Raw genomic sequence first — 72,089 nt, 5'->3', positions numbered from 1 at the left:
TGATGATACTGTACACATTGTCTACTTTTTATATTCTTGTCTAATCCATATTGAGCCTAGGAGTGTCTCTGTGTGACTGATGGTATATATATGGAGGTTGACAATTATCCTTTGACTGAATAGAGCTGTACGCTTCTGATACAGTACCATATATGTGATGTTATTTTGTGTCTATTTTGTGCTAAATTTGGAAGATTGGTGGAAGAGGCCGCGGACGTGGGTGTGGGGGGGCCAGCTGGTGCTGATGGTGGTGGTGCATCTGCTGGTAGTGGCAAAAGCACAATAGCAGCTAAGCAGGAGGTGTTGAGCCTGTGTCATGGTCTGTCTATGGAATGCCTGGAAGGCTACCTTTTCTGGGAGTAGGTTAACCGTTTTTAAAGCCGGAGCATGAGGAACTGGTTTAGGCTTACGTTGCCGAAACAGACTCCAGCAAATATGCCCTCCTCTTCTGAAGTTTCAAAAAATGCAAGCACTGAGTCGTCAAGTGCTGGCTCCTGGTCAGGAGGAACCCCTTTCCTTGTCTCCTGCACCCCCACCTAAAGTGAATGATGCAGCAGGCTGATTCAGCAGGCCACACTTCACATTAGTCCATGTAGCTCTTTCTATCATACCATGCATGGGTTATCAAGTCAAATCAAGAATTCCCCAGTCCAAGATGAATCTGACATGGAGTGTGGGTGGCCAGGCAGGGCAATGGGGTTAATCGGTACCGGGACGTTGTCTCCCTGGGATGTGTCCCAGTGGTGGTGACCCGTTCTGTGGCCCTGGGCGTCCATGCAAAGGTGTGAATTACGTTTATAGGTGAATGATACGTGACGCCACCTGTGGTTTCTGAGTAGATTGATCAACGCTGCAGTGGCGCTTCTCTGGGACAGAAGTTGTGGTGCAGCTAAGATGTAGAAGCCCTGCACAGGTATGGCCATTGTCGCAGGGCACATGAAAGAGTTGATAGATGGTGTGCAGTGCAGGTTGTAGCAGAGCCGTGCGCCAGGCGCAGGAGAAAGAGGACAGACACAGTCGTGAAGTTCCTTTACCTGTACTTGGTAAGTGCTGTCCAGGACCCAGAGTACAGATGGAGAAGGTGGAAGCCAATTTGGAATTCTCTCTCTGCAGATAGGTAGTGTGGCCTCCGTTCTAGCGCTTATCTGAGGTACTCGCAGTGCTGAGTTCAATGAAGTACCCCCTGTTGACTCTCTCTTGGAACTTTCACGTATGGCAGGCAGCCGTAGCCTTTTCCTTCTGGCTCCCACACATCGCTGCTGGGGACTCTGAGCCTTAGTTGGGTACAGAGCATTTACAGCTGCTACTTCCTCCGGTTTCTGCTGCAAGAACGTCAGTGTCCCTACAAACTCGGAGACCAGAATCCGGACCATGCGCTCAAGCTAGGAGTGAGCCTTAAGTCTGCTCATCCTCCAGCTCCCCTTTTCACGTCCACACACTTCCCCTTCCCTTCACAGACTGCCCTAACTTACCTCCTCCCTACCACAGACAGCAGCTCCTCAGCAGTCAGGTTCAGAGGTCTCCCTGCTGGCCCGGAGTGGGACATGTGTTGTGTGTTGGTTTAACTGTTAGAGAGATCCTTCGTTGCTCCCAAGCATGACATCACACTCCCTAGGAGGAAGGTAATGTCACTGTGGCGACCGTAGTCCTGGGGGCACCACAAGTGCACTGAGGCCCGGCCACTGCTAGATGATTCTGCTGGTACATTGACCCAGACCACTACATTCCCCTCGCACTCTACACAGCCTGAATGTGACTCAGATGAAACTCAGGTTACCCTTCCCATATACTGTACCACCTTACACGGTGACAAAAAGGAAGGTGCAGCTGAAAGTACAGATTCAGCCCACCCGCCATCAGGCACACCGCCGTACTATGAGGGGCCCTGTGCCAGTGCCGTCGCCAATGAGTGGGCCCCCCTGCTTGCTCTAGATCACAGCACTTGCAAAAATGAAATACTTACCTCTCCCTGCTCCACCGCCGTGACGTCTTTCGCGTTTCCTGACAGTGATATTCTGATCAGAGAGCGCAATGACATCACGTCTGTATGCGCAGATTAGTACAGGGATTCCCTAGCGAGGAGACTTATTTGAGGAGACTTTTTTAATTGTTTTCAATGTTGGGACAGCAATTTTTGGGGAGCACTATACTCTGGAGAATGATATATGGGGCCCACCATACACTGGAGCATTCCAAAGGTGGACATCAGACACTGGAGCAGCATTTACAGGGCCCATTATACACTAGAGCATTAGAAATGGGGCCCATTATATCTAGAGCATTATTTGGGCCCATAAGACAGTGCAGTGTTATGAATGAGTCACCGTAGGAGGCAAAAACAGAAATACAAGCTAAGTCCAGAAAACCAGAGAAGTTGGCAACTATCAGATTGCAGACCCCTGAACCTATCAACACAACTAGCAGTAGCCGTGGGGGGTTCCTACGATGCCCTAGACCCCTCGATCACAGCCGGAGAATTAAATAGGCCTAAAGAAAGAAAGGGGAAATTTAAACTGCCCCAGAGCAGAACCCAAAGCAAAAGGCAGCCCCCAACAAATAATGACGGTGAAGCAAGATGAAAACACTAACACAGACAGAAAGATAGACTGAGCAAAGACGGGGCCCAAAACTACCTAGATAGGAAAGGACAGGAAGGCTGCTGTCTGCAATCTGCCAAAACCCTATCAAAGACATAAGCCAACAAGCTGATATGAAAAAGGCCCTGAAGCAGCTAGGCTTCAAAAACTAAATCAGCACTCAGGTATTTTCAGAAGACAGAGCTAAAGGAATTCAGCACACCCCAGCAGGGAATGGCAGAAATCCAGAAAAACAAAGCAAAACAAAGTCAAAGCACCAATGCAAAAGGCCGAGCAGGAAACAGCTTTAGAGGAGCAGGAATTCAGACTGGTCTCCAAGGATCCCACAGAGAAATCACCCGCAGGGCAGAAGGGCGTCGGCAGCCTTATATCCAGTCAGTAACTCCACTCAGCCAGTCATCATCATCAGCCTCAGGTGTTTGATAATCAGGCTCACTACCTTTCTTTACCAGAAGAGGGAGTTCCTAAGGCCTCAGTAATGAAGGGGAAAATGAACTCACAACAGTGCAGCTTCATCCATGGGGACCAACATATCCTGTAGCATTATGTGGAGCTCATCATATACTGTTTCAAATATTATATGGGACCAATGATTCTGTATGGTGAAATATATGGGCCTCATAAATCTGTATAGAGCACTATGCGGTGGCCATAATACTGTATGGAGTAAGATACTGTCCGTTTTTGGAGCCATTGGAGAATTTAAAATGGATATCAGTCATGAGATGTAAAAAGTGAAGTATTTTTCATTGTACTATACCGCTATTTCTCTGCCGTATTGGAGCATCATGAGTTTTGGTATGTGTTAAAGGGGCGCTCTTTGGCCCAGGGCACATGAAAACCAGGAGCCAGCCCTACCCCCCCACAAATTTAGCCAAATAACCCCCATTTTTCAGTGCGTAACTAGTATTATGAAGTAAATTAAGGTTGAAAAGCTTCAGTAATAAGATTTGATGTTTTTGGCATTCAAAAGGGCACTGTAGGTGTGTTTCCTGGTCTCCACTCCCTGCCGACTTTGCTTCCCCATTGACTTGGTCGATTTCGTTCTACCCGACTTTTGTGAAAGTCGAGTTTCATGAAACCCGACTCGACCCAAAAAAAGGCAAAGTCGCTCAACTCTAGTGGTTGGCATTAGCGACTCGTCGCTTCCAGAACAATTTGGTGTCTCAGGTAAAGAACTACCACTGCGTTGTTACCTTGTAGCCAAGAACTAGGGAATTCACCTAGAACAGTGCAAATCTTTGTATCAGTATTTTCTTTTAGCTGAGAGTCTTCCTTATTCTCAACTCGTTCACGCAATTGTGCTGGACATACTTTCAGATTGTCTCTGGATACGGTGGTACACGTTTTTCCGCTGTCTTTGGAGATAGTACACACTTTGCTGTTGTCATTGCTAGATGGTTGAATAGTGTAAGGCTGAGCCTACTATTGGTCATCTAACTTGTGGTTTCTTCACTTTTTCTGCAGCACTTGTTCACCTGTTGGTAAGGGGGTTGCCACAGCATGTCTATTTAAGTTCCTTTCCTGTTTTTGCCTAGCTTGAGCAAGAATTTCCTCTACACATTGCTGAACTTTTTGATACTGCAGTTGTCTTTCTGTTTTCCAATCCGTGTCCAATTGGCTGGATATGGTTTCAGGAGTTAGGACTCCCATTTCCAGGTCGATGGGGAGTTTACCTGGCTGTCCACGCATCCAGTAAGCTGGGGCATATCCTGTTGTGCTGGTTAGTATATGATTGTACATTTTGATCAAATCTGGCAATTTCTCAGGCCATTAGTTCCTTTCTTCTAGCGGTAAGATCTGCAAATAAATTGATTACCAGATGGTTCAGTTTTTAGCAAAGACCATTGCCTTGTGGATGGTATGGTTTAGTTCTGATCTTTTTGCATCCCTAGAGGGAGCAAAATTCTTGAAAGACTTCTGCTTCGAAGACTAGACCTCTGTCTCTCAGCACTTGATCTGGGTAGCCATGGGGTCTGCAGAAATATTCTTGGAAAGCCTTTGCAGCTGTTCTTGTTGTTTGGTCTTTCACCGGAACGACCACTAGGAAACGGGAATACTGATACACTATTGTTAAGGCATAGGTATACCCTGATCGACTTGGGGATAGCTGCACGTGGTCTAAGGCCACCAGTTCCAAAGGTTATTTAGTGATGATGGGCTGCAAGGGGGCCCTTTGATTTGCAGAATTCTTTCTTCTGAGACTACATGGGCCCGCCGCATTCCCTACACCACTGTTCAATAGACCGTCTCATACCTGTCGAGAAGAAGCGGTCGCGGATGACTACTTCCAGCTTTATCCAACCAAAGTGTCCCACTTGATTGTGGTAAGCTTCCAAGACCATGGGCATGTGTTTTCTGGGGACCACGATCTGCCAGACCAGTTCTTGCGTATGTGGGTTATTAGCTCTTCGGATCAACTTGTCTTCAAAAAGGAACAGCTTCTTTCTTTCCTCAACTGTTGAACATCTGCAGGCGCATCAGTAGCTGGAGATGAATCTGCTTCACCAAGGAGTTCTTTGACCATACATATAGCCGGGTCACAGCTCTGTATCTCTGCCCAACCTTGGTGAGGTAGTGGATTACGGGAAACTTCATGAACGGCAAGACTTCTCCCTGTCACATTGTTGGAGTCTTGGGAGGCACCATGGCGGTAGAATGCTGGCATCTCTATTTCTTCCAGGTCTTCTAGATTGTCTGCTGGGCTATATACCATGTGTGGCTGGGCTACATACCATGTGGTGCCGGGCTATATACCATGTGGTGCTGGGCTACATACCATGTGTGGCTGGGCTATATACCTTGTGGTGCTGGGCTTTATACCATGTGGTGCTGGGCTGTATACCGTGTGTGGCTGTGCTATATACCATGTGGTGTTGGGCTTTATTCCAAGTGTAACTGGGCTATATACCATGTGGTGCTGGGCTATATACTATGTGGTGCTGTGCTATATACTATGTGGTGCTGGGCTGTATACCATGTGGTGATGGGCTATATAGCATGTGTGGCTGTGCTATATACCATGTCGTGCTGGGCTACATACCATGTGGTGCTTGGCTATATACCATGTGTGGCTGTGCCATATACCATTTGGGCTGTGCTATATACCATGTGGTGCTGTGCTATATACCATGTGTTGCTGTGCTTTATACCATGTGTGGCTGTGCTATATACCATGTGGTGCTGTGCTATATACCATGTGGTGCTGTACTATATACTATGAGGTGCTGTGCTGTATTCCATGTGGTGCTGTGCTATATTCCATATGGTGCTGGACTGTATTCCATGGTGGGCTGTGCTATATACCTTGTGGTGCTGGGGTATATACCATGTGGTGCTGGGCTATATACCATGTGTGACTGGGCAATATACCATGTGTTGCTGTGCTATATACCTTGAGGGATGGGCTATAATCCATGTGGTTCTGGGCTATACTATGTGGTGCTGGGCTATATACTATGCGGCTGTGCTATACAGTGGGGCAAAAAAGTATTTAGTCAGTCAGCAATAGTGCAAGTTCCACCACTTAAAAAGATGAGAGGCGTCTGTAATTTACATCATAGGTAGACCTCAACTATGGGAGACAAACTGAGAAAAAAAAATCCAGAAAATCACATTGTCTGTTTTTTTTCCTTTTATTTGCATATTATGGTGGAAAATAAGTATTTGGTCAGAAACAAAATTTAATCTCAATACTTTGTGATATATCCTTTGTTGGCAATGACAGAGGTCAAACGTTTTCTGTAAGTCTTCACAAGGTTGCCACACACTGTTGTTGGTATGTTGGCCCATTCCTCCATGCAGATCTCCTCTAGAGCAGTGATGTTTTTGGCTTTTCGCTTGGCAACACGGACTTTCAACTCCCTCCAAAGGTTTTCTATAGGGTTGAGATCTGGAGACTGGCTAGGCCACTCCAGGACCTTGAAATGCTTCTTACGAAGCCACTCCTTCATTGCCCTGGCGGTGTGCTTTGGATCATTGTCATGTTGAAAGACCCAGCCACGTTTCATCATCAATGCCCTTGCTGATTGAAGGAGGTTTGCACTCAAAATCTCACGATACATGGCCCCATTCATTCTTTCATGTAACCGGATCAGTCATCCTGGCCCCTTTGCAGAGAAACAGCCCCAAAGCATGATGTTTCCACCACCATGCTTTACAGTAGGTATGGTGTTTGATGGATGCAACTCAGTATTCTTTTTCCTCCAAACACGACAAGTTGTGTTTCTACCAAACAGTTACAGTTTGGTTTCATCAGACCATAGGACATTCTCCCAAAACTCCTCTGGATCATCCAAATGCTCTCTAGCAAACTTCAGACGGGCCCGGACATGTACAGGCTTAAGCAGTGGGACACATCTGGCACTGCAGGATCTGAGTCCATGGTGGCGTAGTGTGTTACTTATGGTAGGCCTTGTTACATTGGTCCCAGCTCTCTGCAGTTCATTCACTAGGTCCCCCCGCGTGGTTCTGGGATTTTTGCTCACCGTTCTTGTGATCATTCTGACCCCACGGGGTGGGATTTTGCGTGGAGCACCAGATCGAGGGAGATTATCAGTGGTCTTGTATGTCTTCCATTTTGTAATTATTGCTCCCACAGTTGATTTCTTCACTCCAAGCTGGTTGGCTATTGCAGATTCAGTCTTCCCAGCCTGGTGCAGGGCTACAATTTTGTTTCTGGTGTCCTTTGACAGCTCTTTGGTCTTCACCATAGTGGAGTTTGGAGTCAGACTGTTTGAGGGTGTGCACAGGTGTCTTTTTATACTGATAACAAGTTTAAACAGATGCCATTACTACAGGTAATGAGTGGAGGAAAGAGGAGACTCTTAAAGAAGAAGTTACAGGTCTGTGAGAGCCAGAAATCTTGATTGCTTGTTTCAGACCAAATACTTATTTTCCACCATAATATGCAAATAAAAGGAAAAAAAAACAGACAATGTGATTTTCTGGATTTTTTTTTCTCAGTTTGTCTCCCATAGTTGAGGTCTACCTATGATGTAAATTACAGACGCCTCTCATCTTTTTAAGTGGTGGAACTTGCACTATTGCTGACTGACTAAATACTTTTTTGCCCCACTGTATACCATGAAGAGTTACATTTAAATTATATTCTATGGGGGAGGCTGTGTTATATAATATGGGGGGCTACATTATATTCTATGGAGAGGTGGGCTGTATTATATTCTATTTGGGCTACATTATATTCTATGGGGGGCTGTATTATGTTTATTATATTCTATTGTGGGTGATTGCATCATACTCTATGAGGGGGCAACATTATACTATAAGAGGAGGCTAAATTCTATACTATGGGAGGCTGCATTATATTCAATGGTGGGCTAGATTATATTGTATGAGGGCTTCATTATACTTTATGAGGTGGCTACATTATATTCTATGGGGGCTGCATTTTACTATATGAGGAGGGCTACATTGTATTCTATGTAATGGATACATTATACTATATAAGGGGTTGCATTATATTCTATGGGCGGTAACATTCTATTTTATGGTGGGGCTGCATTATACTATGTGGTGTGGCTGCAATATGCACTATGGGGTGGCTGCATTACATTCTATGGGGGTTACATTATATATTATGGCGGGGCTGCATTATGCTATGTTGGCTGGCTGCATTATGCTTTATGCAGTGGCTGCATTATACTTTAAGAGGGGGCTGCATTATATTGTATGGGGGGTTACATTATATTGTATGGCGGGGCTGTATTACACTCTGTGGGGTGGCTGCATTATGCTCTGTGGGGTGGCTGCATTATACTATATGTGGGCTGCATTATACTGTATCAAGGACTATGGGGAATACATTATATGAAGAACTAAGGGGTGCATTATACTATGGGAAGTGCATTTTACTACATCGATGACTATGGCGGTGCATTATACTATGGAGCACTATGAGGAGTGTATTATACTATATGGAGGACTGTGCAGTCTATTTTAATACATGGAGAACTGAGGAGTGTATTATACTATATGGAGGACTATGGGGCACATTATATTATATGAAGGACTATGGGGTGTAAACTGTAGATGTGCTGCTGATAACATGATACTGTATGGTGATCTGTTAGTGATCCATTAGTGATCACTCTGTCCCCATCATTCTTTCTCAGAAGGTGGATAGAGACCGGGAAACAAGTGTTGAACGACTTCAATATTGTCGATCAGGCTCATATAGCGGCCTGAACTCAGCACATGTAACTACAACCGAAATGCTTCTGTGTGATGTGCAATATGTTAGCATTTGGGGCCCCATTTTAAACTTTTCCTAGGGCCCCACTTTGCCTAAATCCGGCCCTGGGGGAGGGATCGGAGATGTAGCACTTGATGGCAGGGAGCAGATTTCCTGACAGATATTCTCTATTTTCTCTATAAAGTGGGAGGCCAGTTCATCAGCTCAGATGTATGTGATAGGGCCTGTGTTTTTGGACTGAGGAGGGAGTGAAATGTGTCAAAAATTGTTTGGGGGTTGTTAGACAGGAGATGAGGGTGGTGAAGTAAGTCTGCTTGGCAAAGAAAAGGGCAGCGTTATAGGTCCATAACATAAATTTGTACTGGATAAAGTTTTCTGGTGATCGAGCTTTCTTCCATAGGCGTGCGAAACTCCTAGAGCATCGCTGGAGAAATCGAGTTTGCAATGTGAACCAGGGCTGTTTTACTCTGTGTTTGGAAGTTCTGAGAGTGAGGGGAGCCACGTGGTCCAGGCTGCTTCTGAGAGTGTAATTGTTGTGATGTACAGCCAGATCAGGACATGAAAAAGAGTAAATTGGGGACAGTGATGAGTGCAGGCTTCTGAAAGTGTATGATGGTTAATGGCTTGTAGATTTCTGAATCTGTCCCCATCATTCTTCGCCAGCTGGTGTACAGAGGCTGGGAAACAAGCATCGAATGACTTCAATATTGTTGATCATGCTCGCTTAATGGCCTGAGCTCTGCGCATGTAAATGGCGATGGTGAAATATGTGAGCATTCAGTGCCCCACTTTAAACTTTTGCCCAGGGCCCCATTTTGTCTAAAACTTGTCCTGGTCCCGTCCTAACTTACTGGCAATTGTGGGGTGCATCACATTCACCTGTAGACCGCAGACCACTGCTTTCCCCAGATCTCCCTCCTCAGGAGATGCCACACATAACTAAGGGAATATGCAGTTCATTGTAACAAGCAATTTATTGGGCAGTTTAAGTTCATCAGACTGTAACATGCAGTTTCTGGTGCAAGACTTCTTATTCTTTGTTTCTTTAGTACAATATGTCTCCAGCATCACTCTACGTTCCTCTTGCACTATCCTCACGTTAACTGATTTTCCAGGGATTTCCTGTCCAGTTCCTCAGTGCACTGGGCATCCTCTACCTTCTCTTAATGCAGTTTCACATGCTTTTCCTCTGTACACTAGAAGATAAGGCACTCTTGGCAGTATCTGTACCAAACCCTAGGCGCCGGATGTTGCAGGAATGTCCGCAAGAGATTCTAGTAAGACCTCCCACTGCCTTGAACGATAAGTGCCCTCCCACTGCAACTTGAACTTGACCTTGGTTACTGTGCTTCCCTGACTATAAGGAAGCAGTCCTCTTTTACTGGGGGGGTCCCCCTCCCACTATGGGCCAGTACTAAGCTTTAACTAAGTTTGTCCCTACAAACACAAAGTATTAATTTTCCATATATTACACATATAGGCTTGGACTGGCTCACAGGAGAACAGGAGAATCCTCCAGTGGGTCACTGTGCATTACGGGCCACCTCCCTCTTATACAGCAGTACTTTGAAAAATAGCCTTTATTCACTATGTACTTACAGAGGCAGCATCTTATTCATGTAACAATCTTCCCAGTTCTTTGTTATATAAATTTGTGATTGAGGATAATGTCACATTTGCAAGTAGCTGTAAAAGTGGGGCACTTAAGTTGGTTACTGGAGTTGGCAACTAGGGGGCCGTGGGCACCCCAGTCCGACACTGCTTGTGTCTCTTGTATTCTGCAGCTCTGCGTCCCCGTCTTCAGTCTTCTATCGGGTAGTTTTTTGTGTAGGACATATACTATTTTAGGGTACTGCCTCCATAACAATTTTAATGTAACTTGGGACAGGAGTAGACATTACGATACCACAATGGGTGGAGATTTATGTGGTCTACCTTCTGTAATTGGCACCCCCCATAATTCCTGGTTCAACTTGTAGAGTACTGAGAGTAGTGATGATCACTCCCATCATTGCAACTGTGTAAAAATAAAGTGAACAGAAAATAGATCCCATGAAACTTTTATTTTCTTTCTTATTTTTTTTTTATTGGAATAGCAATAAGCAACACTGTAATAAAAATATTACGGGTCCTTTAAAAAATTAAGCCATAATCACAATGGCTCTCAGGTAAGTCCCTATACAGACCACAGAACTAGCTGTGGGCATTGAGGACTGGCTGAGAGCCACTGGACCACAAGATCCAGAGGAAGGCGAAGAAACCCCCCGGAGAGTTCTGCCTCAGGGGGGGAAAAAATTCCTTCCTGACCCCATTTGTGGCGATCGGATATTTCCCTGGATCACATCTGTCCTGCTGCATATTGCTGTATATCTGCACGTATTATAAGCTCAGGAGAGTCGATCTGGAAGGGAAAAGATAAATGCATCTTGCTTCTAGGAGCTAACAATCTAATATAAAATATACACCCTGCTCCTAGGAGCTTGCACTCTAATTTAAAATAGAGATGTACATATAGTATACAATAGACATATACTATACAGTACAATAGACATATACATATACTATACAATAGACATATACATAGACTATACAAGAAACATATACATATACTATACAATATACTTATGCGAATACTATACAACAAAAATATAGAAATACTATACAATAGACATATACGAAAACTATACAATAGACATATACCAATACTATACAATAGACATATACGAAAACTATACAATAGACATATACGAATACTATACAATAAACTTATACGAATACTATAGAATATACTTATACCAATACTATACAACAGAAATATACGAATACTATACAATAGTCTTATATGAATACTGTACACTAAACTTATACAAATAATATCCAATAGATAAATACAAATACTATACAAAATACTATACGAATACTATACAATAGACTTATACGAATGCTATACACTAAACATATACAAATACTATACAATAGATATATACTAATACTATACAATATACTTATACGAATACTATACAATAGACTTATGCAAATACTGTACACTAATCATATACAAATACTATACAATAGATAAATACGAATACTATACAATATACTTATACTAATACTATACAATAGAGTTATACGAATGCTATACACTAAACATATACAAATAGTATACAATAGATATATACTAATACTATACTACATACTTATACGAATACTATACAATAGACTTATACAAATTCTATACACTAAACTTATAGAAATACTATACAATAGATATATACTAATACTATACTACATACTTATACGAATACTATACAATAGACTTATACAAATTCTATACACTAAACATACAAATACTATACAATAGATATGTACGAATACTACACAATAGACATACACGAATACTATACAGTAGACATATACGATACGATAGACATTAATACATACTCTACAACAGACATATACGAATACTATACAACAGATATATACATTACAATTGACAAATACATATACTATACAATAGATATAGACAAATACTATACAACAGACATAGAAGAATACAATGCAATAGACATATACAAATACTATGCAAGAGACATAGGCGTATGCTATGCAAGAGACATAGATGTATGCTATGCAAGAGACATGGACCTACGCTATGCAAGAGATATTGACGTATGGTATGCAGGAGACACAGACGTATGCCATGCAAGACACACAGATGTATTCCATGCAAGAGACACAAATATATGCCATGCAATAGACAGATGTATGCCATGCAAGAGACACAGACGTATGCCATGCAACAGATATAGACGTATGCCACGCAACAGACATAGACGTATACCATGCAACAGACATAGACGTATGCCACGCAACATACATAATTGTATGCCATGCAACAGACATAGATATATGCCATGCAACAGACATAGACGTATGCCATGCAACAGACATAGACGTATGCCATGCAACAGATATATACGTATGCTATGCAACAGACATAGACATATGCCATGCAACAGACATAGACGTATGCCTTGCAACAGACATAGACATATGCCATGCAACAGACATAGACGTACGTCATGCAACATACATAGACGTATGCCATGCAACAGACATAGACATATGCCATGCAACAGACATAGACGTATGCCATGCAACATACATAGATGTATGCCATGCAACAGACATAGACATATGCCATGCAACAGACATAGACGTATGCCATACAACAGACATAGACATATGACATGTAACAGACATAGATGTATGCTATGCAATAGACATACATGTATACTATACAATAGACATACACATATGCTATACATTTACTACACTATACTATACGTATGATATACTATAAATATACTATACATTACATATGCAATAAATTTACACATTTACTAAACAATACATATACTATGCAATACATATACTGTACTATACACACACATACACATAACCACATACATAATAGAGTTGCAGACTCCGATCAGGCTTTGATTAGAGTGTGATCAGAGTGGCATCAGTTTTTCTTGGAGGTGGGGAGGGGGGGAAAAAGTTTCTCCATTTTGTCAGTCTGTGAAAATCGAAGCGCATATATATGAGTGAATATATATCTATAAATATATATATATATTTCTAAATATTTCTTTCATTTCTATATATAGTATGTATACATAGCGCTGTGGAATTAATGGCGCTATGTAAACGAGTAAAATAAATAAATATATATGAGTTTGCTGTCCATGGTTTTGACGGATAGCACTCGTACCTATGATATACTATGGGCCTGTGCAAATGTCAGATTTTTTTGCTCGGACCCAGTGCTCCATGGAAAAAATCGGAGACAAATCCGATTTTGATCCCAGTGTCAGATCAAAATCGGCAAAGCAAGTCTTGGGCCCATGAAAAAATTGGACTCCACTTGGATGACATCTAAGTGTGTCTGATTTTCACAGACTGACATAATTCAGAAGGTGGAGAAACCTTTTTTTCCCCCTCTCCACGCCCGAGAAAAACTGATGCAATTCTCATCTGTGCGTGATCGGAGTCTGCAACTCTTACGGCAGTTGCCGTTAAATCAATTCTGCTCATGATATCCTGTGGTTCCAGTTCTGGTCCTCCTGCTTCCATCGCGCTACTACGTTCTCCGTCGTTTCTGCTCAGCCTTCCTGCTGCGCCACCGTCATCTGTCCGTGCTTCATTACAGCAGATCATCTGAACTAGATGAGACATAACACCTATCAGTACAAAAAAGAGGATTAAATGGTAAGTTCTATTTAAGGAATCATTCTAATGCACAAAAGAGCGAGATGTTTGCTGAGATATTTTAGGGGTAAATAGTGCAGTTCTAAACTTCACCACAAACACCTCACAGCTACACAATGTGTGAATGGGGCCTTAGTGTTAATTGAGCAGCTACCTACTTGGACTTGTCTTCCTCAATATGCTTCCGCTGGGGACACAAGGTTGTTCAGGATAATAACTTTATACATTCTGTACCAATTGTGATATGTATGATGTGATGTGTCATGTGATCTCTATGATGTCATGTGCCCTGTGATGTCATGTGTCCTGTCGTAATAACTGCCACTGGTGTGTTGTGTATCAAGTTTCCAACATCAAGAGTAGAATTAATAAAACAAAATCACAGGCCGCAAAAAACCACCAGCCTCATTTTTTTCTGAGTCATGACGCATATTAAAACCTAAGCATTTGCCCCCAATTTTTCTAATCTGTATCACCTGCTTTTCTACGCACTAAAGGAAAACACAGGACCCCATACTGCAATTCCTGACCACGATAAACCGTCAGTTCCTGGTCACCCCTGATCCAACAGGACCAAGAGAGCTGACAATGGAGAACTGTAGCAGTCTTCAATTAAATTTATGTTCTGATACCATTTTCACAGCATTAATGGCAAAGCTACCCAAAAATGGAACCAAGTGGAGTTGTCTCACTGCCCCACCCCTTCCTATATGCTTTTATTAGAGCACATGGGTGTCATAGAGGGCAAAACCAGCCGATTGCTGAGGGTCTTCAAGACCAGTGACAATGATCAGTTGATGGCCAGCACGTCCTCATTTAGGGAAGGGGTGGTCCAGAGTGGTAACTCCTATTGGGCTGGGCTCACACTCGCTTGGAAAGAACCCAAATGTGCAGATTTTCCTTAGAAGCTGATCAATAGCATTTTTTAAATCATAGAATCGTTATAAATTTCACAGGCTATAGCACTTTTTGATAAGATTTTCAGATGAATGATGCCGCTCTGAATCCCACTTTTAATCCCACTTCTAAACAATTTGTGAGTGGCGTCATAAGTGAAGAGTTCCCTACCTGGACTTGTTTCCTTCAAGCTGTCAGGCTCTAATGAAACAAGATGGCTCATGTGTTGCACTTTCCTCATTCTATGCCAATTGTGATGTCATATGATGTCTATGATGGTTATGTGCTTTGTGATGTCATCAAAACTGACTGTTTAACCCTTGCCCACCCTATGACATACTTTGATATTGTGAACAGGTTATTTCAATGCTGTATGTATGAAACCAGAAGTTTACATACACTATATAAAAACACATATGCATGTTTTTCTCAATATCTGACAAGAAATCAGAATAAATCTTTTCCGTTTCAGGTCAATTAGGATTACCATAATTATTAATATTTGCCAAATGCCAGAATAATGAGAGAAAAAATGTTTTAAGGCATTTTATCTATCTAGTTTCAACTGTAGTATAATGCACCCCCCATAGGCAGACTCTGTATGGAATAATGCCCCCCCATAGGCAGACTCTGTACTATGTAATGAACCCCTGTAGGCAGACTCTAAATAGTATAATGCACACCACATAGCCAGATGCCATATTGTATAATGCACCACCCATAAGCAGACTCTATATTGTGTAATGCACCCCCCATAGGAATATATACTATGATGCACTCCCCATAGGCCTCTATGGCATACTCATTATTGTATACTGCACTCCCCATAGACAGACTCTATATTGTATAATGCACCCCCCATAGGAATATATACTATGATGCACTCCCCATAGGCCTCTATGGCATAATCATTATTGTATACTGCACTCGCCATAGACACACTCTATATTGTATAATGCACCCCCCATAGGAATATATACTATGATGCACTCCCCATAGGCCTCTATGGCATACTCATTATTGTATACTGCACTCCCCATAGACAGACTCTATATTGTATAATGCACACCCCAAAGGCAGATTCTATACTGTATAATGCACCACCGTACGCAGACTCTATATTGTATAATGCACTCCCCATAGGCAGACTCTATATGGTTAATAAGCACCAGGAGATCATTGAGTTTGTACCACAATAAGGGTGCCAATCCTTAGCATACTATTAAGAAGTGTACTACCTTATATTATACCCTGACATTAGTGTGTATAACCATACAATTGGTGATATTGTATTTATTTCTATGTAGCTACAAAGTGGGCCCCAAGAATGATTTTCTTTGGTAGACCCAGGGTGCTCCAGTCCGATGCTTGCTGGAAGTGTAGGTAGATAGTGAGAGAACATTTCACATGGAGGGCAGGTAAAGAGTGAGAGACAGACCCCGCACTTCACAGAGGGCAGGTAGAGAGTGAAAGAACCTTGCAGTACACATGGAGGTCATGTAGGGAGTGACAGAACCCCATAGTACACATGTATGGTCAGGTAGGGACTGACAGACCCCACACTACTCATGGAGGGGAGGTAGATAGTGACAGACCCCTGTACTACACATGGAAGGCAGAAAGGTAGTGACAGACCCAACAATACACATAGACGGCAGGTAGGGAATGACAGACCTCAACCTACACTTGGAGGTCAGGTAGGGAGTGACAGACCACATACTACACATGGAGGGCAAGTAGGAAGTAACAGACCGCTGCACTACACAAAGTGGGCAGGTAGAGAGTGACAGACCACTGCACTACACAAAGTGGGCAGGTAGAGAGTGACAGAACCCCACAGCACACACAGAGAGCAGGTAGAGAGTGACAGACCCCACACTACACATAGCGGGAAGGTAGAGAGTGACAGACCGCTGCACTACACAAAGTGGGCAGGTAGAGAGTGACTGAACCCCACAGCACACACAGAGAGCAGGTAGAGAGTGACAGACCCCACACTACACATAGCGGGAAGGTAGAGAGTGACAGACCGCTGCACTACACAAGGAGGGCAGGTAGAGAGTGACAGAACCCCATACTACACATAGAGGGCAGGTGGAGAGTGACAGACCCTGCACTACACATGGAGGGCAGGTAGAGAGTGAAAGACCCCCATACTACACATGGAGGGCAGGTAGATAGTGACAGACCCTGCACTACACATGGAAGGCAGAAAGGTAGTGACAGACCCAACAATACACATAGACGGCAGGTAGGGAGTGACAGACGCCAACCTACACTTGGAGGGCTGTAGTGCGAATATAAAAATGGCTATTTTGAGTCCATATTGAAATATATAGAATGAATTCTGTATATGACAGAGCTGCATTTACATAGTAACATAGTAACATAGTTTTGAAGGCTGAAGGAAGACCTTATGTCCATCTAGTTCAGCCTATTTTTAGTGCAGCTGTTCTGTATTGTTGATCCTGGGGAAAGCAAAAAAACCCACAGAGTAGAAGCCAATTTTCTCCATAGGGAAAAAAATTCCTTCCCCTAAGCTGGGTCAACCATCTACCTATAATATTCTATTATTCGTAACCTTCTATGCTGTTACTCACAAGAAAAGCATCCATTCCTTTCTTAAATTCATTCAGTGAGTTGGCCATCACCACTTCCTCAGGAAGAGAATTCCAGAGCGTCACTGCTCTTACCATGAAGAACCCTCTTCTATGCTGGTGCAGAAATTGTCTTTCCTCCAAACGAAGAGAATGCCCCCTTGTTCTTGTCACAGTCCTTGGTACAAACAGTTCATTGGAGAGATCTCTGTATTGCCCTCTGATATACTTGTACATATATATTAGGTCTCCCCTAAGTCTTCTCTTTTCTAGAGTAAATAGACCTAATTTTGATGACCTTTCTGGGTATTGTAGTGAACCAACTCCATATATCATTTTAGTAGCCCGCCTTTGAACCCTTTCAAGTTCAGTAATGTCTTTCTAGAGCACCGGCGTCCAAAATTGCACACAATACTCCAAGTGTGGTCTGACGAGTGATTTGTACAGAGGGAGAATTATGTTTTCATCTCGTGTCTCCAGACGTCTTCTAATACATCCCATGACCCTATTTTCTTTGGTGGCAGCTGCCTGACACTGGGCACTCCAATTTAGCTTCTTATTGACTAAGATGCCTAAGTCTTTTTCCATGTCTGATTTCCCCAGCAGTTTCCCATTTAGCAAGTAATTATAGCATCTGTTTCTCCTTCCCATGTGCATAACCTTACATTTATCTGTGTTAAACCTCATTTGCCATTTTTCAGCCCAATTCTCCAATTTACTCAAATCTGTCTGTAGTTGCAAACTGTCCTCCTTTGTGTTAACTACCTTACATAGTTTTGTATCATCTGCAAATACTGATATTTTACTGTGTAAGCCATCCACTAGATCATTAATAAATATATTAAATAGTAGGGGGCCCAATATAGAACCCTGTGGTACCCCACTAGTAACCCTGGCCCAATCTGAGTATGCACCATTAATAACCACTATTTGTTTTCTATCACTAAGCCAGCTACCTACCCATCTACACACATTTTCCCCTAGCCCAAGCTTTCTCATCTTACTTACCAATCTTTTATGTGGAACAGTGTCAAATGCTTTAGAGAAGTCGAGACAAATGACATCCAATGATTCTCCTTGGTCCATTTGAGAGCTTACATCCTCATAGAAGCTGGTCAGGTTAGTTTGACAGGAGCGATCCTTCATAAATCCATGTTGATATGGAGTTAAACATTTATTAACATTGAGATATTCCATAATGGTATCCCTTCGAAGCCCTTCAAAAATTTTACCCACGACAGATGATAAGCTTACCGGCCTATAGTTTCCAGGTTCCCTTTTACACCCCTTTTTGAATATTGGTACCATATTTGCTTGCCGCCAATCAAAAGGAACAGACCCTGTTTCTATAGAGTCTTTAAATATAAGGAATAGAGGCCTGTCTATCACAGTACTTAACTCCCTTAATACCCGAGGGTGAATGCCATCAGGGCCTGGTGATTTGTCAATTTTAATCTTACTAAGGCGGTTCTGCACTTCTTCCAGGGTTAGGCAGGTAATACTTAATTGGGAGTTTAAATTATCACTCTGCATTTCCCCTGGCAAATCCTTTTCCTGTGTGAACACTGTTGAGAAAAAAGTATTTAAAACATTTGCTTTTCCCACATCGCTCTATGATTTCACCCTCATTGTTCTTTAAAGGGCCGACACCATCAATTTTCATCTTTTTACTGTTTATATAATTAAAGAATAGTTTGGGGTTTGTTTTACTTTCCTTAGCAATGAGTCTCTCAGTTTCCATTTTTGCAAAATGTATTTGTTTTTTACACATTTTATTTTTTTCTCTATAACTTTTTAATTCTTCTTCATTGCCTTCTTGTTTTAGCTTCCTAAATGCCGTGTTCTTGTTATTTATTGCCCTTTTTACATCCTTATTTAGCCACATTGGTGTTCTCCTGTTCCTAGCCCTTTTATTTCTGTACGGTATGGCTAGCTCGCAGTGGGTGTGTAAAACGGATTTAAATATTTCCCATTTATTTTCTGTGCTCCTATTTTTGAGGACATTGTCCCAATCAATTCGGCGAAGGTCCTCTCTAAGCTGATCAAACTTTGCTTTAGTGAAATTCATCATTTTCGTAACCCCTTTCCAGGGCACCTTACTGAAGGACAAGTGGAATTGTATTATTGTGGTCACTGTTCCCTCGGTGCCCATCGACTCGTACTTCTGTTATTCTATCTGGCCTGTTGCTTAAAATTAAGTCCAGAAGGGCTGTCCCTCTAGTTGGGCCCTGCACAAGTTGTGACAGATAATTATCCTTGGTCACTGACAGAAATTGGTTTCCTTTCTGAGACACGCAGTTTTTAGTTTCCCAGTCTATGTCGGGGTAGTTGAAGTCCCCCATAATAATCACCTCATTGTGATTTGCTGCTTTGTCTATTTGTTTCAATAATAAATTTTCAGTGGTTTCTGTTATATTTGGTGGCTTATAACAAACCCCTATGAGGATTTTATTACTTTTCTCTCCTTGTATCTCCACCCTTAGAGACTCCACCTCTTCATTTCCCTCTTGTATATCTTCTCTTAGTGTGGGCTTTAAAGTGGACTTTATATATAGACAGAGTCCACCCCCTTTCCGTTTTTGACGATCCCTCCTAAACAAATCATATCCTTGCAAGTTAGCCGCCCAGTCATAGCTGTCGTCTAACCATGTCTCAGTTATTCCTACTATGTCGTATTTTTCCTCATACATTACCAACTCCAGATCTTCAATCTTATTGGTCAGGCTTCTTGCATTGGTCAGCATGCAGGAAAGAAGTTTTGCTTCCTTTTTCTTAGCTTCCTTCTGAGTACCCTGTCTTGGGTCCTCTGTACCACATCTAGTATCCTTGATTAGTTTGTCCTTCTGCTGCATGTTCTTGTCTTCTGTTTTTCCTCCCTTCCCCTCTTCTTCTAGTTTAAAGCCCTCCTGATGAGTGTGGCAAGTCTTCTGGCGAATGTGTGTTTCCCAGGTTTTGTGAGGTGTATCCCATCTCTTGCGAGAAGTCCATCATAGAGGTATTTCACGCCATGGTCCAAGAATCCAAATCCTTGCTGCCTGCACCACCGTCGTAGCCAGTTGTTCACCTCTAGTATCCTATTCCATCTTCTGATGCCATGGCCATCGACTGGGAGGATTGATGAGAAAACAACCTGTACGTTCCGTTCCTTTATTTTCTTCCCCAGAATTTCAAAGTCTTCGCAGATACTTGGTAGGTCATTTCTTGCCATGTCGTTTATGCCTACATGTATCAGTAGGAAAGGGTAGTCGCCCTTGGATTTGAGGATAGTTGGTATCCTGTTGGCCACATCCTTGATTTTTGCTCCTGGGAAGCAGCATACTTCTCGTGCGGTTATGTCCGGCCTGCAGATAGTTGCCTCCGTGCCTCTTAGTAGTGAGTCGCCCACAACTACCACTCTTCTTTTCTTAGCGGACGCACTGCTTGTTGCTCATAAGTGTTTTTGAGTGTCATTTGTTTCCGCTTTTGTTGACAGAGTAACTTTTGTTAATACCAAACAGTCAAACAGTTACAGACAAGATAATGGTTATATTGACAGTCTTGAGAATCTATGTTTGCTGTTTGTCATTGTAAAACATTAAGGTTTATTAACCTCTGCCTGTGTTGATTTAATCTAAACCCATGTGGCTTTTATATTGTTAGTGTTTATGACCCATTGTCTGATGATGCCATGCTGTCTGTTTCATCCAACCTTGAAGGCCGGCCACTGGAAGGACTGGGTGAAGCTAGTTACACATTAGTGTAATTTATTATATAAGGCCAGAGAAACATGACTTAGACAGAAGCAAAAACTGGATACCTGTATGTGTACAGTGTTGATACCTGCATAAGTGGGGATGCCCATGCAGTGTTGTGAATCTTCCAGGGGACTCTGACTTGGTGTTGCTTCTCTGACATTCCAGACGGATGATGTTTAAAAGCCTCTTGATGATTGATGATGTGAGTATACTGTATATAGTTAATCTTTATATATATACCTAATCATATGTATTCAATCTTTATCTGTACTTAACCTTTCTATCTTAAATTATACAAAAGTGTACGCAATCATTCTGTCTAATCATACCATTCCTTTAATTTTGTACCGTGTAATAAAATTGCGCTATATCACAAGCAGTAGCCTTCTCTAAAGCCGTATCCGAACCATAGTGTTAAAAACTTGGCAATGCAAGGGCAGGTAGGGAGTGACAGACCACCACATTACACATGGAGGGGAGGAAGGGATTGACAAACCACACACTAGACATGGAGAGCAGGTAGGGGGTGATCGACCACCGCACTACACATGGAGGGCAGGTTGGAAGTAACAGGCTGCCGCACTACACATAGTGGGCAGATAGAGAGTGACAAACCACTGCACTACACAAGGAGGGCAGGTAGATAGTGACAGACCCCACACTACACATGTGGCTCCCCTGAGGCTCAGTCGCCACAAAGGTACTACACCTCCTCCTGAGGTAAGTTGGAGGCTCCTAACCATGCTCCAACACTCGCACCCCACACAACACAGTAGTTCAGCAAAGCCACATTGCGACTCCTTGCTTGGAGTGTAGCAGATCACCTTTGGTGGCTCCCTGCTTGGAACACGAAACATGCTGGGAGGCGGGTGGAGTTCAGAATACATAAAAGAGCGGGAATGCTTAGGATTACAGGTCAGTTTGGGAGAGGAAGCCACTCAGAGAGGAGTGAGGAAAGAAGATCCCTGAGAGAGGGATGGAGGAAGGAGGTGCTGCAGCAGACCTCAGTGACCTGGGTCTGCTGGCACGGGCAAGGAAAGAAGGAGAAAGACATTGAACTAAAGCCGGATCTTCCATAAGAGAGAGAGAGATTAGTACGGAACGAAGGAGTAAAAGGGAACAGAGGACGTGGGTTAGAGGAAGAGCCCTGCCTAGAAGTTCAAAGCGCAAGGCCGGGGCCCGGTCCCCGAGGTTGTATGGACACTAATGGTTCTGCAGCAGACACCGGTTTAGTAGTGGGCTGTAAATGCACTACTCCCATTTAAGACTTGGGCACAACAGCAACTTGGATAGTGAGCCAGGACTCAGGAGTGAGGAGTCCCCGAAGCAGGCTACAGCTGTCTGCCGTACAAGTAGAGTTCTTGGGAACATCTGTCAGGAGGAACTCCAGTGTAACTCAGTACTAGGAGATCTTCACACTTAAAGGCGCTATAAGAGGAGAAGTCCAGAAAGGTACATGTTGGCGGAACACTGGAAGGGAGCATTCCATCTGACCTGGAGGTTGATTGAGCCTCTGACCCAGAGAACACAGTATGGAGGCAGGCACCTGTGTGTACTACTGACTGTGAGTAAAGCTTTGAAACTACAAGCCCTGGTGTCCTCTATTGATTCCTGCGTCAGCACAACCAGCACTGCAACATCTGGGTACCAGCTTCGACACTGCTTTTGCCCCTCCTCTAACTCCACATCTACACTGCCCTGGGGCAATAGCTTCACCTGTGGGGAGCTTCACCATCTTGGCTGCAACATACCACCAGCTCCAGAGGATCTGCAAGCAGCGTCGGCTGAACATCTCACTTGCCGAACACCACAGGTGGCGTCACGAACTATTCCATTTACTACATTCTACCATTCAAACTCCCCCTATTAATTGGGCGCCCAGGGCCACGGACCGGGTCCCCGCTGCTGTGACACATCCCGCCAACACCAGCCCGGTACCGAGTACCCCACAACCTTGGGAGGGCGACCCACACATAGCGGGCAGGTAGAGAGTGACAGAACACTGCACTACACAGGGAGGGCAAGTAGAGAGTGACAGAACCCCACAGAAAACATAGAGGGCAGGTAGAGAGTGAAAGACCCCAAACTACACATGGAGAGCAGGTCCAGGGAGTGACAGCCTGCTGCACTACATATGGAGGGTAGGTAGGGCGTGACAGACCTCTCACTACACAGAGGCAGGTAGAGAGTGAAAGAACCCTGCAATACAAATGGAGGGCAGGTAGGCAGTGAAAAACCCCGCCTTACACATGGAGGGCAGGTAGAGAGAGACAGACCCCACATTACACATGGAGAGCAGGTAGGGAGTGACAGCCTGCTGCACTACACATGGAGAGCAGGTAGGGCATGACAGACCCCGCACTGCACAGAGGCAGGTAGAGAGTGACAGACACCTGCACTACACAAGGAGGGCAGGTTGAGAATGACAGAACTCTGCCCTACACATAGAGGGCAGGTAGACAGTGACAGACCCCTGCACTATACATGGATGGCTGGTAGGGAGTGACAGACCCTGCACTACACAAGGAGGGCAGATAGAGAGTGTCAGACCCCGAATTACACATGGAGGAAAGGTAGATAGTTACAAATTCCGCACTACACATGGAAGTCAGGTAGAGAGTGACAGACCTCTGCACTACAGATGCAGGGCATGTAGACTGTCTTCCCTAGTAGGAAGAGTGCAGTATGGCACTTTTTTGAACAAAATCCTAATGATCAGGCAAAGGTAATCTGTAAGAAGTGCGCAAAGACCTTTAGCCGAGGGAAAAATCTGAGAAATTTGAATACCAGTTGCATGCTAAGACATTTAACCACCTTGCACTTGCAAGCGTGGATGGACTACCAAAACTCACGTACCACATGTGCTACCGCTCCCAAAGAAGGTAGTCAGCAACGCAACATTGTTTCTCCCACAGTAAGTCCACCGGTTAGCACACCACCAGCAGCAAATGTTGAGTTGTCGTCGCAAGGGCAAATCATTCAGGCAATCACACATTTCCAAACTAATCTCGTTAGAGATGATGCCCTATCGGTTGGTTGAAAGCGCAGCTTTTAGCGAACTAATGGCCTATGCAGTTCCACGCTATGAACTACCCAGTCGCCACATCTTTTCTCGCAAAGCCATCCCAGCCCTCCACCTTCATGTGAAAGACCGCATTGTCCATGCACTCAAGCTATCAGTGAGTGGAAAGGTGCACCTCACAACTGATGCATGGTCCAGTAGGCATGGCCAGGGCCATTACGTGTCCATCACTGCGCACTGGGTTAATGTGTTGGATGCAGGGTCCACAGGGGACAGCGGTGGTGGCACAGTGCTGCCTAGCCCACGGTATAGGAAACAGTTGGCTGTAGGCGTTCGACCCTCCTCCTCCTCCTCCAGAAGCGAAAGCTGGTCCACAGAGCACAGTCGCACGAGCAATGCATCCGCAGTTGACAGTGTTGCAAGCGAGGTGTCCCCCTATCGATCAGCTAGTGGAAAGTGTCAGCAGGCTGTGTTGCAGATGATGTGTTTTGGGCGACAGACACACCGCAAAGGTACTGGCCGACTACTTTCAGCGACAAACTGAGTCATGGCTGGGCAGTCTACATCTTGAGGCAGGCAAGGTAGTTAGTGATAACGGCCGGAATTTTGTGGCAGCCATAGCCCTTTCAAAACTCAGACACATACCTTTTTTGGCTCACACCTTGAACCTGGTGGTGCAGTGCTTCCTCACTAATTATCCGGATTTAACAGGCCTGCTCCTTAAGGTTCGAAGACTGTGCTCGCACATGCGCCGGTCGCCGATACACTCCAGTCGTATGCAGAAGCTGCAGTGGTTGCTCTACCTTCCCAAGCACCGCCTAATTATCGACATTGCAACAAGGTGGAACTCCACCCTGCACATGGTTGAGCGGTTGTGCGAACAAAGGCAGGACGTAATGCATTTGTGGGAGAATACACGGGCAGGCACTTTAAGGGCAGACATGGAGTTGACAGGTGTGCAGTGGTCGAAGCTGAAAGACCTCTCTAAAGTCCTTCAGTGTTTTGAGGAATGCACACGGCTGGTAAGTGCTGACGACGCCAGCATAAGCATTAGCATCCCGCTTATGCGTCTGCTCATGAAAACTTTGACGCACATTAAGGAGCAGGTGTCTGCAGCTGAGGTTGATGAGGAGGAAGAGGAGGAGGGAAGCCTTGATGATAGTCAGCCATTGTCTGGTCAGGGAACTGTCGTGGACGAAGTGGAGGAAGAAGAGGAAGAGGAGGAGGATGATGATGGGGATGATTATTTAGGGGAGGAGGATGCTTCTCGTGGGGCAAGAGAAAATGTTGGCTTTGCAAGGTCTGGTACAGTGTTTGTGCGTGACTGGAGGGATGTGGATTTGCCAGAAAGTGCTCCTCCACCCAGCACTCGCAGTGCATCATTGACACCGGGAACATTGGCCCACATGTCAGATTATGCCTTGCAGATCCTAAAAAGGGACCCCCGCATTGCCAAAATGATGAACGATGATGACTACTGGTTGGCCAGCATCCTGGATCCACGCTATAAAGGCAAATTCCAAAACATCATGCCACAGGAGAACCTTGACCTAATATTGGCTAGCAAACAAGCTACTCTGGTAAACCGGTTGGTTGAGGCATTCTCAGCACACAGCAGCGGTGATGGTTCTCACACGAGCCGTAGGGGCCGGGGGCAACTTGGAAGCGGTGTTGGTGGTGGACACATCAGAAGTGGCGTTGGAGACAGGGGTTTCATGACCATGTTGTGGAATGATTTTTCAAGTCCCGCTCACACGACTGGTAATACTGCATCGATTGAAAGTGACAGGAGACAGCACTTGTCAAGTATGGTCACAAACTACATTTCCTCCCATATTGATGTTCTCCCTCACAGGTCATTCCCATTTGACTATTGGGCAGCTAAGCTGGACACCTGGCCTGAATTGGCACAATATGCCTTACAGGAGCTCGCATGCCCAGCAGCAAGTGTGCTATCGGAAAGAGTCTTCAGTGCTGCTGGATCAATACTGACAGAAAAATGGACCCGTCTGTCGACCCAAAATGTGGATGATACACCCATCATTAAAATGAACCATGCATGGGTTTCCAAGGATTTTGTCCCACCTTACCCTGATGACACATAGGTTGCCAGAAAAATTGTTTTCTTTGGTCCGCCTGTTCCTGGGACTTGACCAATTTCGCCTTTAGCAGCAGGTGAATGTCCCACATCAACATATGCCATGTTGTAAACCTCCCTAACTGGGCAGCCTCCTCCCCCCAATGGCCTGGGTCACCACTGAGCGCACGCAACCGTGCGAGTGCCATTGCCCTGGACAGGTGGGTGGGCCGACTCGTGGGTGCGGGCACTGGTACAGGGTCCCTCATAGTGCAAACAATTGTCTCTGACGGTGGTGGTGCACACCCGCTGTCAGACACACCGCCGTACTATGAGGGGCCCAGTGCCAGTGCCGACGCCCACGAGTGGACCCCCCCTTGCTTGGGCAGGGCCCCAGCATTTGCAATGTTTACCTCTCCCTGCTCCTCCGCTGTGTAGTCTGGGCTGTCAAATCCATCACTGGGACTGGCAATTCAAATTTGGTGAACTGATAGAAGATGATGGTTAAGACGTAGCTATGCCCTGTCCCGTTGGCCGGGATCCAGCTTCAGATGATCAATGGCTTCCATTTCTTATGGACGTCGACTCACAATGAGATGCAGTGGTGGTTTCTCATCAGCTTTAACAGTTTTCCTACCCACAGATGGGTGATATTCCAGTGCACATTTTTAAATGTGCCCTCCCTCTCGTGCCAATCCAATTGAATCGCCTACGGCCTGTGACTTCTGTGTTTTGCACTCCAAAGTTACGTGACAGATCATGATAGGCAGTGAGCACCACATTTACACCTCTCCCGGTGATCAAAATTGGATGGATATGAGTAACGGCGATGTAATCAACGGTACTGCAATACAGCAACACTTTCTTCACAAAGAAAGGTTTTTGCTGTGTCCACACACTAATTAACTGAGGGTCAGCATCGCCTCTGAGAATTGTGATGGAAGTTGTTCCCGTGAATAATTCGCAGATTTCTGCAATCACTAGACATTAGGTAAATAATTGTATGCATCTAATTTCCTATTGCAGAGAGTCTGGGCTGTCTGTTATGATTGAGTCACCGTAGGAGTCAAAAACAGAAATGCTAGCTAAGTCCAGAAAACCAGAGAAGTTGGCAGCTATCGGATTGCAGACCCCTGAACCTATCAACACAACTAGCAGTAGCCGTGGGGGGTTCCTACGATGCCCTAGACCCCTCGATCACAGCCGGAGAATTAAATAGGCCTAAAGAAAGAAAGGGGCAATCTAAACTGCCCCAGAGCAGACCCCAAAGCAATAGGCAGCCCCCAACATATAATGACGATGAAGCAAGATGAAAATACCAACACAGACAGAAAGATAGACTGAGCAAAGAGGGGCCCAAGCTAACTAAATAGAAAAGGACAGGAAGGCTGCTGTCTGCAATCCGTGAAAAACCCTATGAAAATAAGAGCCAACAGACTGACAGTGAAAAAGGCCCTGAAGACGCTAGGCTTCAAAAAAGCTATGTCAGCACTCAGGAATATACTGAAGACAGAGCTACAGGCAAAAGGAGATTCAGCTCACCCCAGCAGGGAATGGCAGAATACTGAAAAGCAAGGAAAACAAAAAACAAAACAAAAAGCTAACAGGCAAAACAGAAACTTAGCTTTAGAGGAGCAGGAATCAGACTGGTGTCCTAGAAGTCCACAGAGAAATCACCCGCAGGGCAGAAGGGCGTCGGCAGCCTTATATCCAGTCCGTGACTCCACTCAGCCAGTCATCCTCATTAGACTCAGGTGCCTGATAATCAGGCTCATTACCTTCCTTTACCAGAATAGGGAGTTCACCAGACCCCAGTGACAAAGGGGAAAATGAACTCACAACAGTACCTCCCCCTTGAGGAGGGGTCACCGAACCCTCAACCACGCCACCATGGCGATCAGGGTGAGCCCGATGAAATGCACGCACCAATCTTTTGGCATGAATATCAGAGGCAGAGACCCAGGAATTTTCCTCCTGACCATAAACCTTCCACTTAACCAAATACTGGAGTCTTCGTCTAGCCAGACGGGAATCCAGTATTTTCTCTACCTCATATTCGATGTTACCTTCAACCAATACAGGGTCTGGAGGTGCCACCCCAGGAACAACTGGTTCAACAAACCTCTTCAACAAGGACTTATGGAACACATTATGGATTTTAAATGTGACAGAAAGAGCCAAACAAAAAGAGACCGGATTAATAATCTCCAAAATCTTGTAAGGTCCAATAAATCTAGGCTTAAACTTAGGAGAAGCCACCTTCATAGCAATATTTTTTGATGATAACCACACCATATCACCAATCTTAAACTGGGGACCAATGGTCCTATGTCGATTGGAAAACCGCTGGGCCTTTTCCTGGGAGAGAGATAACTTATCCACCACTTGGTCCCAGATCTGGTGCATTCTCTCCACCACAGTGTCAACACCTGGGCAGGCAGTAGGCTCCACCTGCCCTGAAGAAAATCGAGGATGAAACCCAAAGTTACAAAAAAAAGGTGACATCAAAGTGGCAGAACTAGCTCTATTATTTAAAGCAAATTCGGCCAAGGGCAAAAACAAAACCCAATCATCCTGATCAGCGGAAATAAAACATCTCAAATACGACTCCAAGGTCTGGTTTGTTCTCTCTGTCTGCCCATTGGTCTGAGGGTGAAAAGCAGAGGAGAAGGACAACTGAATTCCCAGCTTGGAACAGAAAGTCCTCCAAAATCTAGACACAAACCGAACTCCTCTGTCAGACACAATGTTCTCAGGAATCCCGTGTAAGCGAACCACCTGTTGCAAAAACAGGGGCACCAACTCATATGAAGATGGCAACTTAGGGAGTGGTACAAGATGAACCATCTTAGAGAACCTATCACAAATCACCCAAATAACAGTCATTCTTTGAGAGACCGGCATATCAGAGATGAAATCCATTGAAATATGGGTCCATGGCCTCCTGGGGACCGGCAAAGGCATCAACAACCAACTAGAGCGAGAACAAGATTTAGACCGGGAGCAAGTCCCACAGGACTGCACAAAATTCCTGACATCATGAGACAAGGTGGGCCACCAAAAAGAGCGACTCACCAGATCTCTAGTACCAAAAATACCTGGATGACCAGCCAATGCAGAGCAATGAACTTCAGACATCACTCTCTTCTTCCACTGGTCAGGAACATACAACTTTCCACTGGGACAACGCTCAGGTTTGTCCTCCTGGAACTCTTGCAGAGCAAGTCTCAAATCGGGCGAGATGGCAGAAAGAACTACCCCTTCGCCTAAGATGGTAGCAGGCTTGGTCACCACAGGAGAATCAGCAAAGAAACTCCTAGAGAAGGCGTCTGCCTTGACATTCTTAGTTCCAGGAAGAAAAGAGACCACAAAATCAAAACGTGTAAAAAACAAGGCCCACCTAGCCTGTCTAGGGTTCAATCGTTTAGCCGACTCTAGGTAAATCAAATTCTTGTGGTCAGTGAGGACCACAACTTGATGTTTAGCTCCCTCCAACCAATGTCTCCACTCCTCAAATGCCCATTTCATGGCCAACAGTTCCCGATTCCCCACATCATAGTTACGTTCAGATGGAGAGAACTTTCGGGAAAAGAAAGCACAGGGATTCATTTTAGATGTTACAGGATCCTTTTGGGACAAAACAGCTCCTGCACCAATCTCAGAAGCATCCACCTCTACCTGGAACGGGAGTGAGACATGTGGTTGCCGCAAAACCGGGGCGGAGGTAAATCTTCGCTTCAGCTCCTGAAAGGAAGCAACAGCCTCAGGAGACCAATTCAACACATCAGCACCCTTCTTAGTCAGATCAGTCAATGGCTTGGCAATACTAGAAAATTTTGCTATAAATTTCCGATAAAAATTAGCAAAACCCAAAAACTTCTGGAGGGCCTTCAAAGAAGTGGGCTGAACCCAATCATAAATGGCCTGTACCTTGGCCGGGTCCATTTCAATAGTTGACGGAGACAAAATAAATCCCAAAAATGAAATCCTCTGTACTCCAAAAAGGCATTTCGATCCTTTAACATACAGGGAATTCTCCCTCAAGATCCGGAACACAGTCCGAATATGTTCCACATGAGAATCCCAATCCTTGGAGAAGATCAAAATATCATCCAGGTAAATAATCAAAAATTTATCGACAAAGTCTCGGAAAATATCTTTCATGAAGCACTGGAAGACAGAAGGGGCATTAGTGAGCCCAAAAGGCATCACCAGGTACTCAAAATGTCCCTCCGGAGTATTAAACGCCGTCTTCCATTCATCCCCCTGCTTAATGCGGATAAGATTATACGCCCCCCTGAGGTCAAGCTTGGTAAACCAGCAAGCACCTCTAACTCAAGAGAATAGATCCGAAATCAGGGGTAACGGATACTGATATTTAATAGTAATTTTATTGAGGGCACGATAATCAATACAAGGCTTTAAAGAACCATCCTTTTTGGCCACAAAAAAAACCCGGCACCTAAGGGTGAAGAGGATGGTCTAATATGACCCTTCTCCAACGCCTCCTTTATATAGGGCCGCATAGCCTCGTGCTCGGGTACAGATAAATTGAAGAGCCGACCCTTGGGAAATTTACATCCCAAGCTTAGTTCAATTGCACAGTCATAACTCCTATGAGGAGGCAAAGACGCAGACTCATTCTCACTAAATACATCATGAAAGTCCGCCAAATAGTCAGGAACATCATGCGACTGATTAGAGGTGGAAAAAACCGGAGCCTCACTAAAGGCACACCGACAACCCCAACTCACCACAGACACAGATTTCCAATCCAAAACTGGATTATGAATTTGCAACCAGGGAAACCCCAGAACAACGGCATCATGCAGACCATGCAATACCAAAAATCTGCAATTTTCTTGATGGTCTGGGGCGACCCGCATGACCACCTGTGTCCAAAACTGAGGTTTATTTTTAGCCAAAGGAGTAGCATCAATCCCCCTCAAAGGGATAGGCGTCTGCAGAGGTGTCATCGGAAATCCACAACGTTTAGCAAAATCCAAGTCCATTAGGTTTAGTGATGATCCCGAATCCACAAAAGCCTTGGCGGAAAATGTGGACAGGGAGCAGACCAGAGGGAACAGGAAATCCCACTATAGTGTCTTTTACGGCTTCTGACAAACCCTTCCGAAAGAGAGCAGCCAAGGCATTATCATTCCAGGTAGTAAGGACCGCCCACTTTCGGAACTTTTGACAGTACAACTCTGCAGAGTCTCGACCCTGGTTCAATGCCAACAGGGTCTTTTCAGCCTGATCAATAGCATTAGGTTCGTCATACAACAACCCCAAAGCTTGAAAGAATGCATTCACATTAGTCAGAATAGAATCATCTGGTTTCAAAGAAAACGCCCAATCCTGGGGATCGCCACGCAGCAAAGAGATGACAATTTTAACCTGCTGCGCGGAGCTCCCTGACGAGTTAGGCTTCAAGGCAAAAAATAATTTACAATTATTTTTGAAACTCAAAAATTTAGATCGATCCCCAAAAAATACATCAGGTGTAGGGATCTTTGGTTCAACAGCATGCGAACGAGCAAGGTAGGCGGAAATTCCCCACACCTCCACAGCGAGCTGCTCCACACGATCAGACAATTGCTTTATCTCCATTGAGAGAGAAAAAAAAATTCCCCTTATGGCCTCAGAGATATAGAGGAAAGAATATACACACACCTTTTTTTTTTTTTTAAACACAATTCTTTCCTGCTATTGAGTACCCTAGGATCTGCGGTATGGCGGGTGATTCTGTTATGATTGAGTCACCGTAGGAGGCAAAAACAGAAATGCTAGCTAAGTCCAGAAAACCAGAGAAGTTGGCAGCTATCGGATTGCAGACCCATGAACCTATCAACACAACTAGCAGTAGCCGTGGGGGGTTCCTACGATGCCCTAGACCCCTCGATCACAGCCGGAGAATTAAATAGGCCTAAAGAAAGAAAGGGGCAATCTAAACTGCCCCAGAGCAGACCCCAAAGCAATAGGCAGCCCCCAACATATAATGACGGTGAAGCAAGATGAAAATACCAACACAGACAGAAAGATAGACTGAGCAAAGCGGGGCCCAAGCTAACTAAATAGAAAAGGACAGGAAGGCTGCTGTCTGCAATCCGTGAAAAACCCTATGAAAATAAGAGCCAACAGACTGACAGTGAAAAAGGCCCTGAAGACGCTAGGCTTCAAAAAAGCTATGTCAGCACTCAGGAATATACTGAAGACAGAGCTACAGGCAAAAGGAGATTCAGCTCACCCCAGCATGGAATGGCAGAATACTGAAAAGCAAGGAAAACAAAAAACAAAACAAAAAGCTAACAGGCAAAACTGAAACTTAGCTTTAGAGGAGCAGGAATCAGACTGGTGTCCTAGAAGTCCACAGAGAAATCACCCGCAGGGCAGAAGGGCGTCGGCAGCCTTATATCCAGTCCGTGACTCCACTCAGCCAGTCATCCTCATTAGACTCAGGTGCCTGATAATCAGGCTCATTACCTTCCTTTACCAGAATAGGGAGTTCACCAGACCCCAGTGACGAAGGGGAAAATGAACTCACAACAGCTGTCTTACTGAGACAGAAATATAAATGAAGATTTAAAAATACCACCAAAAGTGTTTCATGGTGTACGCTTGAAATACATTTCCTTTTTTCTAGTTTTTAGATTGTTTTGTAATCCATGCAGAGAACATGGAGATTTTAAATGTTTAAACTATGCTCTATATACCTGCTATCCAGTGATAATGTACCCTATCTTAACTTTGTACAATCTGGTCTAATCCATACTGGGCCTGAGACCGTCTGAGCCTGCCTCCTGATCGATACACATAGGTTTTTAATGTGTAAACTATGCAACATATATAGGTGTTATCCGGTGAAACTGTACCTTTTATCAATTTTCTCGAATCTTGTAGAATCCATACTGGGCCTGAGAACGGCTGCAGAGCTGTTAAGCAAGCTACAGCACCTGTGGTTTGGACACGTAATGTTTTGCATTTTTCCTGGAATGGCGGTTAGGCCAAAATCAGGAATTGCTGTTGACCTGCACTTACTGGGAAATCATCGTTCATGGCGAATTATTGGAATCCCAGATCCCCATCACTAACGGTGTTCAGCTGGTTATCTGCACCTGTAAGCGACAAAAGATGGTCCTTTCAGTGTAGCGCGCATGTAGCCGGACATGGAAGGCCATGACAGCCCTGTTATTGCTCGATCGCGCGTGCCAGAGCCTCGTGTATCCCTCTAGTAAGCTTTACTCGTACCGCAGGGGCATGACGGAGTCTCGTTCGTTAACGGAATAAAGCTGACAAATCACTAGCACAACTACAAACGGAGATACCAAACCACACACACACAATTGACAAAGCTTTCAATGTGTGCATCTTTTTTTGAGGTGGCATGGTTTTGTTTTCCTGGGTGGAGTCCAATCAAGCCGCAGGCTCCACTCCTGGTGGTGCCCTTTTGGACATCCCTTTAAGGTTCAGCTTTGCAATCATACTGCCCCCGGATAGCAAACACTTTGGCTTCATGGACGCTGTTTGGAGGTTCATGGGAATAACGCCGCCCATTCGCCAGTTGCCATAATTTATTGGTGGGAAGCACGACGGTATATGATCGTGTTCGTTTTCAGATTTTGCTTTTTTGGGTTTGGTTTTTACATTTTTAGTCCAGACTTTCTTGACTTCATAAGGGCATGACAAGCCTAGATCTGTGTCTCCTCCACCTCCTCCTTTTACTCCTCCACCTCTTTTGTAAATGTAGTTGCCCTTTTCCATATGTTATTTTTGGCTTCTGAGCATTTTGTCGGCTTTGGGACACCTTTTTAAGGTGTTTTGTAATTGTTTTGCATGTGTTAGTATGTGTTTGTGTTTGCCTGCCATTGTTTTCAGTGTGGTTCGAGGAACATTCAATGAACTTGCCTCCTGTGCGATGAACCAAAACACTAGCGGGGTGGCTCAACACTACTCATGATTAGAGTTGAGCGATACCGTCCGATACTTCAAAGTATCAGAACAGAATGGATCGGCCGATCTTAAAAAAAAGTATCGGTATCGCCGATTCCAATACCGGAAGTCCCATTCAAGTTTATGGGACTTCCGGTATCGGAATAAGAAAAATCCTGTTTTTCCCTTGTACAGCCTCTCTGGGGTCTGTACGGGCCTTTCGGGGGGCTGTGCCGGCCTGCCAGGGGGTCTGTGCAGGCTCCGGTGGTCTGTGCCGGCCTGCCGGGGGGCTGTGCCGACCTGCCAGGGGGGCTGTGCAGGCTCCGGTGGGCTGTGCCGGCCTGCCGGGGGGCTGTGCCGGCCTGCCGGGGGGCTGTGCAGGCTCCGGGGGGCTGTGCCGGCCTGCCGGGGGGCTGTGCAGGCTTCGGGGGTCTGTGCAGGCATCGTCCGAAGGGACTACAAGTCCCATCGGGCGATGCCTGCTACCATGACAGTGATTGACACATTAGCCAATGATGGGACAGTAGTAGTCCCATCATCCGGCTAATGTGTTGAATGTAAAAAAAAAAAAAAAAAAAAATTACATGCTACATACATACAACATGCATACTACATACATGCTACATTCATACTACATATATACTACATGCAACATACATACTACATGCAACATACATACTACATATATACTACATGCATGCAACATGCATACTACATATATACTACATGCTACATACATACTACATATATGCTACATACATACTACATATATACTACATGCATGCTACATACATACTACATACATACTACATATATGCTACATACATACTACATGCTACATACATACTACATATATACTACATGCATGCTACATACATACTACATGCTACATACATACTACATATATACTACATACATACCACATACATACTACATACATACTACATACATACTACATGCTACATACATACTACATATATACTACATGCATGCTACATACATACTACATGCTACATACATACTACATATATACTACATACATACTACATACATACTACATGCATGCTACATACATACTACATGCTACATACATACTACATATATGCTACATACATACTACATATATACTACATGCATGCTACATACATACTACATACATACTACATATATGCTACATACATACTACATGCTACATACATACTACATATATACTACATACATACTACATACATACTACATGCATGCTACATACATACTACATGCATACTACATATATGCTACATACATACTACATATATACTACATGCATGCTACATACATACTACATACATACTACATATATGCTACATACATACTACATGCTACATACATACTACATACATACTACATGCATGCTACATACATACTACATGCTACATGCATACTACATATATACTACATACATACCACATACATACTACATACATACTACATACATACTACATGCTACATACATACTACATATATACTACATGCATGCTACATACATACTACATGCTACATACATACTACATATATACTACATACATACTACATACATACTACATGCATGCTACATACATACTACATGCTACATACATACTACATATATACTACATACATACTACTTACATAATACATGCATGCTACATACATACTACATGCTACATACATACTACATATATACTACATGCATGCTACATACATACTACATGCTACATACATACTACATATATACTACATGCATGCTACATACATACTGCATGCTACATGCATGCTACATACATACTACATGCTACATACATACCACATATATACTACATACATACTACATACAATACATTCATACAATACATACATAGACATACAGTACATATAACATAGAGTAACATACTTACCAATACTTGTCACATTGTTCCCCGAAGCCATTGTCTTTTACGGAATAAATATTAACATAACAAACCACAAAAATACTCACCCACGATCCGAAGCAGTCCAAGAGTGTGTCCCACGACGATCTTGGGTAGAGAACTGCAGCATCAGCTGTTGCTGCCGTTCTCTACGGGCTGCAGGAATCCAATGACGGAAGGTAGGTATCCTTCCGCACTGTATTCCTCCGCCGCTTAAAAAAAAAAAAAGTCCCTAGTCTCACTTTATGCCATTGCTGTGTGGGAAATTCCCACGCAGCAATGGCATAAAGTGAGACTAGGGACTTTTTTTTTTTTTAAGCGGCGGAGGAATACAGTGCGGAAGGATACCTACCTTCCGTCATTGGATTCCTGCAGCCCGTAGAGAACGGCAGCAACAGCTGATGCTGCAGTTCTCTACCCAAGATCGTCGTGGGACACACTCGTGGACTGCTTCGGATCGTGGGTGAGTATTTTTGTGGTTTGTTATGTTAATATTTATTCCGTAAAAGACAATGGCTTCGGGGAACAATGTGACAAGTATTGGTAAGTATGTTACTCTATGTTATATGTACTGTATGTCTATGTATGTATTGTATGAATGTATTGTATGTAGTATGTATGTAGTATATATGTGGTATGTATGTAGCATGTAGTATGTATGTAGTATGTATGTAGCATGTAGTATGTATGTAGCATGCATGTAGTATGTATGTAGTATGTATGTAGTATATATGTAGTATGTATGTAGCATGTAGTATGTATGTAGCATGCATGTAGTATATATGTAGTATGTATGTAGCATGTAGTATGTATGTAGCATGCATGTAGTATGTATGTAGTATGTATGTAGTATATATGTAGTATGTATGTAGCATGTAGTATGTATGTAGCATGCATGTAGTATATATGTAGTATGTATGTAGCATGTAGTATGTATGTAGCATGCATGTAGTATGTATGTAGTATGTATGTAGTATATATGTAGTATGTATGTAGCATGTAGTATGTATGTAGCATGCATGTAGTATATATGTAGTATGTATGTAGCATGTAGTATGTATGTAGCATGCATGTAGTATGTATGTAGTATGTATGTAGCATGTAGTATGTATGTAGCATGCATGTAGTATATATGTAGTATGTATGTAGCATGTAGTATGTATGTAGCATGCATGTAGTATGTATGTAGTATGTATGTAGCATGTAGTATGTATGTAGCATGCATGTAGTATATATGTAGTATGTATGTAGTATGTATGTAGTATGTATGTAGTATATATGTGTTATGTATGTAGTATGTATGTAGTATATATGTGGTATGTATGTAGTATGTATGTAGTATGTATGTAGCATGTAGTATGTATGTAGCATGCATGTAGTATGTATGTAGTATTTTTTTTTTTTTTTTTTTTAACATTTAACACATTAGCAGGATGATGGGACTACTACTGTCCCATCATTGGCTAATGTGTCAATCACTGTCATGGTAGCAGGCATCACCAGATGGGACTTGTAGTCCCATCGGACGATGCTTGCACAGACCCCCAGACATCAGCACAGCCCCCCGGCAGGCCGGCACAGCCCCCCGGCAGGCCGGTACAGACCCCCACAGGGTGCACAGACCACCGGCAGGCCGGCACAGCCCCCCGGCAGGCCGGTACAGACCCCCACAGGGTGCACAGACCACCGGCAGGCCGGCACAGCCCCCCGGCAGGCCGGTACAGACCCCGGGCAGTCCACACAGCCCCCCGGCAGGCCGGCACAGCCCCCCGGCAGGCCGGCAGAGACCCCCGGAAGGCCCGAAATGACGGTGCATCATGATGCGCACACACCGCGCATCATGATGACGTCAGGCTGTCAATCAACTTTGAACTTCCGATTCCGATGCCGACTTCCGATATTGAAAAAATATCGGAAGTCGGTATCGGAATTCCGATACAGCAAGTATCGGCCGATACCCGATACTTGCGGTATCGGAATGCTCAACACTACTCATGATACATTGTTAATGTTTAAACTATGCCATATATACCTGCTATCTGATGATACTGTACACTTTGTCTACTTTTTATATTCTTGTCTAATCCATATTGTGGAAGAGGCCGCGGACGTGGGCGTGGGGGGGCCAGCTGGTGCTGATGGTGGTGGTGCATCTGCTGGTAGTGGCAAAAACACAATAGCAGCTAAGGCAGGAGGTGTTGAGCCTGTGTCATGGTCTGTCTATGGAACGCCTGGAAGGCTACCTTTTCTGGGAGTAGGTTAACCGTTTTTATAGCCGGAGCATGAGGAACTGGTTCGGGCTTACATTGCCGAAACAGACTCCAGCAAATATGCCCTCCTCTTCTGAAGTTTCAAAAAATGCAAGCACTGAGTCGTAAAGTGCTGGCTCCTGGTCAGGAAGAACCCCTTTCCTTGTCTCCTGCACCCCCACCCAAAGTGAATGATGCAGCAGGCCACACTTAACATTAGTCCATGTAGCTCTTTCTAAGATAAGATAAGATAAGATAATCCTTTAATCATCCCACCATGGGGAAATTCAGAGCATTACAGCAGCAAGGCAGGAACAAGTACAGATACAGATGCGTAAAGGCATAACATTGACAGTAGATAGGTACATATATGGAAGAAAAAAAAAAAAAATGTAACCTGACTGTCACAACTTTGGACCATGCATGGGTTATCAAGTCAAATCGTGAATTCCCCAGTCCAAGATGAATCTGACATGGAGTGTGAGTGGCCAGGCAGGGCAGTGGGGTTATTCAGTACCGGGACGGTGTCTCCCTGGGATGTGTCCCAGTGGTGGTGACCCGTTCCGTGGCCCTGGGCGTCCATGCAAAGGGGTGAATTACGTTTATAGGTGAATGATACGTTACGCCACCTGTGGTTTCTGAGTAGATTGACCAGCGCTGCAGTGGCGCTTCTCTGGGACAGAAGTTGTGGTGAAGCTAAGATGTAGAAGCCCTGCACAGGTATGGCCATTGTCGCAGGGCACATGAAAGAGTTGGTAGATGGTGTGCAGTGCAGGATGTAGCAGAGCCGTGCGCCAGGCGCAGGAGAAAGAGGACAGACACAGTCGTGCAGTTCCTTTACCTGTACTTGGTAAGTGTTGTCCAGGACCCAGAGTACAGATGGAGAAGGAGTTGGTCAGCCTGGAAGCCAATTTGAAATTCTCTCTCTGGATATAGGTAGTGTGGCCTCCGTTCTAGCGCTTATCTGAGGTACTCGCAGTGCTGAGTTCAATGAAGTACCCCCTGTTGACTCTCTCTTGGAACTTTCTCGTATGGCAGGCAACCGTAGCCTTTTTCTTCTGGCTCCCACACATCGCTGCTGGGGCCTCCGAGCCTTAGCTGGGTACAGAGCATTTACAGCTGCTACTTCCTCCGGTTTCTGCTGCAAGACCGTCAGTGTCCCTACAAACTCGGAGACCAGAATCCGGACCATGCGCTCAAGCTAGGAGTGAGCCTTAAGTCTGCTCATCCTCCAGCTCCCCTTCTCACGCCCACACACTTCCCCTTCCCTTCACAGACTGCCCTAACTTACCTCCTCCCGACCACAGACAGCAGCTCCTCAGCAGTCAGGTTCAGAGGTCTCCCTGCTGGCCCGGAGTGGGACATGTGTTGTGTGTTGGTTTAACTGCTAGAGAGATCCTTCGTTGCTCCCAAGCGTGACATCACACTCCCTAGGAGGAAGGTAATGTCACTGTGGCGACCGTACTCCTGGGGGCACCACAAGTGCACTGAGGCCCAGCCACTGCTAGATGATTCTGCTGGTACATTGACCCAGACCACTACATTCCCCTCGCACTCTACACAGCCTGAATGACACCCAGATGAAACTCAGGTTACCCTTCCCATATACTGTACCACCTTACATGGTGACAAAAAGGAAGGTGCAGCTGAAAGTGCAGGTTCAGCCCACCCGCCGTCAGACACACCGCCGTACTATGAGGGACCCTGTGCCAGTGCCGTCGCCAACGAGTGGGCCCCCCTACTTCCTCTGGATCACAGCACTTGCAAAGTTGAAATACTTACCTCTCCCTGCTCCACCGCCATGACGTCTTTCGCGTTTCCTGACAGTGATATTCTGATCAGAGAGCGCAATGACATCACGTCTGTACACCCAGACTAGTACAGGGATTCCCTAGCGAGGAGACTTATTTAATTGTTTTCAATGTTGGGACAGCAATTTTTGGGGAGCACTAAACTCTGGAGAATGATATATGGGGCCCACCATACACTGGAGCATTCCAAAGGTGGACATCAGACACTGGAGCAGCATTTACAGGGTCCATTATACACTAGAGCATTAGAAATGGGGCCCATTATATATAGAGCATTATTTGGGCCCATAAGACAGTGCAGCTTCATCCATGGGGACCAACATATACTGTAGCATTATGTGGTGCTCATCATATACTGTTTCAAACATTATATGGGACCAATGATTCTGTATAGTGAAACATATGGGCCTCATTACTCTGTATAGCGCACTATGCGGTGGCCATAATACTGTATGGAGTAAGATACTGTCCATTTTTGGAGCTATTGGAGAATTTAAAATGGATATCCGTCATGAGATGTAAAAAGTGAAGTATTTTTTCATTGTACTATACCGCTATTTCTCTGCCGTATCGGAGCATCATGAGTTGTGGTATGTGTTAAAGGGGCGCTCTTTGGCCCAGGGCACATGAAAACCTGGAGCCAGCCCTACCCCCCCACAAATTTAGCCAAATAGCCCCCATTTTTCAGTGCGTAACTAGTATTATGAAGTAAATTAAGGTTGAAAAGCTTCAGTAATAAGACTTGATGTTTTTGGCATTCAAAAGGGCACTGTAGGTGTGTTTCCTGGTCTCCACTCCCTGCCGACTTTGCTTCCCCAATGACTTGCATTGGGCTTCGTGTTTCAGTCGGCCTTCGACTTTTCACAAAAATCGGCTGATTTCGTTCGACCTGACTTTTGCGAAAGTCGGGTTTCATGAAACCCGACTCGACCCAAAAAAAGGCAAAGTCGCTCAACTCTAGTGGTTGGCTTTAGCGACTCGTCGCTTCCAGAACAATTTGGTGTCTCTGGTAAAGAACTACCACAGCGTTGTTAACTTGTAGCCAAGAACTAGGGAATTCACCTAGAACAGTGCAAATCTTTGTATCAGTATTTTCTTTTAGCTGAGAGTCTTCCTTATTCTCAACTCGTTCACGCAATTGTGCTGGACATACTTTCAGATTGTCTCTGGATACGGTGGTACACGTTTTTCCGCTGTCTTTGGAGATAGTACACACTTTGCTGTTGTCATTGCTAGATGGTTGAATAGTGTAAGGCTGAGCCTCCTATTGGTCATCTAACTTGTGGTTTCTTCTCTTTTTCTTCAGCACTTGTTCACCTGTTGGTAAGGGGGTTGCCACAGCATGTCTATTTAAGTTCCTTTACTGTTTTTGCCTAGCTTGAGCAAGACTTTCCTCTACACATTGCTGAACTTTTTGATACTGCAGTTGCCTTTCTGTATTCCAATCCATGTCCAATTGGCTGGATATGGTTTCAGGAGTTAGGACTCCCATTTCCAGGTCGATGGGGAGTTTACCTGGCTGTCCACGCATCCAGTAAGCTGGGGCATATCCTGTTGCGCTGGTTAGTATATGATTGTACATTTTGATCAAATCTGGCAATTTCTCAGGCCATTAGTTCCTTTCTTCTAGCGGTAAGATCTGCAAATAAATTGATTACCAGATGGTTCAGTTTTTCGCAAAGATCATTGCCTTGTGGATGGTATGGTGTAGTTCTGATCTTTTTGCATCCGTAGAGGGAGCAAAATTCTTGAAAGACTTCTGCTTCGAAGACTAGACCTCTGTCTCTCAGCACTTGATCTGGGTAGCCATGGGGTCTGCAGAAATATTCTTGGAATGCCTTTGCAGCTGTTCTTGCTGTTTGGTCTTTCACCGGAACGACCACTAGGAAACGGGAATAGTGATACACTATTGTTAAGGCATAGGTATACCCTGATCGACTTGGGGTTAGCTGCACGTGGTCTAAGGCCACCAGTTCCAAAGGTTATTTAGTGATGATGGGCTGCAAGGGGGCCCTATGATTTGCACAATTCTTTCTTCTGAGACTACATGGGCCGCCGCATTCCCTACACCACTGTTCAATAGACCGTCTCATACCTGTCGAGAAGAAGCGGTCGCGGATGACTACTTCCAGCTTTATCCAACCAAAGTGTCCCACTTGATTGTGGTAAGCTTCGAAGACCATGGGCATGTCTTTTCTGGGGACCACGATCTGCCAGACCAGTTCTTGCGTATGTGGGTTATTAGCTCTTCGGGTCAACTTGTCTTCAAAAAGGAACAGCTTCTTTCTTTCCTCAACTGTTGAACATCTGCAGGCGCATCAGGACCTGGAGATGAATCTGCTTCACCAAGGAGTTCTTTGACCATACATATAGCCGGGTCACAGCTCTGCATCTCTCCCCAACCTTGGTGAGGTAGTGGATTATGGGAAACTTCATGAACGGCAAGACTTCTCCCTGTCACATTGTTAGAGTCTTGGGAGGCACCATGGCGGTAGAATGCTGGCATCTCTATTTCTTCCAGGTCTTCTAGATCATCTGCTGGGCTATATACCATATGTGGCTGGGCTATATACCATGTGGTGCCGGGCTATATACCATGTGGTGCTGGGCTATATACCATGTGTGGCTGGGCTATATACCTTGTGGTGCTGGGCTATATACCATCTGGTGCTGGGCTGTATACCATGGTGCTGGGCTGTATACCATATGTGGCTGTGTTATATACCATGTGGTGATGGGCTATATACCGTGTGTGGCTGTGCTATATACTATGTGGTGTTGGGCTATATTCCAAGTGTGACTGGGCTATATACTATGTGGTGCTGGGCTGTATACCATGTGGTGATGGGCTATATACCATGTGTGGCTGTGCTATATACCATGTGGTGCTGGGCTACATACCATGTGGTGCTTAGCTATATACCATGTGTGGCTGTGCCATATAAAATTTGGGCTGTGCTATATACCATGTGGTGCTGTGCTATATACCATGTGTTGCCGTGCTTTATACCACGTGTGGCTGTGCTATATACCATGTGGTGCTGTGCTATATACCATGTGGTGCTGTACTATTTACCATGAGGTGCTGTGCTGTATACCATGTGGTGCTGTGCTATATTCCATATGGTGCTGGGCTGTATTCCATGGTGGGCTGTGCTATATACCATGTGGTGCTGGGGTATATACCATGTTGTGCTGGGCTATATACCATGTTGTGCTGGGCTATATACCATGTGGTGCTGGGCAATATACCATCTGATGCTGTGTTATATACCATGAGGGCTGGGCTATAATCCATGTGGTTCTGGGCTATATACTATGTGTGGACTATACTGTGTTATATACCATGAAGAGTTACATTTAAATTATATTCTATGGGGGAGGCTGTGTTATATAATATGGGGGGCTACATTATATTCTATGGGGAGGTGGGCTGTATTATATTCTATTTGGGGCTACATTATATTCTATGTGGGGCTGTATTATGTTTATTATATTCTATTGTGGGTGATTGCATCATACTCTATGAGGGGGCAACATTATACTATAAGAGGAGGCTAAATTCTATACTATGGGAGGCTGCATTATATTCAATGGTGGACTAGATTATATTGTATGAGGGCTTCATTATACTTTATGAGGTGGCTACATTATATTCTATGGGGGCTGCATTTTAATATATGAGGAGGGCTACATTGTATTCTATGGAGTGGCTACATTATACTATATAAGGGGTTGCATTATATTCTATGGGGGTAACATTCTATTTTATTGTGGGGTTGCATTATACTATGGTGTGGCTGCATTATGCACTATGGGGTGGCTGCATTACATTCTATGGGGGTTACATTATATATTATGGCGGGGCTGCATTATGCTATGTTGGCTGGCTGCATTATGCTCTATGCAGTGGCTGCATTATACTTTAAGAGGGGGCTGCATTATATTGTATGGGGGGTTACATTATATTGTATGGCGGGGTTGTATTACACTCTGTGGGGTGGCTGCATTATGCTCTGTGGGGTGGCTGCATTATACTATATGTGGGCTGCATTATACTGTATCAAGGACTATGGGGAATACATTATATGAAGAACTAAGGGGTGCATTATACTACGGGAAGTGCATTGTACTACATCGATGACTATGGCGGTGCATTATACTATGGAGCACTATGAGGAGTGTATTATACTATATGGAGGACTGAGTAGTTTATTTTAATATATGGAGTACTGAGGAGTGTATTATACTATATGGAGGACTATGGGGAACATTATATTATATGAAGGACTATGGGGTGTAAACTGTAGATGTGCTGCTGATAACATGATACTGTATGGTGATCTGTTAGTGATCCATTAGTGATCACTCTGTCCCCATCATTTTTTCTCAGACGGTGGATAGAGACCGGGAAACAAGTGTTGAACGACTTCAATATTGTCGATCACACTCATATAGCGGCCTGAACTCAGCACATGTAACTACAACCGAAATGCTTCTGTGTGATGTGCAATATGTTAGCATTTGGGGCCCCATTTTAAACTTTTCCTAGGGCCCCACTTTGCCTAAATCCGGCCCTGGGGGAGGGATCGGAGTTGTGGCACTTGATGGCAGGGAGCTGATTTTCTGACAGATATTCTCTATTTTCTCTATAAAGAGGGAGGCCAGTTCATCAGCTCAGATGTCTGTCATAGGGCCTGTGTTTTTGGACTGAGGAGGGAGTGAAAGGTGTCAAAAATTGTTTGGGGGTTGTTAGACAGGAGATGAGGGTGGTGAAGTAAGTCTGTTTGGCAAAGAAAAGGGCAGCGTTATAGGTCCGTAACATAAATTTGTATTGGATAAAGTTTTCTGGTGATCGAGCTCTCTTCCATAGGCGTATAAAACTCCTAGAGCATCACTGGAGAAATCGAGTTTGCAATGTGAACCAGGGCTGTTTAACACTGTGTTTGGAAGTTCTGAGAGTGAGGGGTGCCACGTGGTCCAGGCTGCTTCTGAGAGTGTCATTGTAGTGATGTACAGCCAGATCAGGACATGAAAAAGAGGAAATTGGGGACAGTGATGAGTGTAGGCTTCTGAAAGTGTATGAGGGTTAATGGCTTGTAGATTTCTGAATCTGTCCCCATCATTCTTCGCCAGCTGGTGTACAGAGGCTGGGAAACAAGCATCGAATGACTTCAATATTGTTGATCATGCTCGCTTAATGGCCTGAGCTCTGCGCATGTAAATGGTGATGGTGCAATATGTGAGCATTTAGTGCCCCACTTTAAACTTTTGCCCAGGGCCCCATTTTGTCTAAAACTTGTCCTGGTCCTGAGGAGGCTAAATTCTATACTATGGGAGGCTGCATTATATTCAATGGTGGACTAGATTATATTGTATGAGGGCTTCATTATACTTTATGAGGTGGCTACATTATATTCTATGGGGGCTGCATTTTACTATATGAGGAGGGCTACATTGTATTCTATGGAGTGGCTACATTATACTATATAAGGGGTTGCATTATATTCTATGGGGGTAACATTCTATTTTATTGTGGGGTTGCATTATACTATGGTGTGGCTGCATTATGCACTATGGGGTGGCTGCATTACATTCTATGGGGGTTACATTATATATTATGGCGGGGCTGCATTATGCTATGTTGGCTGGCTGCATTATGCTCTATGCAGTGGCTGCATTATACTTTAAGAGGGGGCTGCATTATATTGTATGGGGGGTTACATTATATTGTATGGCGGGGTTGTATTACACTCTGTGGGGTGGCTGCATTATGCTCTGTGGGGTGGCTGCATTATACTATATGTGGGCTGCATTATACTGTATCAAGGACTATGGGGAATACATTATATGAAGAACTAAGGGGTGCATTATACTACGGGAAGTGCATTGTACTACATCGATGACTATGGCGGTGCATTATACTATGGAGCACTATGAGGAGTGTATTATACTATATGGAGGACTGAGTAGTTTATTTTAATATATGGAGTACTGAGGAGTGTATTATACTATATGGAGGACTATGGGGAACATTATATTATATGAAGGACTATGGGGTGTAAACTGTAGATGTGCTGCTGATAACATGATACTGTATGGTGATCTGTTAGTGATCCATTAGTGATCACTCTGTCCCCATCATTTTTTCTCAGATGGTGGATAGAGACCGGGAAACAAGTGTTGAACGACTTCAATATTGTCGATCACACTCATATAGCGGCCTGAACTCAGCACATGTAACTACAACCGAAATGCTTCTGTGTGATGTGCAATATGTTAGCATTTGGGGCCCCATTTTAAACTTTTCCTAGGGCCCCACTTTGCCTAAATCCGGCCCTGGGGGAGGGATCGGAGTTGTGGCACTTGATGGCAGGGAGCTGATTTTCTGACAGATATTCTCTATTTTCTCTATAAAATGGGAGGCCAGTTCATCAGCTCAGATGTCTGTCATAGGGCCTGTGTTTTTGGACTGAGGAGGGAGTGTCAAAAATTGTTTGGGGGTTGTTAGACAGGAGATGAGGGTGGTGAAGTAAGTCTGTTTGGCAAAGAAAAGGGCAGCGTTATAGGTCCGTAACATAAATTTGTATTGGATAAAGTTTTCTGGTGATCGAGCTCTCTTCCATAGGCGTACAAAACTCCTAGAGCATCGCTGGAGAAATCGAGTTTGCAATGTGAACCAGGGCTGTTTAACACTGTGTTTGGAAGTTCTGAGAGTGAGGGGTGCCACGTGGTCCAGGCTGCTTCTGAGAGTGTCATTGTAGTGATGTACAGCCAGATCAGGACATGAAAAAGAGGAAATTGGGGACAGTGATGAGTGTAGGCTTCTGAAAGTGTATGAGGGTTAATGGCTTGTAGATTTCTGAATCTGTCCCCATCATTCTTCGCCAGCTGGTGTACAGAGGCTGGGAAACAAGCATCGAATGACTTCAATATTGTTGATCATGCTCGCTTAATGGCCTGAGCTCTGCGCATGTAAATGGTGATGGTGCAATATGTGAGCATTTAGTGCCCCACTTTAAACTTTTGCCCAGGGCCCCATTTTGTCTAAAACTTGTCCTGGTCCTGGTCCTAACTTACTGGTAATTGTGGGGTGCATCACATTCACCTGTAGACCACAGACCACTGCCTTCCCCAGATCTCCCTCCTCAGGAGATGCCACACATAACTAAGGGAACACGCAGTTCATTGTAACAAGCAATTTATTGGGCAGTTTAAGTTCATCAGACTGTAGCATGCAGTTTCTGGTGCAAGACTTCTTATTCTTTGTTTCTTTAGTACAATATGTCTCCAGCATCACTCTACGTTCCTCTTGCACTATCCTCACATTAACTGATTTTCCAGGGATTTCCTGTCCAGTTCCTCAGTGCACTGGGCATCCTCTACCTTCTCTTAATGCAGTTTCACATGCTTTTCCTCTGTACACTAGAAGATAAGGCACTCTTAGCAGTTTCTGTACCAAACCCTAGGCGCCGGATGTTGAAGGAATGTCCGCAAGAGATTCTAGTAAGGCCTCCCACTGCCTTGAACGATAAATGCCCTCCCACTGCAACTTGAACTTGACCTTGGTTACTGTACTTCCCTGACTATCAGGAAGTAGTCCTCTTTTACTGGGGGGGTCCCTCTCCCACTATGGGCCAGTACTAAGCTTTAACTAAGTCTGTCCCTACAAACACAAAGTATTAATTTTCAATATATTACATATAGGCTTGGACTGGGTCACAGGAGAACAGGAGAATCCTCCAGTGGGTCACTGTGCATTACGGGCCACCACCCTCTTATACAGCAGTACTTGGAAAAATAGCCTTTATTCACTATGTACTTACAGAGGCAGCATCTTATTCATGTAACAATCTTCCCTTTTCTTTGTTATATAAATTTGTGATTGAGGATAATGTCACATTTGCAAGTAGCTGTAAAAGTGGGTCACTTAAGTTGGTTACTGGAGTTGGCAACTAGGGGGCCCTGGGCACCCCAGTCCGACACTGCTTGTGTCTCTTGTATTCTGCAGCTCTGCGTCCCCGTCTTCAGTCTTCTATCGGGTAGTTTTTTGTGTAGTACATATACTATTTTAGGGTACTGCCTCCATAACAATTTTAATGTAACTTGGGACAGGAGTAGACATTACGATACCACAATGGGTGGAGATTTACTGTATGTGGTCTACCTTCTGTAAATGGCGCCCCCCATAATTCCTGGTTCAACTTGTAGAGTACTGAGAGTAGTAATGATCACTCCCATCATTGCAACTGTGTAAAAATAAAGTGAACAGAAAAAAGATCCCATGAAACTTATTTTCTTTCTTATTTTTTTTTTATTGGAATAGCAATAAGCAACACTGTAATAAAAATATTACGGGTCCTTTAAGAAATTAAACCATAATCACAATGACTCTCAGGTAAGTCCCTATACAGACCACAGAACTAGCTGTGGGAATTGAGGACCGGCTGAGAGCCACTGGACCACAAGATCCAGAGGAAGGCGAAGAAACCCCCGGAGAGTTCTGCCTCAGGGGGTGAAAAAATTCCTTCCTGACCCCATTTGTGGCGATCGGATATTTCCCTGGATCACATCTGTCCTCCTTCAAATTGCTGTATATCTGCACGTATTATAAGCTTAGGAGAGTCAATCTGGAAGGGAAAAGATAAATGCATCTTGCTTCTAGGAGCTAACAATCTAATATAAAATATACACCCTGCTCCTAGGAGCTTACACTCTAATTTACAATAGACATGTACATATACTATACAATAGACATATACTATACAGTACAATAGACATATACATATACTATACAATAGACATATACATAGACTATACAAGAGACATATACATATACTATACAATATACTTATGCGAATACTATACAACAAACATATAGAAATACTATACAATAGACATATATGAATACTATACAATAGACATATATCAATACTATACAATAGACTTTTACGAATACTATACAGCAGACATATACGAATAATATACAATATACTTATACGAATACTGTAGAATAGACTTATACCAATACTATACAATAGATATATACGAATACTATACAATATACTTATTTGAATACTATACAATAGACTTATACAAATGCTATACACTAAACATATACAAATACTTTACAATAGATATATACAAATACTATACAATAGACTTATACGAATGCTATACACTAAACATATACAAATACTATACAATAGGTATATACTAATACTACACAATAGACATATATGAATACTATACAATATACTTATACGAATACTATACAATAGACTTATGCGAATACTGTACACTAAACATATACAAATACTATACAATAGATAAATACGAATACTATACAATATACTTATACGAATGCTATACAATATACTTATACGAATACTATACAATAGACTTATACGAATGCTATACACTAAACATATACAAATACTATACAGTAGATATATACGAATACTATACAATATACTTATACGAACACTATACAATAGACTTATACGAATGCTATACCCTAAACATATACAAATACTATACAATAGATATATACGAATACTACACAATAGACATACACGAATACTATACAGTAGACATATACGATACGAAAGACATTTATACATACTATACAACAGACATATACCAATACTATACAACAGATATATACATTACAATAGACAAATACATATACTATACAATAGATATAGACAAATACTATACAACAGACATAGAAGAATACAATGCAATAGACATATACAAATACTATGCAAGAGACATAGGCGTATGCTATGCAAGAGACATAGATGTATGCTATGCAAGAGACATAGACCTACGCTATGCAAGAGATATTGACGTATGGTATGCAGGAGACACAGACGTATGCCATGCAAGACACACAGATGTATTCCATGCAAGAGACACAAATATATGCCATGCAATAGACAGATGTATGCCATGCAACAGACATAGATGTATGCCATGCATCAGACATAGACGTATGCCACGCAACAGACATAGACGTATGCCATGCAACAGACATAGAAGTATGCCACGCAACATACATAAACGTATGCCATGCAACAGACATAGATGTATGCCATGCAACAGACATAGACGTATGCCATGCAGCAGACATAGACGTATGCCATGCAACAGACATAGACGTATGTCATGCAACATAAATAGACGTATGCCATGCAACAGACATAGACGTATGCCATGCAACAGACATAGACGTATGTCATACAACATACATAGACGTATGCCATGCAACAGACATAGACGTATGCCATGCAACAGACATAGACATATGCCATGCAACAGACATAGACGTATGCCATGCAACAGACATAGATGTATGCTATGCAATAGACATACATGTATGCTATACAATAGACATACACATATGCTATACATTTACTACACTATACTATACGTATGCTATACTATACATATACTATACATTACATATGCAATAAATTTACACATTTACTAAACAATACATATACTATGCAATACATATACTGTACTATACACAAACATACACATACCCACATACATAATAGAGTTGCAGACTCCGATCAGGCTTTGATTAGAGCGTGATCAGAGTGGCATCAGTTTTTCTTGGAGGTGGGGAGGGGGGGTAAGTTTCTCCATTTTGTCAGTCTGTGAAAATCGAAGAGCATATATATGAGTGAGTATATATCTATAAATATATATATATATATATATATATATATATATATATATATATATATATATTTCTAAATATTTATTTCATTTCTATATATAGTATGTATACATAGCGCTGTGGAATTAATGGCGCTATGTAAACGAGTAAAATAAATAAATATATATGAGTTTGCTGTCCATGGTTTTGACGGATAGCACTCGTACCTTTGATATACTATGGGCCTGTGCAAATGTCAGATTTTTTGCTCGGACCCAGTGCTCCATGGAAAAAATCGGAGACAATTCCGATTTTGATCCCAGTGTCAGATCAAAATCGGCAATGCAAGTCTTTGGGCCCATGAAAAAATTGGACTCCACTTGGATGACATCTAAGTGTGTCTGATTTTCACAGACTGACATAATTCAGAAGGTGGAGAAACCTTTTTTCCCCCCTCTCCACGTCCGAGAAAAACTGATGCAATTCTGATCTGTGCCTGATCGGAGTCTGCAACTCTTACGGCAGTTGCCGTTAAATCAATGCTGCTCATGATATCCTGTGGTTCCAGTTCTGGTCCTCCTGCTTCCATCGTGCTACTACGTTCTCCGTCGTTTCTGCTCAGCCTTCCTGCTGCGCCACCGTCATCTGTCCGTGCTTCATTACAGCAGATCTTTTGAACTAGATGAGACATAACACCTATCAGTACAAAAAAGGGGATTAAATGGTAAGTTCTATTTAAGGAATCATTCTAATGCACAAAAGAGCGAGATGTTTTCTGAGATATTTTAGGGGTAAATAGTGCAGTTCTAAACTTCACCACAAACACCTCACAGCTACACAATGTGTGAATGGGGCCTTAGTGTTAATTGAGCAGCTACCTACTTGGACTTGTCTTCCTCAATATGCTTCCGCTGGGGACACAAGGTTGTTCAGGATAATATCTTTATACATTCTGTATCAATTGTGATATGTATGATGTGTAGTGTTGAGCATTCCGATACCGCAAGTATCGGGTATCGGCCGATATTAGCTGTATCGGGATTCCGATACTTAGTTCCGATACTTTTTTCATATCGAATACCGGAATCGGAAGTTCCCATAATGCTAGGAGCCCGCTCGATTTGATTCAGCCAATGGGGATCCTCAGAAGTGTGGGCACATCCTGTTAGGCATGTAGGCATGTTAACTACTGGCATTGCTGTGATTAGCTGCTGAAATGATGTCATGATGCACTATAAAAAGCGCTGCAGCCGCCATTTCTGGTCACTCTGCTGTGAATTCAGTTAGGGACAGGCTGCTGTTGAAGACTGTGAGGGACAGTTAGAAATAGCGATTCTAAAAACAATATTGTGCTTTATCCAGGCTACATAAACCACCACTGTAGCTTGCTTTTCCCTAGCAGCGCTGTTTTCACAGCTGTCTGCAAGGGCTGTGTGAGTGCAGACCCACGCTGTGTAGTGTGTCCTGCAGGCACGTCTGCTTGTAGGCCGGCCAGCGTGTGTCTCTGCCTCATACACATTTTTCTTTTATTGCTGCTTTTTTTTTCTCCTGTATAGTGTGCTTCCATACGTATCCATATACGTTGGTTGCAAACACTAAAGGAGTGGACAGCGGAGCCTTTCAGCAGCCTTTCAGTGCTATAGCCCATTTCTCTGCACTGTTTTTGGCTGTCTGATAGGTCTCTCTGTGTGTAAGTGCAGCTCACGTTGCAGTGTGTTCTACAGCCACCGCTAGCTGTAGTCTGCTCAGCGTGCGTCACTGCCTCATACATAGTCCTTTTTTTGCAGCAAATGTAGCCAGATTTTTGCTCCTATATTAGTGTGCTTCCAACCGCATCCATTGTCATTGGTTGGTTGCAAACACTATATAGGATTAGATAGAGGAGCCTTTTTGCTGGCTTGTGCCCTTCAGGGCCAGCCAGGCTAGTATCACCCTATTTTTTGGAGCCTCATCAATTGCATTGTAGGTTAGCTTCCTGCATTGTAATCGCTCCAAAAAGTTTGTGATACTATAGCTTTCAAACTTTGGTCACATCCTTTCCTTTCCCCCCACCCAAAAAAAAAAAGGAAATAAAGTTCACCAAACACTCCACTTTACAGTTGTCTAGGCCACATTAGATCATATTAAAGTGTAGTACACACACTCTTAGCCAAATTAGTGTTTCTTATACTGGCTAGCAGGTGTTCAGGAATAAGAACACTAAGCCACCCCTTTTTTACTTTTCTGCCTATCTTTATCAGTCTACCAAGATGAAGAAGGCAGGGAGTAAGGCACGTGGTCGTGGCCGTGGATCTTCAGCAGGGAGAGGACGGGGGGATTCAGCAGGGAGAGGACGTGGGGATTCGGTATCTGCTGCGGCCACCAGTGACCCGGCATCCCCCACTTTTACCAGGCAACAGTCCTTCATGCACAGCTTTGTAGGACCTCGCCGTACCCCACTGGTGCGTGACGAACAAATTGAAGCCGTTGTCGGATGGATGGCAACTAACGCATCCACTTCAATGACTTCCGCATCCTCCCAAGGCCAGAGCACTGAAGAGCAACCATCTGTCTCTTCACCACCTGCCAAATTGCCCAGGCAGTCTGAGAGCCCTGGACAGGAGCCATCTCAATCTTTACTTCTGTTCTCAGAATTTGTTGGCTTGGAAAGAGGTGGCCAGCCAAGCAGCATTCTAGAGCGTGAAGAAGAGGGAGTATGCAGTGATGCGCAACTGCTTTGTCCCTCTGAATCCGAAGAGGCGGGTGGGCCAGTGCCTATGGTCAGCACACCTCAGTATGCATCAGATGATGATGAGACTCAGTTGCCAATTTCTGGTGCGTACGGTGCTGGCGAGACAACCCAGGACCAGCCGGTGCTTGAAGAGGGGAGTGGAGATGATGAGGTCCTTGACCCATCATGGCGTCAGTCACAGGAAGGTGGTGGGAGCAGCTCTGAGGAAGAGATTCCCCGAACGGCCAAAAGAGGAGGGAGAGGGCGGGGGCAGACTTGGTTGCCTGTAGCCTCCACTTTGGCAACCGTGAGGAGCAATCCTCTTCCAAAACACAAAACGGGCGCTCCCAGGACTTGCAGTGCGTGGTCTTTTTTTGACACAGTTGCAGATGACATTTGCTTTGTCAAATGCAAGCTGTGTCATCAGAAAGTGAAACGAGGCAAAAATGTGACCAACCTCAATACCACAAATATGTGGAAACATGTGCGTACCAAGCACGAGGTGGAGTTACACAGACACACTCAAGATGTAGTCCAACCTTCAGCAGCACCTACCACCTCTTCAGCTCGTGTTGGGGCCTCTTCCTCCAGCTCACACACAGCTGGTTCGGCTTCCTCACTGGAACGCCATGGAAGAACCACTGCCACTGTTGTCCAGAGACCCAGTGAAATTCCACCCACTGAACCACGTTCGCAGTCATCAGCACCCTCCCAGGCCACTCACCAGCAATCGGTAGCACAGGTATGGGAGAAAAAGCGGCCATACTCGGCAAACCATCCCCGAGCACTGGCTCTGAATGCCGGCATTGCCAAGCTACCGGCCCTTGAGATGCTGTCATTCAGGCTGGTGGAGACTGACACATTCCGGAACTTTATGTCATTGGCAGTTCCACAATACAATGTGCCCAGCCGCTTTTATTTCAGCAGGCAAGCTGTCCCTGCCCTGCAAAAGCATGTGGAGTGAAAAATTAAAAATGCGCTACTAAATGCCGTCAGTAGCAAGGTCCACCTGACCACCGATGCGTGGACCAGTAGCCATGGACAGGGACGATACCTTTCCCTCACTGCCCATTGGGTCAATGTTGTGGAGCCGGGTACAGATCTGGAGAGTGGCTCTGTACGTATTCTGCCAACTCCAAGGATTGCAGGAATGCAGTCTGTACATATTGAGTCCTCCTCCTACTCTAGTTCCTCGGAATCAGCACTGCGTGAGCCTGTTAGGCCAGATATGAGCACAGGTGTGGCCAAACGTCAACAGGCCATCCTTAAATTAATTTCTTTGGGGAATCAGAGCCACACAGCACAGGAGCTCTGGAATGCCATCAAGCAGGAGAGCGATGTGTGGTTTGTGCCAGCGAATCTCCAGCCAGGTTTGGTAGTGAGTGACAATGGCCGAAATCTAGTGGCAGCTCTGGGCCTAGGCAACCTCACTCACATACCATGTCTGGAACACGTGCTCAATTTGGTCGTGCAGAGCTTTCTGAGGGACTATCCGGATCTTGATGCACTGCTGCACAAGGTTCGCCTAGAGTGTGCTCACTTGCGGCGTTCCAGCATGGCAAGATCGCGCATTGCATCTCTGCAACGCCGATTCCGCCTGCCAGAACATCGCATCATATGTGACCTCCCCACCAGGTGGAATTCAACGTTACATATGTTGGAGCGGTTGTGTGAGCAGCAGGCAGCAGTAAGTCGCACTGTGCGCCGGACACACTTCACCACCACTGAGTGGGCCACTATGAGGGACATCTGCCAAGTTTTGCGTGCCTTCGATGACTCCACGCAGATGGCCAGTGCAGATAATGCACTAATCAGCATGACTGTCCCCCTCATCTGTCTGCTTCAAAAAACCTTACAAGCACTAAGTGAGGAGGTTTTAGAAGAGGTCGAGGATGAGCAGTCAGAAATGCCTTCTGCTTCTGGCAAGTCTGCGCAACGTGCTTCCACACAAAGGCCCAGGCAGGGGACACTTAGTGAGGAGGATGGCGAGGAGTCAATGGAGGAGGAGGAACACATCTCTCCAGAGGAGGGAGGTACACAAGGCTCTAGTAGTCAGTGTGTACAGCGAGGGTGGGGTGATGCTGAGCAGGCAGAGATGCTGCCTCAAGCTGGGTACAGCGTTTCCGGTCCAGTTGGCAGTCTGCAGCACATGGTTGATTTCATGCTGCAGTGCTTGTTAAATGACCGCCGCATCGCCAACATTCTCCACACGGCAGATTATTGGGTGTACACCCTCCTAGATCCTCGCTACCGGGACAACTTACAAAGCCTCATACCACAGTTGAACCGGGAGCGAAAAATGTGGGAGTACCAAGAAACACTTGTGCAGGCCATCATGTTCTCCATTCCCCCCACAAGTGTTGCTGGTAGTGCTTTTCAAACCAGCCATGTGGGTAGAGGCAGTGGAGGAAGCTCTGCACAAAGAGGTAGCAGAGGCAGTGCCGCAGGACAAGGCAAGGCCAGTATGGCCCAAATGTGGAAAAGTTTTGTGGGACCGCCACAAACGGCTACACCATCACAGACGGCTCCAGTCAGCAGGAGGCAACGTTTCCGTCAGATGGTGACAGACTACTTGTCGTGCCCTGTTAGTGTTCTCCCAGACGGCTCTTCCCCGTTCAAGTATTGGGTCTCTAAGCTGGATACATGGCCAGAGCTTAGCCAGTATGCATTGGAGGTGCTGGCTTGCCCTGCTGCCAGTGTATTATCGGAACGTGTCTTTAGTGCTGCAGGTGGTGTGGTAACAGACCGTCGCACGCGACTATCCGCCGATAATGTTGACCGGCTTACTTTTGTGAAAATGAACAAGGCCTGGATCTCACCTGAATTTGCCAGTCCTCTTCCAGAATAAATAATTGGCTGGCAACAGGATCCAGGTCTCCTGTTGTGTTCATGTTTCTATGACCTGAACTTTATTTCCTGGGCTACAGCAATGCCCGTTGTTGCTCAGAAGTGCTGTCCGCACAGACAAAACACTCGCTCATGTGTAAGTGGGGTTCGGTAACGTCAGCTGATCCCCTGCTGTGTGTACGGCAAACTCTCCTGCTGCCTACAACTTCTGACTACCTCTGATTTAATATGTTCTCTGATTTGCCCTCTGTCTCCACTCTGTTTTCAGTATTTCCTCCGGCCTACAACACCGCCTGTTTCTGCTCTCAAGTGCCGTCTGCACAATCCACACTTGTTCCTGTGGTACCTGGGTCCTGTAACATCTGCTCATCTCCAGAGTTGAGCACGGCAATGTCTCCTGCTTTGTCTGCATTCCCACTACTTGTAGTGGAAATGTGGACAGAGCAGGAGACATTGCCTGACTCACCTCTAGGGAGAAGCTGCTGTTACAGAACCCCAGTAACACAGGAACAAGTGTGGGTTGTGCAGACAGCATTTCAGAGCAGCAACTGGCGTGGTTGGAAGCCAGCGGAAATACTCGAAACAGAGTGAAGACAGAGGCCTTATTGGAGTACGTTGACAGTTAGTAGTAGTCTAGAAACAATGGCAAACTGCCACCAAGTAGGCCTCGGCCTACTACCTGATTTTCCCTGGGCTCCGACACCACCAATTGGTGCTCAGAAGTGCTGTCCGCACAGACAAAACACTTGCTCATGTGTAAGTGGGGTTCGGTAACGTCAGCTGATCCCCTGCTGTGTGTATGGCAAAGTGTCCTGCTCCCTCCACAGTCAAACAACCTCAGATTTACACCTGGCTCCAAGTAGGCCTCGGCCTACTACCTGATTTTCCCTGGGCTCCGACACCGCCAGTTGCTGCTCAGAAGTGCTGTCCGCACAGACAAAACACTCGCTCATGTGTAAGTGGGGTTCGGTAACGTCAGCTGATCCCCTGCTGTGTGTATGGCAAAGTGTCCTGCTCCCTCCACAGTCAAACAACCTCAGATTTACACCTGGCTCCAAGTAGGCCTCGGCCTATTACCTCATTTTCCCTGGGCTCCGACAACGCCAGTTGGTGCTCGGAAGTGCTGTCCACACAGAAAAACACACTCGTTCATGTGAAAGTGGGGTTCGGTAACGTCAGCTGATCCCCTGCTGTGTGGAGGGCAAAGTGTCCTGCTCCCTCCAAAGTCAAAATACCTCAGCTTTACACCTGGCTCCTAGTAGGCCTCGGCCTGCACCATGATTGTCCCTGGGTTCCAACAACGCTAGTTGGTGCTCGGAAGTGCTGTCCACACAGAAAAACACACTCGTTCATGTGAAAGTGGGGTTCGGTAACGTCAGCTGATCCCCTGCTGTGTGGAGGGCAAACTGCTGCTGCCTCCAAATTGTAACTACTTCAGATTTAAACATTCTCTGATTTGGCCTCTGTCTCCACTCTGTCTCTAGTATTTCCCCTGACCTCCAACACCGCCAGTTCCTGCTCACAGTTGCCGTCCACGCATTCCACACGTGTTCCTGTGTTACTGGGGTTCTGTTACATCAGCAGATCCCCCAATGTGTGTCCGCCACTGTCTCCTGCGCTGTCCACCTTCCCACTTCAAGCGGTGGGAAAGTGGACAGAGCAGGAGACATTGGCAGACAAACATCAGGGGATCTGCTGACATTACAGAATCCCAGTAACACAGCAACACGTGTGGATTGGGCAGACGGCTGCTGTACGCATAAACTGGTGGTGTTGGTAGTCACGTGAAATCCTGGAAACAGAGTGGAGACAGATGCCTAATTGGAGCACGTTGACAGTCTGTTGTAGCCTACAAACAATGTAAAACTGCCACCAAGTAGGCCTCGGCCTGCACCCTGGTTCTCCCTGGGCTCCAACAACGCTAGTTGGTGCTCAGAAGTGCTGTCCACACAGAAAAACACACTCGTTCATGTGAAAGTGGGGGTCAGTAACGTCAGCTGATCCCCTGCTGTGTGTAGGGCAAAGTGTCCTGCTCCCTCCAAAGTCAAAATACCTCAGCTTTACACCTGGCATCTAGTAGGCCTCGGCCTGCACCATGATTGTCCCTGGGTTCAAACAACGCTAGTTGGTGCTCGGAAGTGCTGCCCACACAGAAAAACACACTCGTTCATGTGAAAGTGGGGTTCGGTAACGTCAGCTGATCCCCTGCTGTGTGGAGGGCAAAGTGTCCTGCTCCCTCCAAAGTCAAAATACCTCAGCTTTACACCTGGCTCCTAGTAGGCCTCGGCCTGCACCATGATTGTCCCTGGGCAACAACACCGCCAGTTGGTGCTCGGAAGTGCTGTCCACACAGAAAAACACACTCGTTCATGTGAAAGTGGGGTTCAGTAACGTCAGCTGATCCCCTGCTGTGTGAGGGCAAACTGCTGCTGCCTCCAAATTGTAACTACTTCAGATTTAAACATTCTCTGATTTGGCCTCAGTCTCCACTCTGTCTAGTATTTCCCCTGACCTCCAACTCCGCCAGTTCCTGCTCACAGTTGCCGTCCACGCATTCCACACTTGTTCCTGCGTTCCTGGTGTTCTGTAACGTGAGCTGATCCCCCAATGTGTGTCCGGCACTGTCTCCTGCGCTGTCCACCTTCCCACTGCAAGTGGTGGGAATGTGGACAGAGCAGGAGACATTGGCAGACAAACATCAGGGGATCTGCTGACATTACAGAACACCAGTAACACAGGAACACGTGTGGATTGGGCAGACAGCTACTGTACGCATAAACTGGCGGTGTTGGTAGTCACGTGAAATCCTGGAAACAGAGTGGAGACAGATGCCTAATTGGAGCACGTTGACAGCCTGTTGTAGCCTACAAACAATGTAAAACTGCCACCAAGTAGGCCTCGGCCTGCACCCTGGTTCTCCCTGGGCTCCAACGCTAGTTGGTGCTCAGAAGTGCTGTCCACACAGAAAAACACACTCGTTCATGTGAAAGTGGGGGTCAGTAACGTCAGCTGATCCCCTGCTGTGTGGAGGGCAAAGTGTCCTGCTCCCTCCAAAGTCAAAATACCTCAGCTTTACACCTGGCTCCTAGTAGGCCTCGGCCTGCACCATGATTGTCCCTGGGTTCCAACAACACTAGTTGGTGCTCGGAAGTGCTGTCCACACAGAAAAACACACTCGTTCAAATGAAATTGGGGGTCAGTAACGTCAACTGATCCCCTGCTGTGTGGAGGGCAAACTGCTGCTGCCTCCAAATTGTAACTACTTCAGATTTAAACAAACATTCTCTGATTTGGCCTCAGTCTCCACTCTGTCTCTAGTATTTCCCCTGACCTCCAACACCGCCAGTTCCTGCTCACAGATGCCGTCCACGCATTCCACACGTGTTCCTGAGTTACTGGGGTTCTGTAACGTCAGCAGATCCCCCAATATGTGTCCGCCACTGTCTCTTGCGCTGTCCACCTTCCCACTGCAAGCGGTGGGAATGTGGACAGAGCAGGAGACAGTGGCAGACACACATCAGGGGATCTGCTGACATTACAGAATCCCAGTAACACAGCAACACGTGTGGATTGGACAGACGGCTACTGTACGCATAAACTGGCGGTGTTGGTAGTCACGTGAAATCCTGGAAACAGAGTGGAGACAGATGCCTAATTGGAGCACGTTGACAGTCTGTTGTAGCCTACAAACAATATAAAACTGCCACCAAGTAGGCCTCGGCCTGCACCCTGGTTCTACCTGGGCTCCAACAACGCTAGTTGGTGCTCAGAAGTGCTGTCCACACAGAAAAACACACTCGTTCATGTGAAAGTGGGGGTCAGTAACGTCAGCTGATCCCCTGCTGTGTGGAGGGCAAAGTGTCCTGCTCCCTCCAAAGTCAAGATACCTCAGCTTTACACCTGGCTCCTAGTAGGCCTCGGCCTGCACCATGATTGTCCCTGGGTTCCAACAACGCTAGTTGGTGCTCGGAAGTGCTGTCCACACAGAAAAACACACTCGTTCATATGAAATTGGGGGTCAGTAACGTCAACTGATCCCCTGCTGTGTGGAGTGCAAACTGCTGCTGCCTCCAAATTGTTACTACTTCAGATTTAAACAAACATTCTCTGATTTGGCCTCAGTCTCCATTCTGTCTCTAGTATTTCCCCTGACCTCCAACACCGCCAGTTCCTGCTCACAGTTGCCGTCCACGCATTCCACACTTGTTCCTGTGTTCCTGGTGTTCTGTAACGTGAGCTGATCCCCCAATGTGTGTCCGGCACTGTCTCCTGCGCTGTTCACCTTCCCACTGCAAGTGGTGGGAATGTGGACAGAGCAGGAGACATTGGCAGACAAACATCAGGGGATCTGCTGACATTACAGAACACCAGTAACACAGGAACACGTGAGGATTGGGCAGACGGCTACTGTACGCATAAACTGGCGGTGTTGGTAGTCACGTGAAATCCTGGAAACAGAGTGGAGACAGATGCCTAATTGGAGCACGTTGACAGCCTGTTGTAGCCTACAAGCAATGTAAAACTGCCACCAAGTAGGCCTCGGCCTGCACCATGGTTCTCCCTGGGCTCAAACAACGCTAGTTGGTGCTCAGAAGTGCTGTCCACACAGAAAAACACACTCGTTCATGTGAAAGTGGGGGTCAGTAACGTCAGCTGATCCCCTGCTGTGTGGAGGGCAAAGTGTCCTGCTCCCTCCAAAGTCAAAATACCTCAGCTTTACACCTGGCTCCTAGTAGGCATCGGCCTGCACCATGATTGTCCCTGGGTTCCAACAACGCTAGTTGGTGCTCGGAAGTGCTGTCCACACAGAAAAACACACTCGTTCATGTGAAAGTGGGGGTCAGTAACGTCAGCTGATCCCCTGCTGTGTGGAGGGCAAACTGCTGCTGCCTCCAAATTGTAACTACTTCAGATTTAAACATTTTCTGATTTGGCCTCTGTCTCCACTCTGTCTCTAGTATTTCCCCTGACCTCCAACACCGCCAGTTCCTGCTCACAGTTGCCATCCACGCATTCCACACATGTTCCTGTGTTACTGGGGTTCTGTAACGTCAGCAGATCCCCCAATATGTGTCCGCCACTGTCTCCTGCGCTGTCCACCTTCCCACTGCAAGCGGTGGGAATGTGGACAGAGCAGGATACAGTGGCAGACACACATCAGGGGATCTGCTGACATTACAGAATCCCAGTAACACAGCAACACGTGTGGATTGGGCAGACGGCTGCTGTACGCATAAACTGGCGGTGTTGTTGGTCACAGGAAATCCTGGAAACAGAGTGGAGACAGATGCCTAATTGGAGCACGTTGACAGTCTGTTGTAGCCTACAAACAATCTGAAACTACCACCAAGTAGGCCTCGGCCTACACCATAATTGTCCCTGGGCTCCAACAACGCCAGTTGCTGCTCGGCAGTGTCTTTGGCACGGGGACTCCCTGTTACCCAGCCTGGTTCCAGCACGCCTGCTGTTTCCGGGTAGTGTCAAGGTCACTATGCCACCAATCCGTTGTCCTGTCGTCTTGCGGCCGGGTTAGCCGACTCTATGGTGCCTGCAGTTTAGGTGACTCCTATGTGGGCTGCGGGAACTGGCACTGAAGGCTGGATCCGTAGTGCCAATGGGACATGGACCCCCTGAAGGACTGTGGGTTTCGGTAACTGCGGCCGGCTTGCGGCCTGGCTACTTTGCTTTCAATGGGTACCTTCTGCTACCCACCCGGGTTCCAGCACTGTCTCCTGGTTCTCGCCAGAGCCTTTGGCCTAGGTGCCTCCATCTCGGTATCCGAGGTCCAGCACCGTCAGCTGGTCCTTGGTAGTGCTTTCTAGCACAGGTACCTCCTGCCTAGTAACCGTGGTCCAGCACCGTCAGCTGTTCCTCGTTAGTGCCATTGGCTCTTGTAGCTTTTGATACCCATCTGGGTTCCAGCACCGTCAGCTGGTTCTCGGCAGTGTCTTTGACACGGGGACTCCCTGTTGCCCAGCCTGGTTCCAGCACGCCTGCTGTTTCTGGGTAGTGTCAAGGTCACTATGCCACCAATCCGTTGTCCTGTCGTCTTGCAGCCGGGTTAGCCAACTCTACGGTGCCTGCAGTTTAGGTGACTCCTATGTGGGCTGCGGGAACTGGCACTGAAGGCTGGATCCGTAGTGCCAATGGGACATGGACCCCCTGTAGGACTGTGGGTTTCGGTAACTGCGGCCGGCTTGCGGCCTGGCTACTTTGCTTTCAATGAGTACCTTCTGCTACCTACCCGGGTTCCAGCACTGTCTGCTGGTTCTCGCCAGAGCCTTTGGCCTAGGTGCCTCCATCTCGGTATCCGAGGTCCAGCACCGTCAGCTGGTCCTTGGTAGTGCTTTCTAGCATAGGTACCTCCTGCCTAGTAACCGTGGTCCAGCACCGTCAGCTGTTCCTCGGAAGTGCCATTGGCTCTTGTAGCTTTTGATACCCATCTGGGTTCCCGCACCGTCAGCTGGTTCTCGGCAGTGTCTTTGGCACGGGGACTCCATGTTGCCCAGCCTGGTTCCAGCACGCCTGCTGTTTCCGGGTAGTGTCAAGGTCACTATGCCACCAATCCGTTGTCCTGTCGTCTTGCGGCCGGGTTAGCCGACTCTATGGTGCCTGCAGTTTAGGTGACTCCTATGTGGGCTGCGGGAACTGGCACTGAAGGCTGGATCCGTAGTGCCAATGGGACATGGACCCCCTGAAGGACTGTGGGTTTCGGTAACTGCGGCCGGCTTGCGGCCTGGCTACTTTGCTTTCAATGGGTACCTTCTGCTACCCACCCGGGTTCCAGCACTGTCTCCTGGTTCTCGCCAGAGCCTTTGGCCTAGGTGCCTCCATCTCGGTATCCGAGGTCCAGCACCGTCAGCTGGTCCTTGGTAGTGCTTTCTAGCACAGGTACCTCCTGCCTAGTAACCGTGGTCCAGCACCGTCAGCTGTTCCTCGTTAGTGCCATTGGCTCTTGTAGCTTTTGATACCCATCTGGGTTCCAGCACCGTCAGCTGGTTCTCGGCAGTGTCTTTGACACGGGGACTCCCTGTTGCCCAGCCTGGTTCCAGCACACCTGCTGTTTCTGGGTAGTGTCAAGGTCACTATGCCACCAATCCGTTGTCCTGTCGTCTTGCAGCCGGGTTAGCCAACTCTACGGTGCCTGCAGTTTAGGTGACTCCTATGTGGGCTGCGGGAACTGGCACTGAAGGCTGGATCCGTAGTGCCAATGGGACATGGACCCCCTGTAGGACTGTGGGTTTCGGTAACTGCGGCCGGCTTGCGGCCTGGCTACTTTGCTTTCAATGAGTACCTTCTGCTACCTACCCGGGTTCCAGCACTGTCTGCTGGTTCTCGCCAGAGCCTTTGGCCTAGGTGCCTCCATCTCGGTATCCGAGGTCCAGCACCGTCAGCTGGTCCTTGGTAGTGCTTTCTAGCACAGGTACCTCCTGCCTAGTAACCGTGGTCCAGCACCGTCAGCTGTTCCTCGGAAGTGCCATTGGCTCTTGTAGCTTTTGATACCCATCTGGGTTCCCGCACCGTCAGCTGGTTCTCGGCAGTGTCTTTGGCACGGGGACTCCATGTTGCCCAGCCTGGTTCCAGCACGCCTGCTGTTTCCGGGTAGTGTCAAGGTCACTATGCCACCAATCCATTGTCCTGTCGTCTTGCGGCCGGGTTAGCCGACTCTACGGTGCCTGCAGTTTAGGTGACTCCTATGTGGGCTGCGGGAACTGGCACTGAAGGCTGGATCCGTAGTGCCAATGGGACATGGACCCCCTGTAGGACTGTGGGTTTCGGTAACTGCGGCCGGCTTGCGGCCTGGCTACTTTGCTTTCAATGGGTACCTTCTGCTACCCACCCGGGTTCCTGCACTGTCTGCTGGTTCTCGCCAGAGCCTTTGGCCTAGGTGCCTCCATCTCGGTATTCGAGGTCCAGCACCGTCAGCTGGTCCTTGGTAGTGCTTTTTAGCACAGGTACCTTCTGCTTAGTAACCGTGGTCCAGCACCGTCAGTTGGTCCTCGGTAGTGCCATTGGCTCTTGTTCCTTCTGCTACCCATCCGGGTGCCAGCACTGTCTGCTGGTTCTCGCCACAGCCTTTGGCCTAGGTGCCTCCATCTCGGTATCCGAGGTCCAGCACCGTCAGCTGGTCCTTGGTAGTGCTTTTTAGCACAGGTACCTTCTGCTTAGTAACCGTGGTCCAGCACCGTCAGTTGGTCCTCGGTAGTGCCATTGGCTCTTGTTCCTTCTGCTACCCATCCGGGTGCCAGCACTGTCTGCTGGTTCTCGCCTCAGCCTTTGGCCTAGGTGCCTCCATCTCGGTATCCGAGGTCCAGCACTGTCAGCTGGTCCTTGGTAGTGCTTTTTAGCACAGGTACCTTCTGCTTAGTAACCGTGGTCCAGCACCGTCAGTTGGTCCTCGGTAGTGCCATTGGCTCTTGTTCCTTCTGCTACCCATCCGGGTGCCAGCACTGTCTGCTGGTTCTCGCCACAGCCTTTGGCCTAGGTGCCTCCATCTCGGTATCCGAGGTCCAGCACCGTCAGCTGGTCCTTGGTAGTGCTTTTTAGCACAGATACCTTCTGCTTAGTAACCGTGGTCCAGCACCGTCAGTTGGTCCTCGGTAGTGCCATTGGCTCTTGTTCCTTCTGCTACCCATCCGGGTGCCAGCACTGTCTGCTGGTTCTCGCCAGTTTCTCAGCCTTCTTGTACCTTCTGCTACATTTCCAAGATCAAGCTTTTTGAAATTGTCTTTGGTAATCCTTATTGATCTCCATGACGATGACCCTGATGATGACGACCCTGAAGACCACACCAAAGAAGACCAGAAATATGACCCTAAATAATAAGACCAAGAGGACAAAGAACATGAAGACAACCACCAAGATACAGAACAAAAGACAGAAGAACAAGAAGCAGAAGAAGCAAAAGCAGAAGAACAGAAAGCAGAAGAACATTAAGCATAAGACAAAAAATCAGCATAATAGAAATCAAAATTATAAGCAGAAGAAGACTAAGCAGTATATGGGGGTGAGTCCGTTCCTCCTCGTGGTGCCCCTGGAAAATGCCTGCTGCTGCAGGCCAAACTGAACGCGGACAAATCCTGTTGTAAATCTTTTGTGACAGGCAGAACGTAAGGTGTAATGTTATGAGTTGAGCGATACCGTCCGATACTTCAAAGTATCGTATCGGATGGTATCAGCCGATCTTTAAAAAAAGTATCGGTATCGCCGATTCCGATACCGGAAGTCCCATTCAAGTCTATGGGACTTCCGGTATCGGAATAAGAAAAACCCTTTCCTGCCCTTGTACAGCCTCTCTGGGGTCTGTACGGGCCTTTCGGGGGATTTCCCACGCAGCAATGGCATAAAGTGAGACTAGGGACTTTTTTTTTTTTAAGTGGCGGAGGAATACAGTGCGGAAGGATACCTACCTTCCGTCATTGGATTCCTGCAGCCCGTAGAGAACGGCAGCATCATCTGATGCTGCAGTTCTCTACCCAAGATCGTCGTGGGACACACTCGTGGACTGCTTCGGATCGTGGGTGAGTATTTTTGTGGTTTGTTATGTTAATATTTATTCCGGAAAAGACAATGGCTTCGGGGAACAATGTGACAAGTATTGGTAAGTATGTTACTCTATGTTATATGTACTGTATGTCTATGTATGTATTGTATGAATGTATTGTATGTATGTAGTATATATGTGGTATGTATGTAGCATGTAGTATGTATGTAGTATGTATGTAGCATGCATGTAGCATGTAGTATGTATGTAGCATGCATGTAGTATATATGTAGTATGTATGTAGCATGCATGTAGTATATATGTAGTATGTATGTAGCATGTATGTAGTATGTATGTGGTATGTATGTAGCATGTAGTATGTATGTAGCATGCATGTAGTATATATGTAGTATGTATGTAGCATGTAGTATGGATGTAGTATGTATGTGGTATGTATGTAGCATGTAGTATGTATGTAGCATGCATGTAGTATGTATGTAGCATGCATGTAGTATGTATGTAGCATGCATGTAGTATGTATGTAGTATGTATGTAGTATGTATGATGTATGTAGTATGTATGTGGTATGTATGTAGCATGTAGTATGTATGTAGCATGCATGTAGTATATATGTAGTATGTAGTATGTATGTAGTATGTATGTGGTATGTATGTAGCATGTAGTATGTATGTAGCATGCATGTAGTATGTATGTAGCATGCATGTAGTATGTATGTAGCATGCATGTAGTATGTATGTAGTATGTATGTAGTATGTATGTAGCATGCAGTATGTATGTAGCATGTATGTAGCATGTATGTAGTATATATGTAGTATGTATGTAGCATGTAGTATGTATGTAGCATGCATGTAGTACGTATGTAGTATTTTTTTTTTTTTTTTTTACATTTAACACATTAGCCGGATGATGGGACTACTACTGTCCCATCATTGGCTAATGTGTCAATCACTGTCATGGTAGCAGGCATCGCCCGATGGGACTTGTAGTCCCATCGGACGATGCTTGCACAGACCCCCGGACATCAGCACAGCCCCCCGGCAGGCCGGCACAGCCCCCCGGCAGGCCGGTACAGACCCCCACAGGGTGCACAGACCACCGGCAGGCCGGCACAGCCCCCCGGCAGGCCGGCACAGCCCCCCACAGGGTGCACAGACCACCGGCAGGCCGGCACAGCCCCCCGGCAGGCCGGTACAGACCCCCACAGGGTGCACAGACCACCGGCAGGCCGGCACAGCCCCCCGGCAGGCCGGTACAGACCCCGGGCAGTCCACACAGCCCCCCGGCAGGCCGGCACAGCCCCCCGGCAGAGACCCCCGGAAGGCCCGAAATGACGGCGCATCATGATGCGCACACACCGCGCATCATGATGACGTCAGTCTGTCAATCAACTTTGAACTTCCGATTCCGATGCCGAATTCCGATATTGAAAAAATATCGGAAGTCGGTATCGGAATTCCGATACAGCAAGTATCGGCCGATACCCGATACTTGCGGTATCGGAATGCTCAACACTACTTATAACTTTTATAGATAAGTACTACAGGAATGCCTGTCACCATAAGAAAATGAAGAAAAAGAAGAATAGGAAGAAGATGAAGAAATAGCATATGAAAATTAATAATAGCTGAATAAGAAGAATATGAAGAATGGAAAAAAAAAATTAATGGGAAGAAGGTGAAGAAGAAGAAGATGAATAAGGTGAAGAAAAAGTTGATGAAAAAAATGCTACTGCTGCGGATCATGAAGGAGAAAGTGTGGGAGAAGTACAAAAGAAGGTGAAGAGCATGGAAGTTGCGAAACATACGTATCTGACTAAATATAAAAAATTAACATAGTCAATACCTTTTTAACTCCGAACGTCTTGAAAAAAAAAATTGGAATTAATGCTATGCCATGTGATTTGAATAAACCACTATGCTTTTAATGTCTCCTCCACCTCCCACAATACATTCTACATGATTCTTATTTGTTTTCAATTATGTAGAATTAGCCAACAAGGAAATAAAGGCCTTTTTTTAATTCCGATACCGGAAGTCCCATTGACTTGAATGGGACTTCCGGTATCGGAATTGGCGATACCCGATATTTTTTTCGTATCGGGCGATACCATCCGATACGATATTTTTGGGTATCGAACGGTATCGCTCAACACTAATGATGTGATGAGTCATGTGATCTCTATGATGTCATGTGCCATGTGATGTCATGTGTCCTGTCGTAATAACTTCCACTGGTGTGTTGTGTATCAAGTTTCCAACATCAAGAGTAGAATTAATAAAACAAAATCACAGGCCGCAAATAACCACCAGCCTCATTTTTTACTGAGTCATGACGCATATTAAAACCTAAGCATTTGCCCCCAATTTTTCTAATCTGTATCACCTGCTTTTCTACGCACTAAAGGAAAACACAGGACCCCATACTGCAACTCCTGACCATGATAAACCGTCAGTTCCTGGTCACCCCTGATCCAACAGGACCAAGAGAGCTGACAATGGAGAACTGTAGCAGTATTCAATTAAATTTATGTTCTGATACCATTTTCACAGCATTAATGGCAAAGCTACCCAAAAATGGGACCAAGTGGAGTTGTCTCACTGCCCCACCCCTTCCTATATGCTTTTATTAGAGCACATGAGTGTCATAGAGGGCAAAACCAGCCGATTGCTGAGGGTCTTCAAGACCAGTGACAATGATCAGCTGATGGCCAGCACGTCCTCATTTAGGGATGGGGTGGTCCAGAGTGGTAACTCCTGTTTGGCTGGGCTCACACTCGCTTGGAAAGAACCCAAATGTGCAGATTTTCCTTAGAAGCTGATCAATAGCATTTTTTTAAATCATAGAATCGTTATAAATTTCACAGGCTATAGCACTTTTTGATAAGATTTTCAGATGAATGATGCAGCTCTGAATCCCACTTTTAATCCCCCATCTAAACAATTTGTGAGTGGCGTCATAAGTGAAGAGTTCCCTACCTGGACTTGTTTCCTTCAAGCTGTCAGGCTCTAATGAAACAAGATGGCTCATGTGTTGCACTTTCCTCATTCTATGCCAATTGTGATGTCATATGATGTCTATGATGGTTATGTGCTTTGTGATGTCATCAAAACTGACTGTTTAACCCTTGCCCACCCTATGACATACTTTGATATTGTGAACAGGTTATTTCAATGCTGTATGTATGAAACCAGAAGTTTACATACACTATATAAAAACACATATGCATGTTTTTCTCAATATCTGACAAGAAATCAGAATAAATCTTTTCCGTTTCAGGTCAATTAGGATTACCATAATTATTAATATTTGCCAAATGCCAGAATACTGAGAGAGAATATTTTAAGGCATTTTATCTATCTAGTTTCAACTGTAGTATAATGCACCCCCCATAGGCAGACTCTGTATGGAATAATGCACCCCCATAGGCAGACTCTGTATGGAATAATACCCCCCCATAGGCAGACTCTACACTATGTAATGAACCCCTGTAGGCAGACTCTAAATAGTATAATGCACCCCACATAGCCAGATGCCATACTGCATAATGCACCACCCATAAGCAGACTCTATATTGTGTAATGCACCCACCATAGGAATATATACTATGATGCACTCCCCATAGGCCTCTATGGCATACTCATTATTGTATACTGCTCTCGCCATAGACAGACTCTATATTGTATAATGCACCCCCCATAGGAATATATACTATGATGCACTCCCCATAGGCCTCTATAGCATACTCATTATTGTATACTGCACTCGCCATAGACAGACTCTATATTGTATAATGCACACCCCAAAGGCAGATTCTATACTGTGTAATGCACCCCCGTACGCAGACTCTATATTGTATAATGCACTCCCCATAGGAATATATACTATGATGCACTCCCCATAGGCCTCTATAGCATACTCATTATTGTATACTGCACTCCCCATAGACAGACTCTATTTTGTATAATGCACCCCCCATAGGAATATATACTATGATGCACTCCCCATAGGCCTCTATGGCATACTCATTATTGTATACTGCACTCGCCATAGACAGACTCTATATTGTATAATGCACCCCCCATAGGAATATATACTATGATGCACTCCCCATAGGCCTCTATAGCATACTCATTATTGTATACTGCACTCGCCATAGACAGACTCTATATTGTATAATGCACACCCCAAAGGCAGATTATATACTGTGTAATGCACCCCCGTACGCAGACTCTATATTGTATAATGCACTCCCCATAGGAATATATACTATGATGCACTCCCCATAGGCCTCTATAGCATACTCATTATTGTATACTGCACTCCCCATGGACAGACTCTATTTTGTATAATGCACCCCCCATAGGAATATATACTATGATGCACTCCCCATAGGCCTCTATGGCATACTCATTATTGTATACTGCACTCCCCATAGACAGACTCTATATTGTATAATGCACACCCCACAGGCAGATTCTATACTGTATAATGCACCACCGTACGCAGACTCTATATTGTATAATGCACTCCCCATAGGCAGACTCTATATGGTTAATAAGCACCAGGAGATCATTGAGTTTGTACCACAATAAGGGTGCCAATCCTTAGCATACTATTAAGAAGTGTACTACCTTATATTATAAAACCTGCAAAAGACAAAGTGAGCAAAAACCCTGCTGTAACTAAATAAGTAAAAGCAAAAGTGCATCTAAATAATACAGAGTTTTTAGTAATACTGTTTTTGATCAAAAGTAGCATGAAAGCCATCCCACCACGACAAGGTAACTCTGTTCGGGATAGTCCTACACTGTCTAATATTAAAAACCTTGCTTTGTGTCAAAGTTGACCTCAATGTGTGAACAAGGGCAGACAAAAGGACTGGGTCCCAAACAGTAGACACCAGTCTGGGGAAGCCTTATATACAATTTCCAGCTCAGGAGAGGGAGGCCACACCACAGCTTGCACAGAATGCAAAAAATACAAAGAAAAAACACAAAAATTGAGCTTGGTTTGAGATGATACACATGCAGCGTATAAATGCATGTTGACATTGGCCATAAAACATAAAACCTGCAAAAGACAAAGTGAGCAAAAACCCTGCTGTAACTAAATAAGTAAAAGCAAAAGTGCATCTAAATAATACAGAGTTTTTAGTAATACTGTTTTTGATCAAAAGTAGCATGAAAGCCATCCCACCACGACAAGGTAACTCTGTTCGGGATAGTCCTACACTGTCTAATATTAAAAACCTTGCTTTGTGTCAAAGTTGACCTCAATGTGTGAACAAGGGCAGACAAAAGGACTGGGTCCCAAACAGTAGACACCAGTCTGGGGAAGCCTTATATACAATTTCCAGCTCAGGAGAGGGAGGCCACACCCCAGCTTGCACAGAATGCAAAAAATACAAAGAAAAAACACAAAAATTGAGCTTGGTTTGAGATGATACACATGCAGCGTATAAATGCATGTTGACATTGGCCATAAAACATAAAACCTGCAAAAGATAAAGTGAGCAAAAACCCTGCTGTAACTAAATAAGTAAAAGCAAAAGTGCATCTAAATAATACAGAGTTTTTAGTAATACTGTTTTTGATCAAAAGTAGCATGAAAGCCATCCCACCACGACAAGGTAACTCTGTTCGGGATAGTCCTACACTGTCTAATATTAAAAACCTTGCTTTGTGTCAAAGTTGACCTCAATGTGTGAACAAGGGCAGACAAAAGGACTGGGTCCCAAACAGTAGACACCAGTCTGGGGAAGCCTTATATACAATTTCCAGCTCAGGAGAGGGAGGCCACACCCCAGCTTGCACAGAATGCAAAAAATACAAAGAAAAAACACAAAAATTGAGCTTGGTTTGAGATGATACACATGCAGCGTATAAATGCATGTTGACATTGGCCATAAAACATAAAACCTGCAAAAGACAAAGTGAGCAAAAACCCTGCTGTAACTAAATAAGTAAAAGCAAAAGTGCATCTAAATAATACAGAGTTTTTAGTAATACTGTTTTTGATCAAAAGTAGCATGA

The sequence above is a fragment of the Dendrobates tinctorius genome, unplaced genomic scaffold (assembly GCF_039654945.1).
Source record: "Dendrobates tinctorius isolate UK_male_01 unplaced genomic scaffold, ASM3965494v1 ptg000160l, whole genome shotgun sequence".
In the NCBI taxonomy this organism is placed as follows: domain Eukaryota; kingdom Metazoa; phylum Chordata; class Amphibia; order Anura; family Dendrobatidae; genus Dendrobates; species Dendrobates tinctorius.
Note: the sequence above shows the minus strand (reverse complement) of the source record.